The sequence below is a fragment of the Neovison vison genome, chromosome 1, assembly GCF_020171115.1.
Source record: "Neovison vison isolate M4711 chromosome 1, ASM_NN_V1, whole genome shotgun sequence".
Taxonomy (NCBI): domain Eukaryota; kingdom Metazoa; phylum Chordata; class Mammalia; order Carnivora; family Mustelidae; genus Neogale; species Neogale vison.
In genome coordinates, this window is record NC_058091.1 from 199,495,665 (window position 1) to 199,567,753 (window position 72,089).

At 40.6% G+C, this 72,089-nt stretch overlaps 1 protein-coding gene, 1 long non-coding RNA gene and 2 pseudogenes across 2 annotated transcripts in view; 2 read left to right on the forward strand and 2 right to left on the reverse strand.

The window, feature by feature from the left end:
* The window catches only part of NR2F1 (nuclear receptor subfamily 2 group F member 1), a 9,683-nt gene extending 5,826 nt beyond the window's left edge, over positions 1-3,857 (reverse strand). The window contains exons 1-2 of the mRNA XM_044265591.1: positions 3,245-3,857; positions 299-826 (exon numbers count right to left, since the gene is read on the reverse strand). Of these exons, the coding sequence (XP_044121526.1) occupies positions 299-826; positions 3,245-3,707 (991 nt within the window). The 5' untranslated portion in view covers positions 3,708-3,857. The remainder of the gene's footprint in view (positions 1-298; positions 827-3,244) is intronic.
* Positions 3,858-10,720: 6,863 nt separating this feature from the next.
* On the forward strand, positions 10,721-41,976 carry LOC122917585. The gene is made up of 5 exons (XR_006386405.1): positions 10,721-10,802; positions 18,538-18,649; positions 33,816-33,937; positions 34,929-35,031; positions 41,947-41,976. It is a non-coding gene; the product is annotated as an uncharacterized LOC122917585 (long non-coding RNA).
* A 2,109-nt stretch (positions 41,977-44,085) lies between these two features.
* LOC122917574 lies at positions 44,086-44,713 on the forward strand (annotated as a pseudogene).
* A 26,544-nt stretch (positions 44,714-71,257) lies between these two features.
* On the reverse strand, positions 71,258-71,544 carry LOC122918860 (annotated as a pseudogene).
* Positions 71,545-72,089: the final 545 nt, after the last annotated feature.

A 72,089-nucleotide genomic window follows, 5' to 3' on the forward strand; every position in this document is an offset into this window, starting at 1 on the left:
ACGCGCACCCGCCGCCGCCGCCGCCGCCGCCGCCCCGCGTGGGGGTCCGGGCCCCCAGGCCGGGCCGCCCGCCGCCCGCCTCCCAGCCGCCTCGGCTCCCGCACCGCCGCGCTCCCAAGATGGCAGCGGCGCCTCGGGCCGTGTCCGGGCGCTGGGGCCGCAAGTCCCCGCCAGGCCGCAGGTCGGGCTCGGGCCCGCGGGGCCCGCGCGGCGACGCGGCGTAGGAGGCCGGGCCGGGCGGAGCGCGGCCTGCAGTCGTCCCCGGCGCTGCCTGCCCTCCCGGCGACCACAGCCTCACCTGACGTGAACAGCACGATGGCTTTGAGGCAGCTGTACTCGGCCGAGTCGACGTGCAGCGCCTTGAGCTTCTCCACCTGCTCCTGGAAGATGCGGATGTGGTCCATGAAGGCCACGACGCGGTCGGCGGACATGGGCGAGGCGTGCAGGCCGGCGGCGGCCAGCAGCGGCGCCACGTGCAGCGGCATGGAGCACTGGGCCGCGTTGAGCACGAACAGCTCGCTCCAGGTGAGGCGCAGGAGGGACACTTGGTCGGTGATCTGCAGATCCGGGAAGAAGGGGATGTTTCGGGCCCACTCGACGGCGCTGAAGAGCAGGCGCGCGGCCAGCTCGCAGATGTTCTCGATGCCCATGATGTTGTTGGGCTGCATGCATTGGCTGCCGTAGCGCGACGTGGGGTAGGGTTCCGCGCGCAGCAGCAGCGAGATGTAGCCGGACAGGTAGCAGTGGCCGTTGAGGGGGTCCCCGTTGGTGAGTGCGTACTGGCCTGGATTGGGTTGGGTTGGAGGCATTCTTCCTCGCTGAACCGCTGACAAAAAGAAAGAGAGAAAAGAGGCAATGTGCATCCAGAGGGCTTGCGAACATCGGCGCGACGCAGCGCACCCGACACAATGCGGAGCCTCTTCCTACAGCCACACACGCCCGGCGCATCTTCTCTCGCGCTCGCTCTCACTCACAGCCCACACCGGGAGGAAATCAGGGGTGAGGGCCTCCAGCTCCGCGGCTCAATATGCCCAGCCATCGCCTGCGCCCCTGGCCACCCTAGCCCTGCCAGAACTAGGCCTGATCTCAGGGCCCCCAGCCCGGCATGGCCAAGAAAGTGCCACCCAACCCCTCCACCACCAAGGTGTAACACACCGGTTAATGAAATCCCACTCACCCCTCCAGAAGGAAACAAATCAGAGTAAAACAGAAACAAACAAAAAAGAACAGGCGAAATCAGAGGAAGGTTGTGGTTCTAGGCATACGCCTAGAGCCTCTTCATTTGCGAGCAAGCAGTGTTTTGCTCAAAATGTTTCCATATTCTCTCAAAATGCTATAGAATTATCCTTAAAATAGATACAAGTTACATAACCATTTACAACTTTTGAATAGAAAACAAGTATCCTGCACCCCTCCCCTGCCCCCTCCTCCCCTTCGCCCCACACAAAGTTCACTGTTAAAAGCAACAGAAAATTGAAAAATTTCAAGAAAAAGTAGAACTTACAGTAGCCAAACATTATTGAAAAAAGTGGGAAATATAATTAATGTCTGTCCTGTGAGGTGCCACTGCAACCTGCAGCCAGCTTTTACCCAGTGAATGCACGAGCTTGCAACTGCAAAAACACTGGATTCATTAACCATCTGAATGCAAAACGTAAGCATGCTTTGAGTTCTTAAAGCTGACCAAAGTTTTTTTTTTTTTTTAATGTGTATGTTTTACTTCAACAGTGCCAGCGTTTTAAATTGCCATGTAAACAAAGACAACTTTAGGAAAAGTTAGGGCTACTGAACTCTCCCCCCAACAAATTAATATAGATATGTCCATGTACACATAGCTGTCTTATTTCAGGTTGTGCACTATTTTCTTAAATTTGCTTTGATTCTAATTTTAATGCAAGTCCCAATGCAATTTAAGCTCTTGAAACATAACAGCTAGAATACTTTTTTTTCTAATTATAGTTTTGAACTTGGCAGTTATTTTTCAATTAAATGAGAGCACAATTCAGGTTTTTTTTTTTCAGATGCCTACAAAAATCTCCCTGGAGCTAGAAATGAAGTCGTCATATTTGCCTGCTCCTTGAGATCTGAAGGAATTCAATTTCTTTTCTTGTGGCATATAAAATATAATTTTAAAGTCAATTACAAGAAGGAGTAATCTGCATTCTGCAAAATTGACTGGTTCGCTAATTTGACTATAAGACATCTTTAATGATTGTCAGGAGATAAACTTTAACTATAAACGGCTAAATATATTTATAAGAAAAGTGCTGCATCTCTTGCCACATGAACATGAAGCATATCTAAATACAACATCAAAAGTTGTGTTAAAAGAAACCAAACCCATACAACACAGGGATTAAATGAAGTGGAAGCTCATGCCAGCTGCAGTCTATGCATTATAGCCAAATCAGAAGGATCGGTAAATGCCGTTGTAAATTGTAATTTGTATGCAGTATTTAAGCAGAGGGTGGAGTTTGATGAAGAAATAAAACGAGTATCATGCTTTTAAAAAAATGACACAACTATGAAAGGACGGTTCAGTCACAAACTTTCCTTTCAAAGTAGAGGGGTGAAAACAAGGCCACAGCTCTGGAGGAGGCGGCCCCAGCTCGGTGAAGAGGAGAGGGAACCAGTGAACAGGCCAGAAGCCCCCCTTCCCCCCTAATTAGACCTACAAGTGCAATAAATCTCACTCCTCTTTTTCCAAGCTAAGCTTCCAAAAGGATGATGCAGCAATGAATCTATGGTTCAGGGTACTCCAGACTCCAGCCCTCCCCAATTTTAAATAAAGGGTATGAAGAGGTGGAGGGGAAAGTGGAATGAAAAACACAGAAGAGTTTTCTGGGGGAAATCAGCACCCCTCCCCAAGTTCATGCCAGCACAGCCCCCAAGCATCCTCACGCACACGCGGGAAAGAGACACACACCGAGCACATCCAAGACAGAGGAAGTAAGGGATTTTAAGCCACAGCTCACGATCCCAGGGACACAATCCTGAGCAGGCAGCAGGAGGGGTGGAGGAGCCAGGGAGAGGAGCGCAGGCCGGGAGGGGGAGGCAGCGGCAGCGAGCTTGGTTGGGGGGGGGGTGACGCCGGGGGAGGAAGGCAGCGGGGACAGGGGAAGCTGGGACGGGGCCGGGACCGCAGGAGCTCCAGCCCCATACAGCAGCCACCCCCGCGAGAGAAAGAAAGAGGGTCGGGGAGGCGGGCGAAGCTCAGGGAAAGAAGCAGAGAAGAAATATTCACCTTCCCGCCTCATGCCCACTTTGAGGCACTTCTTGAGGCGGCAGTATTGGCACTGGTTGCGGTGGTGCTGGTCGATGGGACAGTTCCTGTTGGCACGGCATGTGTAAGTTAAGTTCCTGCGGACGCTCCTCTTGAAGAAACTTTTGCAGCCCTCGCAGGTGAATTGGCCGTAGTGCTTGCCGCTCGACTTGTCCCCGCACACCACGCACTCGATGTGCTGCTGGCTCTGGCCCGAGCCGGGCGGGCCCTGGCCCTTGTCCCCTGCCGTGCCGGGGGTGGCGGGCGCTCCGGGCTGGCCCGGGGTCTGCGGCGTGTGCGGCGCACCCGAGCCCGCCTGCTGCTGCTGCTCGCCGCCGCCGCCGCCGCCGCCGCGGGCCGCTTGCGCTGCGGGGTTGGGGCCGCCGGGGTTGCCCCCGGCCACGTCGTCCTGCGGATCTCGCCAGCTGCTAACTACCATTGCCATATCTTTGGGCCCGGGGAGCGCTGGGGGGAGCCGAGCTGCTCGCCGAGGGCCGCGGGGCGCGCGAGCGCGCTGGGAGGGGAAGGGGAAGGGGAAGGGGGGAGGGGGAGGGGGCGGGGGGCCCGCCGGGCGCCCCGGGGTCGCGGGAGCCGAGCCCGAGCCGGGCACCGGCCGCTGCCTCCGCCGCCGCCGCCGCTGCCGCCGCTACTGCCTCGGCCGCCCCGCTGCTGCTGCGCGCCCGCCCGCCCTGCTGGCGTTTTGTTGTGGTTCCTGCTGTTTTCTTTCTCTCTTTTTGCAGCCCCCCCAGGCTCTCTGGCTCCCCCCCCAACACCCCTGCTCCCCTCGCCCGCTCCCCCCGCTCTCGGATCCTGGGGGGGCCACGCTCTCCTTCCCCCCCCTCCCCCCCCCCCCCCACCGAGCAAGCTCCCTTCTCTCGCTTTTTTCTTCTTCCCCAAGTTGCAAAATCAGAAATGGCACAGGCGGCAGCCGGGAGCGGCGCGGGGCGCAGCGCCGGGGGCGGCGGGCATGGGCCACGGCGCGCGCACACACTCGCCCTCCGCCTCGCCCGCACCCCCGCGCACACACACACTCTCACACACACTCGCTCACCCGCGCCGGGCGCCCGCCCGCCCGCCGGCCGCTCCGGCTACACGCTGCGCGCCGGCTGAGCCGACATAGAGGAAGCCGGCGAGGGCGGCGGCGGCGGCGGCGGAGGCGGAGAAGGCGGAGGAGGAGGAGGAGGAGGAGGAGGTCGCGGCTGCAGGCGCCGCTGGAGTCGCCGCCTCAGCTGCAGCGGCGAGCGCCGCTGGAGGAGCCGGGGCCCGGGCGGGAGTCCGAGCTGGAGTCGGGGCCGCAGCCGGAGCGCGAGCTCGGGTCGGGGCCGCCCGCGCCGCCGCCGCTGTCCCGGCGGGAGCCCTCGCTGGGCTCGGGATTGAGGGGAGCGCGGTGAGCTGAGCAGGGCGCGGGGCGAGGCTGCCGGCGGTGATCAGGGCGCGTTGGTGTCGGGGGGCCAGGTCCAGGGCTGGACGCAGCCAGCCATTCAGGAAGGCAGCGCTGGAGAGAGGGAGGCAGCCGGCGAGGAGGATCACACACTTTGCTCTTTTTGTTGTGCCGGTGGCGCCGGGCTCTCGCTGCCTTCTTCTTTCGGGAGGTGACGGAGAGGGAGAAAAATACGAGATAATTCACGCCGGCGACGAAATCACAGCGAAATCGAAAAAATAAAAATCAGAAGAAAAAGAATTGCAATAAAAAAAAAAAAGCGAGAGACATCCAAAGTAGGTCGAATAAATAATCCTCTTCTTTTCCTCTTTCTTGCTCCTTCTTCTGCTTCTTCTGCTATAACACACAGAGCTAGTTAAAAAAACCCTGGAGATCGCCCAAAAATGTTCTTTTTTTAGTATTTTAAATAAGTGCTCTTCAGCCGGGAACCAACACCCTCCCTCCAAAAAAAATCATATATGTATAAAATAACGATAAGAAGAATACGAAGGGGGTGCCTCCTCCTCCTCCTCCTTTTTTTTTTTTTTTAAGTTTAGCCCTCTCTCTTCTGCAGGAATGGAGTAAAAGACAAGGAGGAGGGAGAAAAAGAGAAAGAAGAGGAATACAAGGGAAACAACTAATAGAATATGTAAGAAAAGAAAAGGGAGAGAGGAGAGAAGGGAAGAGAAGAGAGAGAAAGAGATTGAGAAAGAGAGACTGAGAGAGAGAGGCGGAGGAGGAGAAGAGAGAGACAGAGAAGAGAGAGAGAGAGGAGAGAGAGAGAGAGAGAGAGACCCCAAAATTGAATGCGTTTAAACGGGAGGACTCGCAGAGCAATGTTTCCGAAAGGGGGATCTGCGCGAATGTCTGTATATAGTGAACTTTGACACTACTATTGAAACTGACACGTTTCTATGGAGATCGCTGCCTTATATGGAGCTCGTGTCAAGGAGCCAAGAGAAGGGCTGCTGGCAACTGATAATCAAAGGCGACTGACTGGTCAGAGCCCTGAATCGGGGGGGAGAGAAAATGGGAGTCTAAGGTTAGCCAAGCCTCCAGCACGCCATTGGTTGGAGAGCCCCTCCCCCCCTCCTCTTTTTCTTTCTTTCTTTTTTTTTCCCCCTCCCTCTTAGCTACCTACTGACGGGGATGGTGAGGGGAGGAGGAGGGAAAGTGAGGGAGGGGGGTGTGCTTCTGACAAGCGCAATTTACATTGAGATCGCCCTGCGCTGCTATTTACTCTGAGACCTGATTAGTATGGGTCGTCTATGGTCACACACACACACACACACACACACACACGCACACGAACACTAGAGGGGGAAGGGATGGCGAGGGGGAGAATGCCTAGTAATGGGTGAAAGAGAATTAGAAGGAAATTATTTTGATTTCTTCTGAAAAGTTTTTAAAATTAGGTTTTATGAGCGTGAAGAGTGTCGTTGAAAATGTTAGGAAAAATTTTAATGAGAAATAAACTCTTACGATTTTAATGATTCACGAAATATGCTGGGTTGGAATTGTTTTCTTCGTTCACATATAAGCATAATCCAAGTGTGGATTCTGCTCTTTTTATATCCTTTAAGAAACAAGGTAAGGACTCCTTGTTTTGGCCCAAAGTATACATTGCTTTTAAAGGTTTAATTATGACAAAACACACTCCTGAAATATGCAGCTATTGCCACAAAATCAATCTGAATCAACGGCTCCTATTCATCCCATGATGATTTTAAAAATAAACTTTACAATCAATCCGATTTTTCCTTCTTTCTTTTTTCCTCTTTGGTATTCGCAGGCTGTTCCAAACTTCAAACAACGCTTAAATAATTACTGATAAAACAGAAGTAAGTCCTCATATGGGGGGGTGCAGTTAGTGCGGTCAAGTCGGAGTCCCAGGAAAAGAGGAAAGGGGCGAGCGACTGACAAGGGAAAATGGGAGATGGGGAGAGGTGGAGAGGGGGGAGTGGGGAGAGGAGGGTGGGGGGAGCGGCAGGGGAGAGGGAGGAGAGCGAGAGAGCGGGAGGGAGGGAGGCAGAGGGAAAGAGACGGAGAGACAGAAAGAAGAAGAGGGAGAGACTGAGAGAGGGAGAGACGGGGAGAAAGAGGGAGATGGGGAGGGAGGGAGAGAGGAAGGGAGGTTAGGGGGGAGAGAGAGAGAGAGAGAGAGATAATGAGAGCGAGCGAGAGACCCCGATTCCCGAAGGCGATTGGTCGTGGGAGGAGGGGCGGGCAGGAGGAGCGGTCCTGCCGCGGGGCCTGCAGGAATCGCTGGCTCCGGCTGCCACCTAGCGGACGGGAGCCGCGCCCGGGAGGCGCACAGCCGGGTCTCTCCTCCCCTCCCCGCAGGCAGCCTGCGCCTTTTCTCCAAACGGAGACAGCACTTTGAAAATTCTTTCAATGGATTTTTTTCCTTGAAAGATCGTACTGGGGAAAATGATACTTCTATTAGTTACATATTCTCCAATAGCACACTCGCACCCCCCTCGTTTTGAGATCGCTCCCTAGGCAGGCTCAGGCGGGCGCGGAGCTGTGCGGAGTGACAAAGCTGCCGCGGCAGCCGCTGGGGGTGGGAGCCCCGCTCGCCCGCCCGCCCCTCGACTCGGGAGAGCGTAAAAGTTTGTCTCAGCTCCAGCATCCCGATCCTCAACACGCCCTCAGGTAAAGGTGGGTGTAAATGGCCATGCTGTATTGACAGAGGTAGGGTCTGTTTTTTAATACTCGTTCTCACTTTAAATTTCACCAGGGAGGGGTTTGGGAAGCGCTGCGTGTTTGGGGTGCGTTTTGCGCTTCCCCGGTCTCTCCAGCCTACAAGTCGGGAGTCAGCGACCGCTTAGTGACTAGCGACGATTTTAAAGAGCAGAATAAAAAGCCTTTTCCGTGCCTGCCCCACAGCCCCTCCAGCTCGAATAATGGAGACACAGTCAATGTACTCTGCAAGCGGCGGCCCATTGTACGCAGCTGACGGAGAGGAGGCGACTGGGGCAGGCAGGGGCTCCTTGCCCTCGGCCCCTTCCCCAAATAAACGCTCTCACGTCTCCTGGTCAATTAAAATGGGGGAAATGAACACGATTAAAAGACCAAAAAAAAGGGGGGGGGAGAAAGAAAGAAAGGAGAAAAGATTTAAAAGAGAAAGGAAAAAGAGAACAAGCTTTCTATATATAAATTCTAAATTTTACTCCCCATATAGTACAGAGGCAGGCAGTCGAGGGCAGAGGAAGCAGGCAGAGAGAGGGAGACAAGGAGAAGGAAAGAGAACGTGGAGAGAGACGGAGCGAGTGGAAGAGGAGGCGAAAGCGAGCGCCAGGGAACCGGAGGCCCGCCGGACGCCGGGTCTGCGGGCCCAGCCACCCTCGGACCCTGGACCGTGAGTCGTGGGCACCAGAAGCGAGACTTGGCTAAGTCCTTCCCCACCAGGCAAGTAACGCAATGATTATCGTTTCTTTTGAACTCGGGGCTGGCAGCGCGGACAGGTAGGGAGGTTGGCTCTCTTGGCCTCTGCAGGCCAGGGCCGGAGTCCAGGCAACCAGGGCGGGATGAGGAGAACTTTCCGCGGGGCCTGCACAGGAGCTACCCTCACCCGGCCTCTGTCCCGCCACGGCGCGGAGGCAGGGACCGCGGCCACCGCGCCCTCCTAGAGCTGAGGATCGTGTCAGGCAAGCGTCAGTCCAAATTCAAAACAGGTCTCCCCACCCCCATCCTCTACCCTCTACCCCCGCACGCCCCCCCCCCCAACCAGTGGGCGACGGATGCCGGGCCTCCAGCCCTGTGGCAGAGGAGGGGCGGGCGTTTAACACGCGCGCAGCGGTCCCGCTGGTGCAGAGCCCGAACCGCAGTGGAACCGGCTGCTGAGCCTGGCTGGGCTGGCCCTGTTGCCCGCGCCTAGCTTGGCTCCGGCCAGAGCCTTACGAGCTCCGCTCCTGCCGCCCACCTGCGGGCGCCGTGTGTAACGGGATCCCCTAATGTAACGCGATCGATGGCTGCCTCTTTGATGTGGGCGATAATGTCAGCGGATTAAAAGGGACACCAAGCCGCTCTCCCCAGTGGAGGACCCGGGGCGGCGGCGGCGACAGAGCATCAGATCTCCCGCCCCGCAGCCCGGGCATACTCCTCGCGCGGCTGCACGAGGGCTGGGGCGGGGAGGGGTCACCTCCCCGGGGTGGGGACGGAGGGGGTGTGTGTGAAAGGAAGAGCCTCAATTAAAACCTACGAGAGCGCTTTCCTCTGAGCTGGGCAGGGGCGCGCGTTTGCGTCAGAGGGCGCGCAGGGCTGGCGCAGGGGGCGGGGGTAGTCGACGCCGGGGGCCGCGCCCCGGGGCTAGAAGGTCTAGAGAGTCAGCCAGCCGCGCAAGGCTGGCCTCGGTCCGGCCACGCAGGCAGGAGGGAAGGCAGGGTGCGCAGATGAGCCGAGACTTCCCGGGAGCGGCGGAACCTATTCTCCCGCACTGTGGGCTCTTTCCGCTAGCTCCCACCCTGAGCTTCCAAATTTGAGAGTCCCTGGGGGTGGGGACAGTTGGGGCCCTCGAGGCTTCAGGCAAAGCCACCCGCTCCTCCAGAAGGAAGGGAAGAAGGGATGCTGCACCGGCCCTAGTCTAGAAGATGGGGGCTGTTGGTGGTGGCGCCCACAGCAGTGGAAACTCTCGGCTTTTCGGAGCAGGGGACAGATAGCCCCTCCGCCGGTCCTGTGTGCTACATTTCTGTCTCAAGAGGGGGCAGGCAGGAAGAAACTGAGTTTTTTCGAGGAAAAGTGCTGTCCTCCTCTGAGACTCCTCTAGCGCAAGCGGAGCTCAGGTCGCTGTTCTTCTTACGGACCTTGTGTTCCCTACCGCGTTTGCACACTCTGTGGATGTGCCTCCACTTGTGCTGACAGCCTCAGCCCTAGCAAAATGGCTTCCATGGAGCGACGGGGGCGGGGGGTCAGCTCAGGTCCATGGGCAGCTCTGCTTTCTCTCTGTGAGGCTGTCCTTTGTTACTGGTTCAACTTGGCACACTGATCCCGGGGCCTTATGCACCCCACACTCAACCAGGACATAAGATATCTGTTGTTGTTGGGTAGAACAGAAAAATGATCGCATTTTGTGGGAACATGTAGGTCCCCCAACTGATAGTCCACCCAAGTGTCTGGGCACACTCAGCTTCAGGAGAAGAAAACACAGTTGCAGGATCCACCCTTATTTCACTCCTCTTCTCCAGATCTCTTTCCCTCCTTTCTCACCTCAGCTCTTCACCTTGGTTGCTAGGTCTAATATGTGCACGTGGCACTCGAACCTAGGCCCACCGTGGCCCTTGCCTCAATACCCTACTTGAGACTGCCATTCCAGTGGCCATATATACTGGGTCCTCTCCAAGGTCTCTTTCTCCTGGTGACGCCCGTCCAGGTATGGGAAAAGGCTCACCAGGTTCTAGGCTCCTCAACTTCCTTTCGGAAGGCTACCTGTGACAGTCTGGTCCCCACAAGACTATTCAGTGCACACAATCTCCAGTGTCATTCCCCTAAGAGATGAGAAGTTACCCCTCGGCGTGGGAAGGAGGATTTGGGCTGTAAGCTTACAATTTCCTTTGTGGTTTGCTAGCATTGTGGCTCAGCCTTAATTACTTTTTAAGAGAGCTTCCACACAACACTTGATCTCTCCTAGCTGGATAGCCAGTAAACAGTTATGACCTGGGGGAGAAGGAGAGAAGCAGAGATTGGTGGCTGCATATACTTCATTGACTTGCATTCCTGGCCCCAGAATCTGGATCCAAGCAGACTTTCTAGGCGATAAACATCCTCCTACCCTAAATCTTTCTTTCCAGGAAGGCCGAATCATTCTTCATTAATCCTATGACCTTTTTGATATTGGTATTTTACTCTTCCAGAACTCACCAGGCCATTCATTTTGGCTTTTTGGTAAATCTCACTAAACAAAGGTGGCCTTGTGAGAACATTTTCTACACCTAGTACAAGGGTGATGGGACCCTACAAATGACCAGAAATATGTAGAAAGTTATCTCCTATACCTTTCCCCTACCCCTTAAATTGTTAAAAGTGATATTTTTCTGTTTAGAGAGACAAGAGCACAGAAATAACCCTGTTTTATCACACCCATCTGGAGAGATGAACATGCCAGCACTCACTGGGAGAAAGGTCAGTTTCTTCTGCTCTTACTGCAGACTTTCCCAAAGAGCTTGTTTTAAAGGTGCCGAATCAATTAGTCTCCCTTGGCATGAGATTAAGCCCAGGAAGAACACAGTTGAAGAAGATATATTTAAAATGGTCTTTAGAATGATACTTTGAAGAAGAGGGTGGAGAGAGGCACAGGAATGCCTGCCCAATGTTTCATGATTATTAAGAAGTCAAAATGAAAACCCAAACAAACAAACAAAGGCCCCTGCCTGTGTCAGAAATCCCTCCTCACAAGACTGAACTCAGTCTGTATTGTGGCTGCCCGGTTGTAAAAAGTTCTGCCTTTGTTAAAATGAAAACAAGGATGGAAAGGCCAAATCGGGAGCTGGGCTTCTGCTAGACCGCCTGCTTTTAGCCTGTCCATGAGTTGAACCGTGGATCAGAAGGCTTGGATATTCACTATACTTCTAGTAGGCATTTTTTCTTTGTCACCTTTGGGTCAAAACACCCAGAGATAAGTGCTTTACCTTAGAAAATGGTTTAGTTTCCATCACAAACCAGCCATTTAAAGCACGTGTTTTGGAAGGAGAGATAAGGGAAGCAGTTTCCCCTTTCTGCTTGGGCCTCCAGTTGGAGGGCCGGGACTCGCCACGGGAGGATGGCAGGAGAGCAATTGCTGACCTTTGGATGCAAATCCAAGCCTTTATCGGAGGAAAAGTGACAATCATCCCTAGCACACTAGAGAAGCCAAGGCCAAATATTTACTTTTTGTAAAAACCAAGCCTTAGCTATCTAAATGCATTTATGCAAAAGAAGGAAAGAACTGGAGACTTTCATGCTGCAGAGTGTATTTCTTTATTTTCAATGCTGGGCTGGAATGAAGAATAACTGCGTGGTTCTTTTTCCTGGGGGAAAATGGGTTGTGTTTGGATGAAAAGTTGGAATTTTGAAATGACTTAGAAGCTTGTTAAAGTTCCCTGACAATACAATCTGCTAAACCATATAATAATTTCTCTTAATAGTTACCTGTCAGGGCACCTATTTCTTTTACTGCAGGATTAGCCCATCAGAGTAGATCTGAGTTGTAACTGATTCAAGTCAGATTAAACATATTAATGTTTAATTCCTTAATGTCACTTTCTGAATGGCCTATAAAATGAACTAGTGAAAAAGTGTTGACTCACAAAGCCAGCAGATCTGTTGGTAACTATGGTCATATTACAGTAGTATTTACCTATTAGAAGTTTGGTCTAGATAATAAAGCTAACATTAACTTCTAAATTTTCAGTGGAAAGATATGTTTATTACAGTGTCCTCCATCAGTGAGGGAGGGTTAGGTAAAGTTTAAATGAAAAAGTATGAGCGTAGTACACACCACTGATACAAACCACATGGGGCAGTAAATAATAATGCCCTCTGTTATGCTATTTATATTTTATTTACCTGTTTCAGAGGTGAATAATAAACCTAGCCCAACTATGGGAGGAGTTAATAAAGTATTCGGAAAGCATGATCTAACAAACTTGAGGATAGTTCTGTTTTATTGTTAACCCTTTGCAGGAAATCTTCTGAAGCTGAAAAGAAAAAGGAAAGGGCTTTTGTGTTAGTTGATCCTTGGCTATTCTAGGGCTCAGGTTGGTGTGAAAGGGACGAGGAGGTCACTTGAAATCTCCTTTTATCTGCTCTTATTTTCTCTATGGATCAGCAGCTTCGAATAGACACCATCTAATCGCTCTTAATGGAAAGAAGCTCTAGGAGCAGTGAAATGCCTTTACTCCAGAAGTGAATCTATGTGTGTGGATAGTTAGCTGAGGTTACATAGGACGACATTTCTGCACACTTGGGCTTAAAGATTTTTCAGAGTGCATGGATATATACATAAAAGTTTCTTTGACACTCTGGGGGAAAGGTTTGGGTGGTTATTTTGCCTTCACACACCCACACCCACACCCACATGAGGATTCTCTACCAAGTCCTGGTGATTTTTTCAGCTGACTCTTCCTTCAGCTTTTTCTTGCCCCCGCACTCTGAGATGTCATATTGAAGTCCCCCCAAAGAAAGCAAATAATTGAGAGCACGATGGACAGCTTTTTAGTGAAAACATCTTATTTCCTTTCTGTTTTTAACTGGAAGTCACACTAATGGGAGGATTTCTTTTCAGAGGGTAGAGACTGTATGACAGGTGAGAGGAGATGGGGTAAAGCAAGACCATTGCTTTCAATTTCTCCCCAGAATTTTTTCTTTTCAGTCTTTCTTGGAATTAAATTGGTTAAAACACAATAAATAAGTGGAAAACAAGAGCCTGACATTAGGCAATTTAAAAGTTTTTCTTGGTATAGATACATATCTCCAAACCTTTGAAACTGAACAACTGATTGCAATTTGCTTTGAAATTAGAATTATTTTAGTTAAGTTTTATATGCTAACTAAAATACCACTTAATTTGTCTTCCTTAAGGATTACAGTTGCTTTAAAAAGGAGAAACCAGTCCACAGCTGAAGTATAAATGACTACCCAGAAAAGGAAATTTGATTTCTAAGAATGAAAACACTGGACTTTACCTCCTAAGAAGCTCTCCGCACTCCCCGCCTCCCCCCATGTTCTTTCCAGTAAAATTCGCATTTCTCCCAGAGCCTGGGTCACTTTGCTGTAAATTCCTGTAGAGGAATACATGGTTACCAGGGCTACTAGTTCCCATCTCAACCTGCCAGTCTCCCTGCCCCCTGTTACAGACTGCAGAGACCCTTCACTGTCAGATCTGGGACCTTGAACCCCTCCTCTCTACCCTCGTCTACAGGAGATCGAAGTTCCAAAGTTTGAGGTTGGGAGGGAGAGGATTAATCCTCTTTAACTCCTCTCCTTTACCGTCCTCAGTTCTGAACCCTAACAGATCCGTTTCCTGGTGTTTCCTGGTGAATAGGAGGGTAGGAGCCGCCCTGTCTAATAAAGATTAAATTAACTAGAAGAATCCCAGCCGCTGGATATTTGGAAGCTCCGGTGGGGCGTCAAACTGACGTTTAACACATTTTTTCCACTCACTGTGCACAAGTGTTGGATTCATTGGGCTTAACTTTAGAAAGGAAAGAAGAAAAAGGATAAGGAAGGAAAAGAAAAGAAAAAAGAAAGAAAGGAAAAAGTCAAGGAGAAAGCCCAGTATCAAGGGTGAAGTGATTTCGTGTTTAGAGATGCTGAAGGCAAGAGCAGGGCTTCCTGACTTCTAGTCTTTTCTTTCTCTGAATTACTCCAAGAACTGGAAGCTCCCTCTCCTCAGTGGGGGCGTAGAATTTTGCTGTTTTGGTGGGTTCGAGTCCATATTTATCTATTGAGGACAGTTTGGTAGCTCAGGGTCAGGACTGGGTGTCCGGGAGGAAAGGTGAGCTCAGGATCTAGTTGCCTCTTCTATGCTTACTTTTAACCAAGGTTTTGGTAACACACACTGAGCACTTTTTACTACCCAGTAGGAGAAACAATGGCTTTTCTGTCTGCCTTGTTCAGCGAACTGGACACTGACCTTGAAGCTGAAGCAGCCAGGCACATCCTCCTCTGGGAATTATTCTGGCCCCAAAATACTGGCCTCTCACTCCCACCTGCTTCTCTAGTTCCAGGGTGCAGTCTGGAGGGGCAAAAGGCAAGTCCCTTCGTGCCAGTGCCTCGTTCCTGCAAATACAACACTGAATAAATTAACCTCAAACCAGCTAGTTGGGGTGTAGTAGTTTAGCAGGACTAATTGCAGACAATGGAGCTGAAATGACTTTTCCAATTAGCTGCTGGTTGGAGTTTAGTTGGAGGAACTGTCAGCTCCAACGATGGGTAATTGCTTTATTGCTCACAAAACTATCATCTATTTAGAACATATGTGCTAATTACTCTGGATGGGCGTCGAAAAAGAGACCATAAATCTAATAGCACTTAAAAAAGTCTATGGTGCTTGTAAGCAACCCCAGCCCAGGTTGGGGTGATGGATGGCTGTCTTTCAGAAAGGCGAGGGTTTGGACTGGCGGCACCAACGGGATGCTCTGGTCAAATCGCGTGCCTGAGAGCCAGGGACCAGCGCAGCTGTGCCGACGTTATAAATCACTGTCGTCAGAACCAGTCCCCTCTTTCTCCGCGCACTTTTTTTTTTTTTCATTTTCGCAAAAGATTACTTTAGAAATCTTTTAATTGGATTATGCTGGGAAATTAATCTCCTTTAGCCTTGGCTAAATTTATTGTGGTCACTGTCGGGAGGAAAGCTCTGCAACTGCAGTGAGGGCCACGTCCCTTATTTCCTCCTAACTTCAGCCCTCGGGGCCTCCCAGCTGCGTGCGACAGCCTTGCCCCAAGTCCTGGGGAGTGATTGGTGTTGAGAAAGAGTGGAAAAACACGTCTGTGCGGAAGCCCGCGGCGGTCCCTAGTGAGCCCCTTTGTCCTAAATGCGACATTTCTATCCTGGGTTTCCTATTTCCATATCTAGCATCCCTATACAACACTGCGCCTTCCTCCACAAGGGGGTCTGCTACAAGGAGGAAGGAGGCTACAGTGGCGGGAAGAGGAGGTGAGGTTTGCCGGAGGACGGCTGCCAGCCAAACTCATTATTTTGTCCTCTTGTCTTCCACGCCCCTCTTCCGGCTTTGCTAACATTCTCCACTTTACTTCTCTGCGCAAAAACGCAAGGCTCGTATTTCGGCGTTTTCCCTGGCACAACTCTGGACACACTTCCCCCTGACGTGCACAACGCTTGAGGTCCGAGAGCTAGGGCCCTCCCGGTTCTTCCAGGCTCCACGCAGTAGCGCAACGTAGGGTGGGGACACCGCTTCCAGTCCCGCAGCTGCGAGTGCTTAGCGTGGTCCAGCGCTGCTCGGGCAGCTGCTGAACCTGCGGGGCTGGCCCCGCCGGCCCTTTATCTCTGCGGGCGATGACAACATCTGCCTGAAATGGTATACCTACTTCTGCAGCTCAATTTAGTTCTCAAAAGCAGCCCTCGGAGGTGTGGTTAATTGATGGGGATAAAGGCGTAATGTCCTGACGGGGAGACGCCAGTGATCCTTTAACATACTTTTAAAAGAACAACCACCACCCCAAACATCGGCGAATCATTGCTAGGTGGGAGTTTAAGGCGTGGATCTGGATGCAGGAAAAGCGGCGCTTGTGCCGTTTGTATTTAGAGGCTTCAGTAAGGGGTGGGCCCTGGCTCTCAGGGTGGGGCACCTGGGAGCCACTAGGGCGCGGAGCTCCGGCTGTCAAGGGGTTGTCGCAGGGCCCCAGAGAGCGGGGCGTGACAAGGAGCCGGGAGAGCCCAGGATGACAAATGACCGGACCGAAAGGCGGGTGTGGGAGAGGAGCGCCTCGGCGGCTACTCCCTGGGCTCTGTCACTCTATCAGCCCTTCCTCTGCGCGGGACTGGGTCCCCATACGGCAAGCAGTTTGTTTTGCCCTCTCTAGAGTTACTCCTCGTTTAGCATGAGCGAAGTGGTCAAGTGGCCGAGCTCGGGGGTTACTCGTGGGGTTCCGCTGTCAGAACCACCTGAGAGGGACCCCAGGACCAAGAGAAAAAGACAAATGCCGCTGTGTGTGTGTGTGTGTGTGTGTGTGTGTGTGGCTCCAAACCGCAGAGCCAAAGCACGTGGCCATATTTTTGCCGGGTTTGCCCAGAGCCCTGGGGTCGGGAGTCCCGGGATTTAGCAGCGCTGGGTCCCGCCGCCGGGTCAGAGCAGTTCTTTCTTAGCACCTTTACCAGACTTCTGCCCACCACTCTCTCCCCAGCACCTTGCTTTTCTCTTTGCTCAGTTCTAGTTTAATCTCCAGAGGGTCAAAGGATTGTATTACACAGAGCCAGCCAATTTAGGTTCCCTCTAGGCGCTAGAATGAAAAAAAAATAAAAATAAAAATAAAAAATCAGATCGCCGTTTCCGTTTGCGAGGGGGAACGCCCTTCAGGTGCGGGCGGCTGTGCCCCTAGCAGATTTTGCGAGTATCTTGTTTTACTCTTTGGAGAAGGTTAACCTTGATGCTGCAGGTTTGAGCTCCCTCTGGAATCGGAAGGAGAAACAACTCCAATTATTGTCCAGATTTCATTATATTGAGAGATCGCAGGTGTTTCGGCGACTGCTATTGTCTGCCTTCCTCCCTGAGCCCACATACGAGGGATGAAAGAGTCCCAGGAAAGTTAATTTCCCCAAACCCTCTTGCGGAGAAGGCGCACGTTGTCACCGGCGAAGCTTTGGGGTCAAAGATTTGAAGAAATGTAATTAAGAGTCCCAACTCCCAGAGTGTGCCTGTCTCGTTATGGTTCTGTCCTTCCACCGTGACTGTCTACCCTCATCCGGTGTAGTTCTGCCCTCTGTGAGGTCTAGGAAGCGAAGGCTCACTGTCGCTTGGCTGTGGAAACCCCCCCCCCCCCGCCCTTCCGTCTTCCCGAGCAGGGGAGGACTCCAGGGCCGTGGTGTCCAAGATCCTTGGGCGCCTCAGAGCCAGGGACAGGGTCCCCGGTGCAGGTTCACGCCCCGGCCGGCCACCCTCGCTCAGGAGCTCCCTGCCCAGGATCAGGCGGCAAGTCCCTGAGGCTTTCCTGAAGGCCTGCTGCCTCTGGACTGCCAGGGTCGTGAATTGCCTGTGGCGGCCTCTTGTCGGCCCAAGCCCTAGGATCAGCGTGGGCCCTGAGCGGTGTGGGCCCTGAGGGCAGCCAGGAGGCTTACGGCCCAAGGCCTCGCCATGCACGTCTCAGTCAAGGGCCCTTACTCCCCCGTGTCTCCTCACATTTTCCCACCCCACAAGGGCTCTCCCTTGCGAACGAATCCTGCCCTCTGCGAACCTGGCTCCCTAGTGGGGCCCTGGGGCCCCTCCCACTGCCTCCCTCGAAGCCCGGGATCCCTGGCCCTGACTACGGCCCGGCCGGAGCAGTTCCCGGAAGCGAGGCCCACATCCGGGCACGAAGCCTCGCTCGCAGGATTGGCTTCCGGCCGTTCGACGCAAGCGTGTCGCTCCGCGCCGCGAGGGTCCCGGTTCGTGGGATCTGCGCGCCAGGACCTCGCGGTAGGGCAGGGGTCGCGCTCTCGCCGGTGCTGAAGGGCCTTAGCCCCGGAGCTGGCCGGAGTGGACAAAGTCTTGGGCCTGCGCGGGGTAAGATTTGAGAAAGGAAACCAGGCTCGACCGGCGAGGTGCAGGCAGGCTTCGGAACCCCAGGCCCACGCCCTCGGTCGGCGCTGGCAGTTGGCAGTTCGTATCCCGGGGTCGGCGCAGCCCACTTCTTGGGATGGGCCGGAGGGAGTGTGAGCCGGCTTTGGGCCCAACTTTGTGAAGTTCAGAGACTCACCGTCGAAAGAGACCGCCTTGGCAGTCGTCCCCATTACACTTTTTTTGCCCTTCCCTGCCTCGAGCGCCCTGAGCCTTTGCCGTGTTCCGGGGCTCCGCGGCTGTCTGACAGCCGGCTCTGCCTTGGGCACCTAGTCCTCTTCAGGTGTTGGGCTGCTCGGGGCGCGGCTAGGAAACCTCAAACCCGGTTTTCTAGTTTAAGGAGGAGCTCGGCCTTAAAAAGCTGAAAAGTCAGTGGGAGTTAACTTTGTGGCCTTTGGTATTTTTGAAAACAGCTACTACAAGGCGGGAACTGTACGGAAGAAGCGTTGTGTAGTTCATTAAAAAAAAAAAAAAAAAAAACCAAAACACAACAACTTGGGGGAACCGTATCTGGAGAGCTTTCCTAGGGATTGTTTTATAATCTCGCAAATTAGAGAGTTGGTATGTCTCTTGCCATCAGTACGCTGAATAGTATGTTCCTTCAGACAGGGATTGAGAAACGGAAATACCACCACCGTCCAGCCAAACCTGTGAGGACTGATTGCAGGGGAACTGGTGCTCCAGATGTTGCACTAGAGGCGCTGCGAGTGTGAGCAGGTAATGTGGAGAAGAGTGACATTGTTAACAGAAAGTATCTAATTAACAGTGACTTCATTTGATTGGAAGGATGAAAAAGCCTTTTTAAATCAATCCAGATTCACCGGCCTAAGCTCAGCCAATTTATGAATATGGAGCCTGACTGGGCTCTGCTTTCTTTCAAAGATGTCATCTTAGGGGTAATAGCATAGGTGAAGTCATTTGGTTACACTGTGGAAACTTTTATAGTGCCTTCCTTGGGAATTTAATTCAGTGCTTCTTCATTTTATTAGGAACAGACTGACTCCATCAACTCTGTTCTCTCTGTTTAGAGGCAGGACTGCTTGAAGCAATTAGGTTCACCAATTAGCATAGTTTTACTGACCCCAGCAGCAGCACCACTCCTTAGATTATCCATTTCTTCAAAGTCAGGGAAAAGCTGGAGGACAACATGCTTCCCAGGTGTCTACGTTGGGAAAATAAGCCCACAAGCAGGGTAGCACAGCGGTGCAAAAAGCTTTCTAATAGTCCCCAAGTGTTTCAGCAACTTTGGTGGATTTTTCTCCTCTTTTCTGATTCTGGATCTTGTAATATCTCCTTACTTTCACATAGCCTTTAAAGCCTGTCTCCTTTGGTTGTATTTTGGCAGAGCTGCTTTTGAGAAAGTGAGTTTTCTCCCTTCTTTTATGTACACCTGCCTTCTAATGAAGCTGTAGACAGTGTTAGGGTCCAGAGAGAAAAATCACTGAAGGCTCCTTTAAGGTCTGTTAGGTGACAAGGTAAGGGCTCAGGTCTTTGGGTGTGTGTGTGTGTGTGTGTGTGTGCATGCATGTGTATGTTCTTGCATGTGTACATGCCTCAGAACCTATGAGGAGAGGCCAGAGGGTGGAAACTGGGAGATAAATCATCACTTTCCCTAATTTTGAAGGTGTACCTACAAGGCTTTGCTGCAGTCTCTTCACTGTAACGACAATCAGTTGGCGGCCAACATCTTTAGTAAAAGCAAATGTCTGGAGCTCAAAGCAGACTGGGAAGGAAGGGCTTTGCTCTTGCCACTACCATATGTAGTGCAGGGATTACATTTACATAGCTATTGTCTCTCTTTCCCCTAAAATATATATTCCTTTGTAAGATTTTACTAGATTGAATTGCTGACAGTTCATCAGTAGCAGCAACAATGTAATACCCTAACCTTATTAAATCAATAAATACTAGATCCATGTATTGAATTAAAAATGTATCAGCATGGCCAGGAATTGCACTCATATAGCCTTGAACTGCAGAATCGAAGATGCCACTCAAAAACTGACGAGGTAGCATTTATTTAACCTTTTTCTATTTTGCATCTGTGATTAGGTATTCTGGGTTCTTACATTTCAGGGACCATTGTGACAGGTTTTTTGGTTTTGTTTTGTATATTTCTTGGAAATTCTTTTTTTTCACATCTCACATTTAACCACAAAAATGATACATGTTTAACAATAGTAAAATATTGTGGCTTTATCGTTCTTGTCCTTAGTTTTCATCTAGGGAGTATAATTCCACTCAGAATGCATTACTCTAGTAAGACATACTCAGGTGTGTAAGTTTCTACATAGGCATGAGTGAATTTAGATGTTCTTTTGTATGTGTAAATAAATATACTCTGTGTGAATGTATTGCTGTACATTGATAGAAGTTTATTTTTTGAAAAGAAACCACTTTTGATTTTATCTTTCAGCATTGTCGATGATATTAAAAGCTAAAGAACTGTTTATTATTTCAAAACAAGTTATTTATAGTCTAATTTGCTATTGGTGCGTCTGTGGCTGGAGATGAAATTAAAATTTGCAAGTCTTTAAACTTAACAGAATACTTAGAAAGTTACATATATTGTGAATGGTTCCATGTTATGTGTGAAAAAAATACTTCACATGCGGTTTACCAGGAATTGGTCAATTAAGTTGTAGATTAGTGGCTGAATTTTAGAGTTAGTCCGTACTGAAAACAAGGAATGTGTTTAACAACTGGAATTTTAATGGAAAAAGTAATATTACTCTAGCCAGGTATTTGTTTATACTGATTAATGATGCTAATTATTTAAAAACATTCATCCCCTTTTGATGTCAGCTAGCATATTTGTGGTACTGAATTCTGAAGATAAAGTCATTGGGCCTTGGGTTCACTATGCTGTGAAAGAAAAAAATCTTTATTTGACAAAATAGGCAATCAACTGAAATCTATCCTCTTTAAATAAACTGATTCCTCAGTATTTTCCCAGTGTTGGTGTAAGTTGTTGTCTGTGATGTCCCCCAGGGCTCTTTCCTCTGCTCTCTGATTTGGTATATAAAAGCAGCTCTGAATGATGGATTACTGTGTCATTGCAGCCTGCAAAGGATTAATTTGTTTCATTGATTTCTCTTTAGGCAGATTGCCAGAATTTGCTGCTTCCCACCTTTCCTCAAGACTTCTAGAAGTAATAGACAGTAATAGCCTAAGACAAATCAGCTCTTTTATTGTAAAAATAGAATCATGAAACCAGGAATCCTAATAAGAACTTTGGCAAACTTTTTATTGGCATATTGGGAAGAGCAATTAATAAGTTACTTTATCTGGTTTAGAAATAGTTTTAATTGAAAAATTTCTTTGACTTGGTGACTTAAAACACTTCATATTAATAGTTCCTAAGTAAGTATTTATAATATTTTTACCACAAAAATTTTCTCAAATTTGTAAGTATCTTATTTAACTCAGAAAAAAATGTGTTTATGAGATTGACAGACACTTTTCTTTGTATGCCAGATTTTAGGATCAAATAATATGGCAGCATAACTTTAAATAATTTATTAGTAAATATGTATAGGATTATTTGATGCAAAGATTTTTAGAAACCTTGGAGAAGGACATAGAGTATTAGAGCACAGAAAGAGAATTGTTTAACTGTTTGATAAAAATATAGCTTTGTGATTAAAAGACTGGTATCTGCTCATAATAACTTAAAAAAGTTAAAAATGACATTTTGCACATATTTCTGCTTTTTCCTCCAAGCATTTACATGTTTTGCTTATACATATATAGATAAATACCACTTTGTATCCTGCTTTTTTCAGTTGGCATTATACAGTGAAAAATTTCCTGTATAATTAAAATTATTATTGAAGTCATTTATTTTGACTAATGTTTTAACATGTATATTTTAGTTACTCATTGTTCTACCATTGGAGAGTTAGATTTCTAATTTTCCATTATTGTAAATAAAGTTATGATGAATGACATTTTAAATAAATCTTACTCGTCCCTCTGGTTATTTCCTTATAATATATTATTACAAAAGAATTTACTTGGGAGGGTATAGACTTTTTTTAAGGTTCTTGATATTGATTGCCAGATTGTTTTCTGCAAAGGTTCTTCCAGTTTATACTGGTACTGTTTAAAAAATTTCTGTGTAGAGGCAGCAGCATTCTAATTTATGTTACACGAGCAAAGAAAACAGAACAACACTCTTTCCTTGTCTTCTGAAAGCAGTGGCAGCATTTTGCATGTACTTAGTCTCTCAGAAGTATTTTCTCATCTGCAGATGTGAAATAGGCTGGTTATACAAATCTATTTGTTTCCCTTCTGTAGTGCTGAAAATTATATTGATTTAATGATCTCAAGTTATACTTTTTATGCAATTAGTTGTGTAGTAAAAACTAATATTGTCATGTGCTAATGTCTTTTTTCCTCTATTGTGCTATGATAGTAGTCCATGCAATATCAGCAAGTTTATGCTTTTCCTGTGCTTTGCTGAAAGGAAAAAGGAACATCTGTTTCCATTATATATCTGCATCATAATGATAACAATTAAATAGCTTTTATGGTAGTATACAGTAAATATATTTTGCTGAATGACCTATTCTTTCTTGTTGGAAAATTTCGGAGGTTTCAGACACAGTTTTTACAGGTAGGTTCTGTGTAGAGGTTTACAAAGGCCTCTGGTTACTTTAGGTAAATCACTGCAGTCTCAGTATAAACAAACAAAGAACCCTAAGGATTATACTCTAGGCTATCAGATGTGACTCTTGAAAGTAGTTTTCTTAGGCAGATGTTTAGAGTACAAATTATTAGGTACCTCAGTATTCTTAAGTGGCTTAATCATGCTGCTAATAATAGAGTTCATTTTGTTTTTTGTGCTGTTTGTGTACTTTTAATGTTTTACCAAGCTGGAAACTGGAAATAGTTTGTGTGTGTGTGTGTGTGTGTGTGTGTGTGTATGTGTGTGTACGCTAACACCTATATAAACATTTACAGCCTAGCACTCTTTTTTTCCCATATATTGGGGGATCACAGTGATATTTACCTTTTAAGCTCATCAGGAGAATGTTTGAAACCCATGCACTATTTCCATTGACCTTTAATGTTCCAAAGAAATGTTTTCATTTATTTCATTCAGTTTTTGGTTAAAGATGTTTTAGTGGTTACTTAAAAAAATGATTAGAAAGTATTTCAGACAAAATGTGCTATATAAAGAAAAACAGTTTTGTACTCAGGACTCAGTTTGAGAAATAAAATGTTACCAGTGCAACTGAACCTCTTCTTGATCATATCCCTTAGGACGACAACCTCTTCTTTCTCTTCTTCTTCTTCTTTTTCTGTTTTTAAGATTTTACTTATTTATTTGACAGAGAGATAAAGCCGCAGAGGGCAAGTGAGGTGGGGGGGATGGCAGAGGGAGAGGGAGAAGCAGGCTCTCCACTAAGCAGGGAGTCCATTGTGGGGCTTGACATGTAGCTCTATCCCAGCAGTCCTCCCAGGATCATGACCTGAGTGGAAGACAGATGCTTGACTGACCCAGCCACATAGGCACCCACCCTTAAGGCTTTTTGAAGAGATAATCAGCATCCTAAATTTGGTGATTATCTTTTTTGCCTTTTATGTATTTTCTCTAACATGTCAAAAAGCTTGACATAGTGATTTGTCCTTTTAGATAAATTTTTAAGTGTTGGACTTGAAGACTGTTGGAAACTTTTTTTTATCTAATCACCTGTCAGTGGTTATGTTTCTCTGCTTTACTGTCCTCATCTGTGAAGTTGTGTATAGATCCACATGTTCTTTGATGTCCTTTAGCTGTAATTAAATTTTTTTGATAACCTCTTATTTTCCATATGAAATAAAATAGAACAAAAAGAAGACAAAGACTCAGAGAAGTTTAAGTAACTTACCCAAGACCATATAGTAAATCCAGAGCTAAGAATAAAGCTCAGTTCTCCTGACTTTGGTTCAAAGCACTCTTTTCTTCAGTCCACATTGTCATCTTTGGGTACTGGCTGAGTGACCACTGTGGTAGCTTGTAATTAAAGACCATCTACAGGCTTGTATAACTTTGTGATTGTGTATGCCAGAGAGACTTTTCTTTTAGAATATTTTTTTTCTGTAGGGAAAAACATTGTAGGCTTATCAGCCTGAAAGCTACTTAGAGAATGAGAAGACTGTATGTGTCCTGCAGAGCCTGTAATTTTCTTCTTTATTTTCTGGACTTTCCTGTAAAAAATGGCAGTTTGGATGACACTTTCTATAGGTTTCTTACCATGTGATCAGTTTTCTGATCTCTCATGGTAACTGGAACAGGACAATAGGGATGGACACAAATTTGAGTGTCTCTTTACATGTACGTGTATCTATTCAATATATTTTGGCAGTCAAGATTTTGACAAAAAAAATTTTTTTTGTAACTTATACTATGGTCAAATCACATGTGACTTTCTATTTGAGAATGAGTTTGTTTCTTGTTTCTATTTAGCAACCAACTTACCAGAGCACTGAAATGAGAATAGCACAAATAGAATAATGTGGAAACATGTTTTTAAAATCTCTTTGGAGAAAAACCCTATTCTAAAAATGGCAACCTAGAATTACATGCATGTAGGTTCTCTTTCAGGTTTTTACTCTAACAAATTTAATTCATTCTTAGTTGAGATGAGTAAGCTTGAGTCATAATATTCACACAGTGCCATGCCTCTCCTATGAAAAAATATCAATATAACTAGAGAGGGAGTTAATGTATCCTATTGTAAAACTATCTTTTCCCAAGTTTGTTGCCTCAAAACCAAAAACTTCGTTTAATAAATTGTTTGTTTCCTTCTGTAAATATATACTAGGAAACTTGTGGTAGTAGTAATCATTCTTTTAAGGAAAGATGAAGCTACTAATAGTAGCTTTGTCAGTGCTATAAATATTCTCAAGATAGTTGTGTTTTAACAAGCAACGCAGGTAACACATTTTTCTCTATTTTAGGTCAATTATCTTACGTATTCAGCAGCTTCTGGTAGGAAATTCTCCCTAGCATATTAGTGTGGGGAGGAGAGACCCAGTGTAATCAGATACCAACATTCAGTACACCTTTTATTTAACATTGCTTTATTTGCTAATACTCACTAGATATGATTTCTTTAATTTCTGTAACATTTCTGTCTGGAGACAAAGCTGTGTGTGTTTGTGTGTTGTGTCTGTGTGTTTGTCTGCCTGCCTGCCTATGTGTAAATATTTCAAAGGCATTTCTTGTCTAGTTGAAAGTTCTGGTGAACATCTGTAATGTGTAATATGAGGAAATTTAAATTTCCCCTTGTTGCTTTAGCAAGTAGATGAAACTCAATAGGAAAGGTGTGGGTAGGGGAAATTAGCCCCTGACTAACTTATTTTCTCTGTGTCTGTAATATGATTTTGGACTGTATTGGTGAGAATATGGAATCTTAACCACCAAACCAGCAATGTTAAAAGCAGAGAGACCTCAATGAGAGACAACAATATATAGCCTAATATATTATTTTACTCTCTTAGTTATATATCATCTCTTTTAAGAAAGGTGATGTGTTATTTACAGCAACATCTGAATATGGTTAAAAAAGTGTGTGTGTGTTTGTTTGTGTAGTGTATTTTTTTTGCCATATATATTACCAGGATTATAGGTGCTTAAATGTCTGCATTGTTTCTACTCAGTCCCTAATGACTTCACTTCAGACCAAGTGGAGATTATTTCAAAACTAGTGTTGGCTATGTATTTTCTGTTGACACAACCAATACATAATTTCATGATGTATTTTTTCAGTGGGTAAAAGGGTAGAATTTTCTTCTACTGATGTTAGATTTACATGTTGTAAAACTTTGTTCATGGCTTGTTTTGAAATCCCAGCTGTTTAGGATTTTCTCATTATTTGATTCTTATGAGAATTTTGTTACTGTTGTGCTTATTGTTCTTGAGGTATAGATAGTTAACATCTATTTATTGAGTTCTTGTCATGCTTACTGCATATGAGGTAGGTAAAAGGGTAGTCATTGGCCTTCAGGGGAATAATTATTTATATGGTCTTTTGCCCATAATTTAACAGATTATATTTTCCTAATATAATATATTTGTGATTTTTAAAATACTCCTACAAGAAGACTTTTAGAGGAAAAGAAAATATATTTAGTTTTCCATTGCTGTTATTTACCTTTTGAAAAAATTCTTAGAATTGTAATTTGGGATTGGGGTGCCTGGGTGGCTTAGGCAGTTAAGTGTCTGCCTTTGGCTCAGGTCATGATCCTTGGGTTCTGGGATAGAGCCCCATGTCAGGTTCCCTGCTCAGTGGGGAATCTGCTTCTCCCTCTGCCATTCCCCTTGGCTGTGCTTTCTCACTCTCGTTCTCTCAAATAAATAAATTAAATCTTTTAAAAAATTGTAACTTAGGGTCACCAAAATAATATTAATGTAGTATCTTGAATAAATTGGATGTGGCATTTACTAACTTTAAATCAGTTTTTTTTTTTTTTAAAAGGTTTTGTTTGAGAGAGAGGGAGTGAGAGAGCATGAGCTTTGGGGGCTGGGGGGGGGAGCAGTGGGAGAGGGAAAAGCAGACTCCCTTTTGAGCAGGGAGCCTGATGTGGGGCTCCGTCCCAGGATCCTGGAATCATGACCTGAGCCAAAGGTAGACGCCTAACGGATCAAGCCACCCAGGTGCCCCTAAATAGTTTGGCTTTTTAAAAGTATAAGATCTAAGAATTTTTCCTAGTACTCAATCTTGTTTAAGTATGCCAATCTAATTATCTCTCTCTAAATAAAAAATTAATTGCCTGTTTCTGAAAAGCAGCCTTTGTGCTGCCTTTTTTTAAAAAGATTTTATTTATTTATTAGAATGAAAGAGAGAGAGATAGAGAGAGAGAGAACATGAGAAGTGGGAGAGTCAGAGGGAGACACAGACTCCCTGCTGAGCAGGGAGCCTCATGCCAGGATTCGATCCGGGGACTACAGGATTATGACCTGAGCCTTAACCAACTTAGCCACCCAGGTGCCCCTTTGTGCTGCTTTTTAGCAAGAAGCACGTTCATTTTTTAAAAATTTAACTAACAAAGTAAATTTAACTTAAAGTTAGGAATTAAACTAAGTATGAAGACCAACATGTTTTCAAAAATATTTAGAAAAATAGCTGTGTTTGGTCTTGACTCCCCTTTAGCTTTGATGGTAAGATCATTGAATTTTAGCACTGAACCTTTTTTATAGCATTACACATGAGCATGTTTTTATAGCTCACCAAAGCTTATTAAAAGATGCTGAGAATAATTACTATTTGCCTGTCAAACAAGGAGAAGCGGGTTGTTGATATATTTGGTAACACATTTGACCAAGGTAGATAGCTGTTTTTGAAAAAGGATGAACAAAAATACCCCTATTCTCCATATAATATTTATAGTTTTTTTGGACTTAGTTATGTAGCTTCTTTTATCTCACTATATATAGATGCAGATGTAAGTTTCAGTTTATTATTATTGCAATAAAAGTCAAAGTATAATTTATATTTGTGTAGAGTGTTCACATGAGGTAACAAGGTCCTTTTGAATTTTGGAGATTGATTGGGTTTTGCATTATTTACACATTATACATTTCTCAAAGCAAATACACAAATTCCAAAATTTATTCAGTTATTTTTATTTAGTTACATTTTTGAGATGTGTATTTTATAAGATTTATATTTTAAAAAAGACAAAAACATCAGTAATACCTGGTAGAAGATTACATTGTATTATGCTATACTATTAGACTCAGTCTCATGTCAGTCTAAGTTGTAAAGGTAGTTGTTTTGGACTGGCTGGAACTTAGTGATCTGAAAGAATAAGGGAGTGATATTATAGAGCTTTGAAAGCAACATACCAACTGATATTTGTGACAGAACCAAAAGTCACCAAGATCATATTTATATTATTTATATTTATATTTATATTATTAGTATATTAAACATATACTAATACATTTAAATGTGTTTTGGATTTTTTAAATTTTTAAATGATTTTATTTATTTATTTGCCAGAGAGAGAGAGAGAGTGAGCACACAAGCAGGGGGAGTGGCAGGGAGAGGGAGAAACAGGCTGTCCACTGAGCAGGGAGCCGGGTGCAGGGCTCAGTCCCGGGACCCAGGGATCATGACCTGAGCTGAAGGCAGATGCTTAGCGAATTGAGCCACCTAGACATCCCTGTGTTCTGAATTTTAACAAATAGTTTTAAAATTCTGAAAATCCTGTATTTTAAGGAACTAGTCAAAGACTATATTTTTATATATAGTGTATATGATGGAGAGTTTTGTTCTTACATAAGCTTGCCTAATAGTTATCCTATCCTAGAGAATTGTAAAAAATCCTTAATTTATGAATTTTACTTTTTATATAGATGATAAAACCTTCTTATTGTATGCTAAGCATATTATATATAGTATTTAATCAGTTTATGTAAGATGTAAAATTCTCATTTTACTGGTGAATTTGAGGCTCAAATGTGGTTAAGTAACTTGCACAGTCAAATCACATAGAAGATAGTAACACAGCAAGAATTTGAAGTGAAGTATGTGTCATTTCAGAGCCCATGACTGATCTATGCTGATTTCACTGCTTCTTATCAAGTAACTGATTATATTACCTTTTGATTATAAGGGTCAGATTGTATTCTGACAGGCACATAAAAAATCACAGAGCAACTCTTTTACAAAACAAAGGAAATCTATATACATTTCATGGTATTTTTATGTCTCAGTAGCTATAGAATAATATTCTCTCCGTTTGATTATATGCTGTTTTATGTTGAAACTCTGTCCTTAGAATTTTTTGACACTAGGATGGCTTAGGTATAAATACCACCCTTGCAGGCAGATTGAAAAAGGAATAGCAAGAAAGTTTATTATTTCTTTTTTGTAGTCTTTCTTCGGAATGTTTTTGTCTTTAGTGACTTCCAGGGGAAAAAAAAATCATGGTTTCCCTTAGTAGGTGTATTATTTTGCTAGGGCTGCTGTACCAAAGTACCACAAAAGGGGTAGTGTAAGCAACAGACATTTATTGTTGTTTACTTCTGGAGTCTTGAAGTCCAATATCAGGGTGTCATCAGCATTGGTTCCTTCCAGTGGCTGTGAGGAAGATACTCTGTTTCATGCCTCTCTCCTAGCTTGTGGTTTATTGGAATCTTTGGTGTACCTTGTCTTGTAGCAGCATCATCCTGATCCCTGCCTTCATCTTCATGTGGTGACCTCCGTGTGTGTGTTTCTGTCTCCATGTCCAGATTTTCCTTTATAAACACACCAGTCATACTGGATTAGAGCCTACCCTTATGACCTCATCTTAGTTTGAACATCTGCAATGACTGTCTTTCCAAATAAGGTCACATTCAGAGGTACTGAAAGTTAGGACTTCAGTATATTTTTGAGGGGACATAATTCAACTCATTAATGGTAGGCAAATTTTTTCTGAGATGATAGATTTGAAAACTCTCTAGTAGTGGTTATATACATAAATTTGCAATTGGTCAATTCATTGGTGTAATTATATGCATGGATACCCATAAATGAGTCATGTCTGAATATTTGTTTTGGAATAGGACTGATTTTGCTCTAATATTCTTGTAAAAAAGCCACATGAAGAACAGACTGGAGAACGATTTAGAAAGGCTTTCAATAAATGATGTGATTGAGTGTCACAGTGTATGGGGCAGATAATGAGCTTTTGATAATTCATTTACAAAATCAGTATAGCTTGTGGTATGAAGTTGGAATTTAGATAGACATTCAGAACAAGAGGGTGTTACAGAAACAGAGAGGATATGGGTTTAGGTTCTAATGTAGGAGCATTATGTATAATGGGCCATGGTGGTGAGGGGAGGCTTTGGGTCACTTATGTGGTGAAGGAATCTCTGGCTCTTTAAGGTTAACGCCGGGTCTAGCTTTTAAATTTCAAAGAATTGCTCTAGGATTTATTTATTTATTTATTTATTTAAAAGATTTTATTTATTTATTTGACAGAAAGGGAGAGAGAGATCACAAGTAGGCAGAGAGGCAGGCAGAGGGAGAGGGGGAAGCAGGCTCCCTGCTGAGCAGAGAGCCTGATGCGGGGCTCGATCCCAGGACCCTGCGACCATGACCTGAGCCGAAGGCAGAGGCTTAACCCACTGAGCCACCTAGGTGCCCCTAGGATTTATTTTTAATTTTGCCATGTAGAAAATTTGAGATATATGATGAACAAGAAGAAAAACGGGACTTGTATCCCCACTTCCCAGAACTACTTGCTATTAATATTTTGACATCTTGATAGAATTCTTATGAATTTTCTGCCATGATTTTTGATTGAGATTGTACTAGATAACAGTTTTCTAAAATAAATCAGCACCTGGAGTCTCTAAATATCTATCTGAATTTGAGACCCATTGGGTAATAGACCTAATGACCATTGATGATGAATTGGGTCACCATAATTCCATAAACCATTAGGTCAAGACAGTTTTGTCTCATGTGATTTAGTCCTGTGCCTCAGTCTTGTCCTTCCTCCTGTCTTTCACAATACTGCCAGGATCTTTTTAAGGATTACATCACTCTCCTGGCTTACCTCCTTCAATCAGACATAGGTCCAGCTATTTAGCATTAGAGGCATCTTTGTGACCTTCTCATGCCTCTTTCTTCTCAATTGCTACTCTCCAAAAAGCTTCCTGAAGTTCCAGAATATTGTGTATTCTTTTGAACCTTTGTAATTTTTACTTCCCTCCATTGAGAATATCCTTTTTCTTTTTGTCCATCTATCCAGCAGCTGCTAATTTCCTTAATATTTCACGTGACATTTCTTCTCTAAAGCCTTTGTTCTAAGCCAGTTTCCCCTTTCTTTTATTACCTGTAGCACTTTTTGGAAAACTTGCTGTAAACTGATTATAGGGTATCCTAGTGACTGCTTTCTGTCTTTATCTTTCTTATTTTATTTTATTTTAAAAAGTTTGTATTTAGGGGCACCAGGGTGGCTCAGTGGGTTAAAGCCTCTGCCTTCGGCTCAGGTCATGATCTTAGGGTCCTGGGTTCAAGCCCCGCATCGGGCTCTCTGCTCAGCAGGGAGCCTGCTTCCTCCTCTTTCTCTGTTTGCCTCTCTGACTACTTGTGATCTCTCTGTCTCTGTCAAGTAAATAAATAAAATCTTAAAAAAAAAGTTTGTATTTAAATTATAGTTGTTAACATAGAGTGTAATACTACTGTCAGGAGTAGAATTTAGTGATTCATTACTTACCTATAACACCCAGCGCTCATCACAAATGCCCTCCTTAATACCCATCACCCATTTAACTTATCCTCCCTCCCCCACCTTCCCTCCAGCAACGCTCAATTTATTCCCTATGGTTGAGAGTCTTATGATTTACCTCTCTTTTTCCCTTATCTTTTTCTTCTTTTATCTTCATCTGTTCCATTTCTTAAGTTTCACATGAGTAAAATCATACTGTATTTGTCTTTCTCTGACTTATTTTACTTAGCATAACACATTCTAGCTCCATCCACATTGTTGCAAATGGTAAGATTTCATTCTTTTTAATGGCTGGTAATACTCCATTGTATACATATGCCACAACTTTTTATCCATTTATCAGTCCGTGGACAGTTGGACTCTTTCCCTAATTCAGCTATTGTTGATAATGCTGCTGTAAACATTGGGGTAGATTTGCCCCTTCAAATCAGTATTTTTGTATTCTTTGGGTAAATACCTAGTAATGCAATTGCTGGGTCATACGATAGTTATATTTTTAACTTTGAGGAACCTCTATACTGTTTTCCAGAGTGGGTGCACCAGTTTCTATTCCCACCGACCATGTAAGATGGTTTTCCTTTCTGCGTCCTCGTGAATGTCTGTTGTTTCCTATGTTTTTCATTTTAGCCATTCAGACATGTGTGAGGTGGTATCTCATCATACTTTTTTTTTTTTTAAAGATTTTATTTATTTATTTGACAGAGAGAGAGAGATCACAAGTAGGCAGAGAGGCAGGCAGAGAGAGAGAGAGGGAGAAGCAGGCTCCCTGCTGAGCAGAGAGCCTGATGCGGGGCTCGATCCCAGGATCATGACCTGAGCCGAAGGCAGAGGCTTTAACCCACTGAGCCACCCAGGCGCCCCTCATCATAGTTTTGATTTGTATTTCCCTGATGATGAGTGGTGTTGAGTGTCTGTTCAATGTGTCTGTTAGTCATCTGTATGTCTTCTTTGGAGAAATGTCTGTTCATGTCTTCTGCCCATTTCTTAACTGGATTATTTTTTCTTTGAGTATTGAGTTTGATAAGTTCTTTTTTTTCTTTTAGGATATTATTTACTTATTTGACAGAGAGAGAGAGATGTGTGGCAGGCAGAGTGAGAGGCATACTGCTCCCTGAGCAGGGAACCTGATGCGGGGCTTGATCCCAGGACCCTGAGATCATGACCTGAGCAGAAGGCAGATGCTTAACCAACTGAGCCACCTTTTGGTTACTAAGCCTTTATCAGATACGTCATTTGCAAATATCTTCTTCCATTCCACAGGTTGCCTTTTGGTTCTGTTGATTGTTTCCTTCACTGTGCAGAAGTTTTTTTTTTTTTTAATCTTAATGAAGTCCTAATTCACTTTTGCTTTTGTTTCCCTTGCCTCAGGAGATGTATCTCCTAAGAAGTTGCTAGAGCCAATGTCAAAGAGGTTGCTACCTGTGTTTCTATAGGATTTTGATGGTTTCATGTCTCATATTTAGGTCTTTAATCCATATATGGTATAAGAAAGTGGTCCAGTTTCATTCTTCTGCATGTTGCTGTCTAACCATTTGTTGAAGAGACTGTCTTTTTCCCATTGGATATTCTTTCCAGCTTTGTTGAAGATTAGTTGACTGTAGAGTTGAGGGTCCATTTCTGGGTTCTTTGTTCTGTTCCATTGATCAATCTATCTGCTTTTGTGCCAGTACCAAAGTGTCTTGATTACTGCAACTTTGTGATATAACTTGAATTGTGATGCCTCCAACTTTGCTTTTCTTTTTCAAGATTGCTTTGGGTATCTGGTGTCTTTTTTGGTTCCTTACAAATTTTAGGAATGTTTGTTCAAGCTCGGTGAAAAATGATGGTGGTGTTTTGATAGGGATTGCATTAAATGTGTAGATTGCTTTGGATAATATGGACATTTTAGCAATATTTATTCTTCCAATCCCTGACCATAGAATGTCTTTCTATTTCTTTGTGTCACCTTCAATTACTTTAAAAAAAATTTTTTTAATAAAGATTTTATTTATTTATTTGACAGAGATCACAAGTAGGCAGAGAGGCAGGCGGGGGGTGGGGAAGCAGGCTCCCTGCTGAGCAGAGAGCCCAATGTGGGGCTCGATCCCAGGACCCTGAGATCATGACCTGAGCCAAAGGCTCAGGCATCCCGCCTTCAATTACTTTAATCAATGTTTTGTAATTTTCAGAGTACACCACCTTTGTTTTTCTTAATAGATTGAGTCACTTAAGGGCAAGGATCATGTGCTATTTATGCTAGTACCTGTAGCACTTAGCATGGTACCTCGATAGATGTTTGAGGAAAATGTTTGCTAAATAAATAATCTTATCTTTTCATCTATGACTCTTTTGCCAATAATAGTGAATATAGCTATAATAAGGGATAGTTTTTGGAGTGAGAGGTAAGGGAGTAAGTTGACTAGTTCATATCAACTTATCAGTTACTAAGTATTTACAATTTGTAAGTTATTCTGCTGGGCATTGTGGAAATGGGAAACTAAAATGAAGAGGAACTTCACGAGTTTGCAGCCTAGGAGAGGACTTCCAATTTTGGTGAGTTGGTAGGGAATTATGGTAAGAAATAGAGTGAAAAGTTGTTAAGGGGAATAACCTATTGAAACAGAATTGTGACTGGAAACATTTGTATAGTGCCTTTAAATTAACAAAGTTTATTTGTTTACAGGTGACAGTTGGCCTCCATTATGAGTTGTAGCAGATGTTCTCAACATTTCTTTTGAAACTTCCTTATATTTCCTTGAATGAGGAGCCCCAGAGCCTCATCCCTGTGGTAGCTACCATGCTTTGGTATGATGCTGTGCTTTTCTACTTCATCATTCCTGTTTTAGCAGAGGTCTAGGTTAGAATTTAACTGTTTCTTATTGCAAACGATTATGTAGAAATGGAAGTGGAATGTTTCAATTATACTGATACTGTGATTTCTTTGAGATTATTGATGATGCCTTGTTATTCTTATACCTGTTCACAGAACCCCCAAATAGGTAGTGCCTTACTCATCATAGATACTTAATTGTGATTTTGTTTGAATTGTATCTAGTTATAAATAGTTCCTTGCTGATTTTTAATAGATATTAATCCAATTTTTATTCCCTTAAATGATAAAGAAGCACATAGCATCAATTTTACTTCTACTTAAAAACTGTGTCTTCATGTAATGTTTAACCAGCTTCTCAACACTTGGGGAGGAGATTCAACTGGCAATTGATAAAATTCCACATGGAATATTTAACTACAAACCTCTGTCTGTATTAACATGAATAAACACTGTAGCTAGTAATTATTTTTATCCATAAAAAATGGAAGTATTTTTCAGAATTCTGGAAAATGTCAAAGTAATTTTGGCTGTAGTCATACTGCGTATAATGTTATTGAGAATGTTGCTAACATTAACAAAAAATATTCTGTAATTTCCTCAGTTACTGCTACTTGTGATGAGGGATGTAAAGTTGGCATGCTTTCGTGTTCTGAGCATTTTCATTATACACTTTTGATTTTACCTTTGTTTTAGGTAAGATAGCTGAGAACATTTTTACTTAGGGATAGAGGTCAGGCTCTATTTGTATTTTTTTAGGTCAGTGATATATAGAATATAGTGAATGTATTAGAGTAAATAGATGTACAGTTTTGTATGTAAGTATTATAGCATTTATATGTTTCTTTGACCTTATTTTTAGTTGACTAAAACATAGTGATTTGGGACCAAGGCGTAGGTTTCATTTATACATTAACAATTTTATTTTATTATTTTCTGTGACCACTGGTATCACTCATCTTGCAGATGTAAGCTGCTGTTCACCAGGGAGGTTTGACAAGAGAATTGGCCACATGAGCAAGTTCATCTCCATTGTGGAAAAACAACTTGAATCTCATCTCTGTTGAAGGTGAGTTAGTGTCATCTTCACACAGGAAGGATCATGCTAGAGTTCCTTGACGTTTTCAGGGTTATCAAACAATGGTTTGGTTTGAACTTTGTTTTATGGGATGTTGAGCCATCATGCTTTATTACTTGAGTGTAAAGATTCACATAGAAATCAACCTGACAATGAAAAGGGATGGAAGTAATAATTTGGTGTTTATGAATATACCTGAAAGTAGTTTGGGTACCCTTTCTTCCTCCCTCCCTTGTTCCCTTCCTTTCTTTTAAATGTTTATTTATGGGGCACCTGGGTAGCTCAGTAGTTAAGTGTCTGCCTTCAGCTCAGGTCATGACCCCAAGGTCCTGGGATCTAGTCTTGCATCAGGCTCCCTGCTCCGTGGGTGGCCTGCTTCTCCCTCTCCCACTCCCCCTGCTTGTGTTTCTTCTCTTGCTGGCTCTCTGACAAATAAAAAAATCTTTTAAAAAATGGTTTTAAAAAAAATTTTAGGTGATTTTACTGCCTCTTTCTTAGAGTATGGGGCTTGAACTCATGATCCTGAGATCAAAAGTCACATGCTTTTCCAAGTGAGCCAGCCATGCACCCCAATTTGGGGATTCTTTCTCATCTCTGTTCTAATTTACATATAATACATTGCTAGCGGGCACCTGGATGGCTCAGTGGGTTAAGCCTCTGCCTTCAGCTCAAGTCATGATCTCAGGGTCCTGGGTTCTAGCCCCACATCGGGCTCTCTGCTCAGCAGGGAGCCTGCTTCCCCCTCTCTCTGCCTGCCTCTCTTTCTACTTGTGATCTCTCTGTCAAATAAATAAGTAAATTAAAAAAAAATAATACATTGCTAGCAAGTTACAATTCATGACTTTTATTTGAATATTGATTACAGCAAAATCACTTATGAAATACATTTATTTTAACATTTTTAATTTTAATTTTAATTTATTTATTTATTTTAATTTTTTTTATTTTTTATAAACATATATTCTTATCCCCAGGGGTACAGGTCTGTGAATCACCAGGTTTACACACTTCACAGCACTCACCAAAGCACATACCCTCCCCAATGGCCATAACCCCACCCCCCTTCTCCCAACCCCCCTCCCCCCAGCAACCCTCAGTTTGTTTTGTGAGATTAAGAGTCACTTATGGTTTGTCTCCCTCCCAATCCCATCTTGTGAAATACATTTATTTTAAAATATATTATGAATTTCAGGAAATTCAAAGACCAAATAATGTATCTGAAAACAGAAAGTATCTTTACATTGATACTACAGTTATATAAAATTTCCTGAACTAAACTACAGGTTGCTATTAGATACCCTACTACCTCTTGTAATAATATTAAACATGTGTAGCCATCCACTATATTTCTGGGACAGCAAACCTGTGGCAAGCATTGCTGTTTAGTATATAATAATAATAATTAATAATAATAATAAAAAATAATATTAATATATAAGTTTGCTAGAGGCTGAGACCCTTGTTCTGGGGGATTATTTACATATGCTTATAAAACAGGTAGGCTAAAATGCTGGTATTAGCTCTCTAACAGATGTGTAATAAAGTGTGAAATGTTACTTTGATCATCATTGAGGAAAGCCAGATCCATAAATTGTGTAGACATTATGGATTTTTGTTGTTGTTGTTACAAACAGAAATCACTGAAGGACTTTAGGATTCAGATTGTGTTGTCTTTAGCATACATGCAAGGTCTTTTGTTAGTGGGCCATTGCATATTGCTTGGGTCTGCTTGAGACTCCCCCCTCCTACTCCTGTGCTCTCATGCGCGCGCGCTCTCTCTCTCTCTCTCTAAAATAAATAATCTTACCCCCTCCCCCACCAAAAAAAACCCTGAATAGCTTGTAGTTACACTACCATGATTAGGTATTCAGCACTTTTGCCTACCTTAATATTTTCCTTCTTACCATTATGATTTTTTTTTTCTTGTTCCTATTTAGTACCAACTTTTCATTCAACATTCAGGTTCATTACTGTTTGAAGGCTTTCCTAACTACTGACCTCTATCATTGAACCTTATCTTCTTTGAGCTTTTCTAGTATTTTCTAACTTCTGTTCTAGAAGCTTATATTTTGTATTTATATACCTTTATATTTGTACTTATGTACTTATATGCCTCTTTCTTACTAGACTGAGGTTTCTTTTCTTTTCTTTTTTAGGATTTTATTTATTTGTTTGACAGAGAGAGAGACAGTGAGAGAGGGACACAAGCAGAGGGAGTGGGAGAGGGAGAAGCAGGCTTCCCCCTGAGCAGGGAGCCCGATGTGGGGCCTGCTCCTAGAATTCTGGATTCGTGACCTGAGCGGAAGGCAGATGCTTAATGACTGAGCCACCCAGGTACCCCTAAGCTGTAGATTTCTTAATGGCAAGTACAAAGGCTATGTGTCTAATTCATTTTTATGTCCTTAGTTTCTAGCACAATACCTGGTACATATAGATGCTTATAATCATTTGTTAAAGGAATGAATAAACAAATGGTTAAATTATAAAGGAAAGAAGAGATTATCCTCACAGTTGGTGTGATAATGGTAATAAAGTGCATTCCAAGGTGGAGTGCTACTACACTTATCAGGGAATATTCAGTGTTAAAAACAGTATCTTTCCTGAGGTCTCATGGTGATCACACTAGCTTCTTAGAGTCAGTTTTGTGTACATCTGGAGTTTGGTTATCTTGAACAACTAACCATTCATTATTGAAAATTTACCCACAAAATTTCAATAGTTGAATTTCTTCATGAATTATATATATCTATTTTTAAAGATTTTATTGATTTATTTGAGAGAGAGAGAGAAAGAGAGAGAGCATGAGTGGGGAGAGTTCAGAGGGAGAAGCAACTTCTTGCCCAGTAGGGAGCCTGATGTGGGACTTGATCCCAGGACTCCAGGATCATGAACTGAGCTGAAGGCAGTTGCTTATCCAACTGAGCCACCCAGGCTCCCCCATGAATAATATATTTTAATAATAAGTATTTTAGGTCTTGACTTAAGGATTCTGTCACTTCCTTTAAGAAGATCCACATGTGTTTTGCTATTATAATCAGTCTAAAGTTTGAAAAGGACCCTTCTACTTGAAAATGATGAAAAATATGTCAAGGAATGACCCTACTTGTTATCACATCTAAAGTTACATTTGCAGTGTGCCTGGGTTGCTCAGTTGGTTAAGCAGCTGCCTTCAGCTCAGATTATGATCCCAGGGTCCTGGCATCGAGCCCCGCATTGGGCTCCTTGCATGGCGGGAGGCCTGCTTCTCCCTCTCCCTCTGCCTGCTGCTCTGCCTACTTGTAGTCTATCTCTCTGTCAAATAAATGAATAAAATGTTTAAAAAAAAATGAAGTTCCATTTGCTTTGCAACTGTAACTCTTATGTTATGGAATCCTGATTTTAAAAGGTATTATCAGAATGGCCAGTATTATCAGAATGCCAAATTCTAACATAGGTTAGTAATTTTGCATTTAGGAAAACACTAATGGGGATGCCTGGGTGGCTCAGTCTGTTAAGCATCTCCCTTTGGGTTGGGTCATGATCCCAGGTTCCAGGGATCATGTCCTGCGTTGGACTCCTTGGTCATCGGGGAGCTGGCTTCTCCCTCTACCTACTCTGCCTGCCACTACCCCTGCCTGTACTCGCTGTCTGACAAATAAATAAAATCTTAAAAAAAAAAAGATGAAGTATCATATTAGTTCTTTAGTAATATGCCAAACTTTAAGTTGGTTTATATTTTGTTTATTTATAATTTAATATGATTAGTTAGAGGTCGAATGTTCTTTGGTCATCAGCTTACATTAGTTTTAACTAAGGAAATACTGTACTATGAAGATATTAAACAGAAGCTTAAGGCTTCAGTTATTAACTATATTCTGTTAAGTGAGTTTCTTTGTTTTAGTCTATATAAAACAACTTAAGGAAATATACTGAATTAAAATTTGCTATGCTGAAATAGCATATTCACTAAATAATTGAAATAAAATGAGGGGAATTCCAAGGGGTTTGAACAGAATGAAAATTTCTTTGCTCAAGCTCTAAACAGTAAGACTTTCAATTTTGTGGGAAGACATTTAATACTCTGGTCATCCAACTTGTATATCCTTTAGCCTATTTAATAGTCAAAAACTTGTAAGTAAATATGTGTGCTGCTGAGAAGCAGTGATCAAAAATGGCAATAAAAGTCACATAATGAAATAAGAATACTAAAAAAATCCAGGGATTTTACTGTAGCTCATTATTCACTACCTTTCTGGCAGTCTTCATGATTACAAATCACTTGATTGACTAACTAGACATTCTCAAAGTGAATTATGAATCAGGTTCATTTTTTCTGTTTGATAGTTGGCACATGCTGTAACTCTTAACGCTTTGTGATATATCAAATTCTTATAACAGTTATAAGAGATCTAATCAATTCTTTATTTTGGGAAAACTATATTGCCTTTTCAAAAAATGAAATGCAGTTGCTAACATTTTAACAACACAATGTAATCCCTACTTTTGTATCTCAAGGTATAACTCACAGTGATGACATTATTTTTCAGATTAAGATAAATCTGTAGACTGATTTTCCATCTGACAGAAAACTCCCATTGATATCAGTTCTATAGGCTTCTTGAGCAGTTGCCTGTGCCTAGGTTACAAAAACAGTTGCATATGTTTCCCTTAATATTTAAAAATGTATGATGAAGGAATTATACATTTTAACATTTTTCTTTGAAGGAAATGCAGTTTTTCCTAAATACCTAATTTGTAATGAGGCCATGATGTTGCATACTTTAAAATGTGGAACTTTTTTTTTAAAAGATTTTATTTATTTATTTATTTGTCAGAGAGAGAGAGAGAGAGAGAGAGAGAGAGAGCGAGCGCGCGCAAGAGCACTAGCAGGCAGAGGCAGAGAAGCAGACTCCCTGCTGAGCAAGGAGTCCAATGCAGGACTTGATCCCAGGACCCTGGGATCATGACCTGAGCCAAAGGCAGATGCTTAATGCACTGAGCCACCCAGGTGTCCCTAAAATGTGGAACATTTTAATGGTTAGTAATAGAAAGGGTCTCTTTTTGAGTTGGGAAAATGGTCCATAGTGAACTGAATCTTGATCTTTCCATTCTTTAAACTTAATCAGGGAGGTAAATTCTGCTTTCAAATGCATTCTCTTCTCTTTTGACTTCATAAAAATTCTTTATGCATTACTTCACTGGCATTTGAGTGGCAGAAAATTCCTGTAGTACAACTGCATTTATTCCAATTCTATCCACTCAAGCAACTGAAAATAAAGTGTGTTCTTTAATGTGATATATTCAAAATTTGAGAATCTTGCACAAAATTCAGTCATTTCCTTAGCAAAAGTGAGGTTCCTTCACTGAAAATTGTTAGGCATGGGAATGTAGAGCCCCATTTGTTTAACAGTGTTGTTATGAGGTTCTCTTACCAATAAAAATATTATATATGTAATTTTTTTACATAGGTAAAAAATAATTCTTTGTTGTGAAGGCAAAGTCATCAAAGTTAGTGGAAGCTTTGCATATGTAACAGTCACAGAATTCTACTGCCATACTTTTTCCCTATGTCAGCTTTCCAGTACCTTTAACTTACATTCTTTGTTTTCTTTTATGAATAAAATTTGTTTATATTATAACTAAAATTGTTTTGTGGCTATTCAGTTGTAAAAATAGTTTTATTGTCATTCCATTGTCTTTAAAAATATTTTACAAAAATTTTTTGAATGATACCCATCTACTATATTAATTTATATGAAAAATGTAGAATAGCAATATGTAATCACACATAATTCTAAGCTTCTATTTTAATGTTTTGTTCTCTTTAAAATTGTCTAAAGTTTTTGAATTTATGCTTTGGCTACCTTGAAATTTAATTTTCAATTCCCTAACCATTAATTATGTGCTTAGTAGTTAAAATTGCTATTAAACATCTTTTATGGGATTAAAATTTTATTTCTGATTAGGCAGTGAATTATATATATAATCAATTATTACATCCGTTTAAAAATTATGACCAAAAGATTAATCCTCCATAGATGTTTTTAGCAATATTAACCATGCTGGTAGAATTGGAATTAAGGAATAAGAAATGAAGAGACAGAGGATCTATTTATTAATTACAGAAAAATCTTTAAGTCTTTTATAACTTCAGTAGATTTTGTGAAATGAACATAAACTAAACTGGGGTCATAAAATGCTGCCATTTTCCAGGCCAGCTCTATGCTTTTTACTTCGTTGACATAGTTATACATTTGGAATCTAGCAGCATTATTTCTTCACACGGTTTGAGGTGGCAATGTATGATAAAATGGGCTTTTGTTGCTGTGACTGGGCAATAGGACTTGGGAATAGAAGATGAGGGTAGAAAGGAGGAGACAAAAAATAGGTTTTCAGAACTGTACTGAATTTTTAAATAATTTTTTATGTTTAAATAGAAGAAATTGCTAGGTTGTCTCCATTTTGTGATGTACAACCTGATTGCGTCCCTTAATTGCTTCCTTTGAACAATTTAACTTTAGGACAGTCATTGTGAGAGGGAATGGGAATGTCTGGAGGTTATGGAAAAACTGAAGGAAAATATTCAAGAAGGAATTTCTGGTATATGTCTTTCTCAGTAAGTGTATAAAAGGGCTAAGATGTCCAGTATAAATAAAATCAGCCAAAAGCTTGTGTTCCACGATTTATATTTTAACCCTTGATATTTATTCTCCCTCCCTTACCCCACAAAATATACATGACAATAAAATCAGCACTTTTGTAGCATGGTTCATGTGTCTCAGGTTACATAAATATATTGCATTTCTCAATGTCAACATTACATTGTTGTACCTATGCTAGTTTCTATGTTAAAAATGACATTTTCTATTTTGGTGATATAAAGTGAGTTTTTTTTTTTTAAAGATTTTTTATTTATTTATTTGACAGACAGAGATTACAAGTCGGCAGAGAGACAGGCAGAGAGAGAGAGGAGGAGGAAGCAGGCTGCAGAGCAGAGAGCCCGATGCGGGACTCGATCCCCGGACCCTGAGATCATGACCTGAGCCGCAGCCAGAGGCTTTAACCCACTGAGCCACCCAGGCGCCCATAAAGTGAGTTTTTAAATAGGATTGGAGGGGCACCTGGATGGCTCAGTTGATAGAGCCTGCAACTCTTGATCTCAGTACTGTGATTTTGAGACCCATGTTGGGTGTAGATATTACTTAAAAATAAAATCTTTAAAGATAAAGAAATAACCACTATTGGGTATTTTTGGCTAAATCCTTCATTTGCCTGGATTAGATAAGCTATTTCTCTTAGGCATATGCTAAAGGGTGGAACTATAGATTTCTAGGTATGTAGTACACAATTATCATATCTTAGTTTTTATTGCATGAACACAATTATAATATCTTAGTTTTCACTACTAGTGTGATATAAGTACAGTTCTATATGATTTCAGTTGTCTGTGTTATTGATGTTATGGATAATCTTTAAAGAATTCTGTTTTAGAGTCTTTTTAATTGAATTTAATGATACATAGTTTTGATTCTGAGAAATCTTTATATTCTTATACACAAGGCTCAAAGGACATGAATGTTAAATGTGTTAGATGTTGGTTGGGATCTGTAATCTAGGAGTGAAATCAAAGAAAAGGCATTTGTTTTAGTTAAAATTAAAGGTTGAAAGCAATAGTATCACTTAGTGTGTTCTACTTTTTATGTCTTTTTAGTACTTTAAAGACTCAAAAAACATCATTCACTTTTGTTGGTGTATCAGTCAGGGTTCACCAGATAAACGGAACCAATAAGATACATGTACCATATACATATACACAGGTATATTCATGATTTAAGAAAGTGGTCACCCACTTGTGCAGACTGGCAAGTCTAAATTCTGCAGGGCAGGCGGGAAACCTAGGAGGTAATGCTGTATGTAGGCTGGAGGCCAAATATCTTGTCCATGGCCATCTGGTTTTGCTCTTAAAGCCTTCAACTTAAGAGATGAGCCCCACCAATATTTTTGAGGATAATGTCTGTTCTTTAAAGTCAACTGATGGTAGATGGTAGCAACATCTACAGAATACTTTCATAACTACACATGGATTAGTGTTTCATTAAATGACTGGGTACCATATAAAGTATAACCAAGTTGACATATAAAATTAAACATCATAATTGGCCTTTTAAAAAAATATTTATGTCATAAGTCACAAAATGCCTGGGGTCACACTATCAAACTATTACCACAGAACACATTAGACAACATCCCTGAAGTGAAAAAATTTCAATTCCAGAGATAGTAGCTGATAGCCATTTGCTTATTAAGAATTATTAATTGAGTGTTCTTTAAGAGCTAGTATTGGAAAAGAACAATATGCAAAACTACAAATGGACTCTGCTTTCACAAATACTGATTATTGTCAATACTTAAGAAAGAGAAAAAAGGGGCGCCTGGGTGGCTCAGTGGGTTAAAGCCTCTGCCTTCAGCTCAGGTCATGATCCCAGGGTCCTGGGATCAAGCCCCACATCGGGCTCTATGCTCAGCAGGGAACCTGCTTCCTCCTCTCTCTGACTGCCTCTCTGCCTACTTTTAATCTCTGTCAAATAAATAAATAAAATCTTTAAAAAAAATGGTTGTTAACCCAAAGACAAACCCATTTATTAAAAGCCCATTTTACTGGCTTGCCTTATGTAAACTTTTTTTTAAACATAAACTTTCTATTTCAAGGTCTAAAATTGTCAACTTTCTCTTTAATTAAATGATTTATATTACTTTGAAACTGTTTTTTAGAGATTTACAAGAACAGTTTTGGAAATTTTTCTTAATTTTAGTACTGTGGAATTTTTCTTAATTTTTCTTAATTTGGTACTGTGGAATTGTCTATTTTTTTTTTTTTTTTTATTTGTCAGAGAGAGAGCAAGCACAGGCAGACAGAGAGGCAGGCAGAGGCAGAGGGAGAAGCAGGCTCCCTGCCGGGCAAGGAGCCCGATGTGGGACTCGATCCCAGGACGCCGGGATCATGACCTGAGCCGAAGGCAGCTGCTCAACCAACTGAGCCACCCAGGCGTCCCTTTTTTTTTTTTTTATTTGGAATTGTCTATTTTTAAGGCACCGTGTCCTGCTGGGCTACCAGGGTTGGTGAAGGATCTCAAGATGGCTGGGCGAAAACTTGCTTTAAAGGCCATTGATTGGGTAGCTTTTGGGGAGATCATACCCCACAACCTAAAGGTCCTTGTTAACTCCCTGAAATCCCATAATGAGACATTTACCTCCATGTTGGCTGCTGTCCCTGAGAATCCAGCTGCTACTGACTGGGCTTACTACAAAGCCAGTTTGGTAAAGGCTGCCTTGGTAGATGACTTTGAGAAAAAGGTTTAATGCCTGGAAGGTTCCTGTGCCAGAGGACAAATAGACTGTTCAGGTGGATGCTGAACAAAAAGAAGATGTGAAAAGTTGTGTTGAGTTTTTGTCTCTCTCAAAGGCTAGGACTGAGGTATATGAAAAAAGAGCTGGAGAAGATAAAGAACATAGTTCCATTTGATCATCTAGTTCCATTTGATCAGATGATTGTTGAGGACCTGAATGAAGTCTTCCCAGAAACCAAATTAGACAAGAAGAAATATCCCTATTGGCCTCACAAGCCAATTCAAAATTTATAAACTTGGGTTGGTGAGAAAGCTGTGGCCTTGTATTACAGACACTGGACATTAAAAATAATTATATGGGGCGCCTGGGTGGCTCGGTGGGTTGGGCTGCTGCTTTTGGCTCGGGTCATGGTCTCAGGGTCCTGGGATCGAGTCCCGCATTGGGCTCTCTGCTCAGCGGGGAGCCTGCTTTCCTCTCTCTCTCTCTCTGCCTGCCTCTCTGTCTGCTTGTGATCTCTGTATGTCGGATAAACAAATAAAATCTTAAAAAAAATAATAATTATATGGTAATAAAAAAAAGCACCATGTCCTTTGATCTAGAAGTAGAAACTCTAGTCTGTATCAGTTTTCACTGACCTTATGCTTATTGATTATGTGCCATAATAATAATAAAAATTCTTTTAAAGTTAACTAATTTATGAATTGTCTAATTCCTTCAGTCATAGTTGTGTTTTAGAGATCAGGAAATCGATGTGCAGAGAGGTTAAGTGACTTGCCCATGGTATTACAAGCAATAAGTTATGGAACAGGATTCAAACTTTATTCAGACGCTTTTTGAATCTGTAGCCTGTAGTGTTTTCCTACCTTACTCAGCTTGTCTTTGTATGAAACTTAGTAAGGTTACTGGATCTTTTGGGATAACCTGTGTAATTATGTATTCCTTAATATATAAGGGTCCATGTTAGTTTTCATTGTAATTTAGGGCTTATTTAATAAAGTTTTCTGTCTTCCATAGTGTGTATAATTTTTGCCAAATGATTAAAATATGTCATTTCCCCTTTTGTCTTGGTTGCCCATAAATTCGTGGTTAATATTAATACTCACTGTAGTAGTTTTCTCATTTGTGGTTTCTCATGTAATTATGTCCTGTGTTTCTTCATTTAGTTGCTAAGCTCTTCCCTTATTTTTAAATTAACCTGCCTTATAACAATATTTTAAATTATAAATCACCACAGTCTTTTAAAGATTCTAGATAGACAAAAATGAATGTAAAATATTTATTATTTTATAATCTGATTGCTTTGTTTTGTTCACTGATGTGTCCAAGTACCTAAAACAGCAGATAACACAGAGTAAATATTAGTGAATGAGTGGATTGAATTAATCTCTTTCTCTTAGACATCTAGCTGATTCCAAGTAGAATTTAAATTTATTCATACTTAATGTATTTCCTGACGTGGTAGACTTTGCTGTTTTACTTTACATCTTCTATTTGACGTGTTTTTCCATTTTACTGTCCTTTCTTTCTTTCTTTGGATTGATACCATGATTAATTTTATGTGTCTACTTCACTGGGCTGAAAGGGTACCCAGCTACTTGGTCAAACATTCTTTGGTCAGACATCCCACGTGTGTCCTTAAGGGTGTTTCTGGATGTGAGATTACCATTTGAATCGGTAGACTGAGTAAAGCAGATTGCCCTCCCAATATGGGTGAGCCTCATCTAATCTGTTGAAGATCTGCATCGAACTGAAACATTTAACTTTTCCTAGGTCTCATTCCAGTTGGCTTTTAGACAAGAAATAGATTTGGCTCTCCTGGTTCTCAGGTCTTTGGGTTTGGATTGGAACTACACCATCAGTTCTCTCTTGAGTCTCCAGTTAACTGACTGCAGCTCTTGGGACTTTCAGCCTCCATAATTTCATGAATCAACATATACATCCATCCTATTGGTTTTAGTTCTGTTTCTCTGGATATCCCTAAGTAATACGATTGATAATTTAACAGTTTTCCATTTTCCCCCTAATTTCAAAGTTCTACAGTCTGTTTCTGTTCATTTAATGGTTCTAGAAATAATAATAAACATAATGACCATAGCCTAAAGTTAATCACTACATTTAACCTCCTTTTGGATAGTATTTTAACCCCATTTCTTTTGGATAGTATTTTAACCCCATTTCTTCTGCTCCTGACACATTGTTATTGTGCTTTGTATAGTTTTTAACCCCTGAGATTTTACTGTTACTATTTTTTATATTTTATATTTATATACAAATATATATTTGGCACTGTATTTGCTGTTGTTTCTTGCATGTTGAATCTTGTATCTGGAATACATTCCTGCTCCTACTAGTATATTTTTGAGCATTTCTTCTAGAGACTTTCTGCTGATGACCCACTCAGTTTTATTGTTTTAAGGAAGTTGTTTTGTTAATTCTTTAACCATATTTTGCTGGGTATAAAATTCAGGATTAGGAATAATTTTTGTCATTATATTTAAGGTCTCATTCTGCTGTTTTCTGGGTTTCACTGTTTTAGTGATGTTATTTATTGATCTGACCCTCATATGTACACACATGAATATATGTATTTATGTATATATTAGCTTTGGGGCATATTTTGTATATCATGTAATTCACCCATTTCAATTATATAATTCAGTGATTTTTTTTTTTTTTTTTTAGTAAATTTAGCAGTTTTGTGTAGCCATCACCATTGATTAATTTTAGAACATTTCTATCACTCTGATAAGAAACCTCATGTTAGGGGCACCTGGGTGGCTCAGTGGGTTAAGGCCTCTGCCTTCGGCTCAGGTCATGATCCCAGGGTCCTGTGATTGAACCCCGAATCGGGCTCTCTGCTCAGCAGTGAGCCTGCCTCCTCCCTCTCTCTCTGCCTACTTGTGATCTCTGTCTGTCAAATAAATAAATAAAATCTTAAAAAAAAAAAAGAAACCATGTCCATCAACTGTTAATCCCCATCCCCCCTTATCCCAGATAGCACTAATTTGTTTTTTTTTCTTTAGATTTTCCTATTCTGGAAATTTCATAAAAATCAAGTCATAGAATACGTGATTTTACTACTAGTAGGAATATAAAATGATGCAAAAACTTTGAATAACAATCTAGAAAGTCTCTTGTAAAAAGTAAAAAACAAATTTGTCAGGTGACTGGTAGTTCTATTCTTAGGTATCTACACAAAAGAGATAAAACATATGCAAAGATTTACACATGATTTCTTTTAACAGCATTATTCGTATTCATAGTCAAAACCTGAAAAAAATCTAAATGTCCAACAGCTGATGAATGGAGAGACAAAATGTGGTATATCCATATAGAAGAATACTACTCATCAATAGAAAGAAGAAATTACTAATACATGCTTTAACATACATGAACCTCAAAAATATTATGCTAAATGAAAGAATGCCGTCTTTGGCTCAGGTCATGATCCCAGGGTCCTGGGATTGAGCCCCATGTTGGACTCCCTGCTCAGCAGGGAGCCTGCTTCTTCTTCTCCCTCTGCCTGCTGCTCTGTCTGCTTGTGCTTTTCCTCTGTCAAGTAAATAAATAAGATCTCAGAAAAAAACAAAAGTTTTAGCTCTCACATTTAGCTCTGATCTATTTTTTAAAATATTTATTCATTCGAGAGAGAGATGGAGACAGAGCACAAGCAGGGGGAGAGGCAGAAGGAGAGGGAGAAGCAGACTCCCGCTGAGCTGGGAACTCGACATGGGGCTCTATTCCAGGATGTGGAGATCATGATGAGCTAAGGCAGACACCCAGTCATCTGAGCCACCCAGGTGCTCTGTGCTCTGATCTATTTTCTGTTGATTTTTATATATATATAGTATGAGATAAAGGTCTGACTTCATCTTTTGACTTATGGATAACTAGTTTTCCTAGTACCATTCATTAAAAAGACTGTCCCTTCCCTCTGAATTTCCTTTACACCTTTGTTGAAAATCATTTCACCATAAGTATAATTTATTTCTGTACTCACTTCTATTCTAGTGATTTCCATGTCTGTCTATTGCTAGTACCATATAGTATTGATAGCAACTAAAGTAGTTTTATATTAAATTTTGAAATTAGAAAGTATAAGTTGTCCAGCTTTGCTTTTCTTTGTCAAAATTATTTTGGTATTCTCTGTGAATTCTTTTTTTTTTTAAAAGGTTTTATTGATTATTTGTCAGAGATAGAAAGAGCACACAAGCAGAGGGAACAGCAGGCAGAGGGAGAAGCAGGGTCCTTGCTGAGCAAGGGATCTGATGCGGGACTCGATCCTGGGACCCTGGATAATGACCTGAGCTGAAGGCAGACATTAACCGAGTGAGCCACCTGGTGTCTCTCTCTATGAATTCTATACAAATTTTGCAATTTTATATAATTTGCAATTCTATATAAATTTTAGGATTATTTTGCCAATTTATGCCAAAAGGCTGCTGAAGTTTTGGTAGGGATTGTGTTGAATATATGAATCAGCCTGGGGAGTATTGCTGTTGTAACACTCCCGAACTTTCTATTTCACAAACTTGACATGTGACCTTCTTTTGACGGTAACCTTCATTTTTCTTCCTTTCACTGTGGTTGCTTTTATGGTCTTGCTCTTTCCTTTTAGATCTAAGTAATTTCATGTGATGTCTTTAAGTGTGGGTTTCTTTTTATTTATACTGCTTGGGAAGTTTTGGCTTCTTGATTATGTGAATTGGTGTCTTTGATCAGTTCCGGAAATTTTGTTGATCTCTTCAAGTATTGTTTTTATAAATCTGAAATAGCGTCAATTCAAACATGCACCATTTATGCACCACCAAAAGAGAAAAAAATGTTACTAATGCCTTAATAGTAGTATTAAGTGGGAACACCTGGGTGGCTCAGTTGTTTCAACATCTTACTCTTGGTTTTGGGGGTGGTAAGATGGAGTCCCATGTCAGGCTGTGTGCTCAGCAGGGAGTGTGTTTGAGATCCTCTCCCTCTGCCCCTCCCCCTGATCTCTCGCTCTCTTGCTTGCATGCTCTCTCTCTTGCTCTCTCTCTCTCTCTCTCTCTTTTAAGGATTTTACTTTTTTATTTGATAGAGAGACAGTGAGCACACAAGCAAAGGGAGTGACAAGGGAGAGAGAGAAGCAGGCTCCCTGCTGAGCAAGGAGCCTGATGCGGGGCTCAAACCTGAGCCACCCATGCACCCCTTTCTCTCTCTTAAATAAGTAAACCTTAAAAAAATATTATATGAAGTATGAATTGGTCATACTGATCCTCGTTGCTTAGAAATTTGTCACTTTCCTAAAGGACTGGCAAACATTTTTTCATTTGCATTACTTTGTGCCTAGTTTTTTTTTTTTTTTTAACTGTATCTTTGTTAGAAAGCATAGCAGTTTCATATATTTGTATCTTACTTCCTGTAAGTAATTAGTTACTGCTTTTTCAAGATGTTCAGGTCAGTTCTGACTTCTGTAACAGAATCCCATAAACTGGGTGACTTAAATGACCAACATTTATTTCACAGTTCTGAAGTCTGGGAAGACTTAGATGAAGGTGCTGACAGACTCAGTGTCTGGTGAGGATTTTGTTGCTGATTTGCAGATGGTTACCTTCTTGCTATATTCTCACATGGTGGGGAGAGAGATCCTCTCTCTCATGTCTTTTCTTGAAAGGGCACTAATCCCATTCTTCAGTTTCACTCCCAAGACCTAATTACCTCCCAAAGGCTCTACCTCTAAATACCTTCAATCTGGGATTAGGGCTTAAACATATGAACTTTGAAGGGACACAAGTATTTAGCCTGTAGTACAAGAATATAATGATTACTCATTTATGGCCAATGTTTGAGTTACAAATATTTGCTTCACTAAGGTCAGGTTGTATGTCTGTGTATACACATTAGCTTCTAAATAGTTTTCCTGAAGTATATTATATATTGCAATAATTTTAAAAATATTTGTTTATTTATTTATTTGACAGACAGAGATCACAAGTAGGCAGAGAGGCAGGCAGAGAGAGAAGAGGAAGCAGGCTCCCTGCTGAGCAGAGAGCCCGATGCAGGGCTCGATCCCAGGACCCTGAGATCATGACCTGAGCTAAAGGCAGCGGCTTAACCCACTGAGCCACCCAGGTGCCCCCATAGCACACTTTTAAATCCATTTATATTTGATGGACTCTTGGATTGTTTCCATATCTTGGCTTTTGTAATTATGCTGCAGTGAAGATGGGGGTGCAGATACCTCTGAGATAATGATTTTATTTCCTTTGGGTATATACCCAGATGTAGGATTGCTGGATTGATGGCAGTTTGTGTGTGTGTGTGTGTGTGTGTGTGTGTTTAAGTAAACCCTACCCTTAATACCAAGAGTTATGTGATTTACCATCTAAGATAGTCAGGCACCCCACATGTGGTAGTTCTGTTTTTGATTCTTGAGGAACCTCCATACTTTTTCCATAATACCTGTATCAATTTATATTTCAATATATATCCTCTTTTCTCCATACCCTTGCCAAAACTTATTTGTCATCTTTTTGATAATAACCATCCTGACAGGTATGAGATGCTATTTCCTTATGATTTTGATTTGTTTTTCCCAGTTAGTGATAATGAATATTTTTATATACTTGTGGCCATTTCCAAGAATGTGTATTTAAACCCTTTGCTCATGTTTTTAAAATATTTTATTTATTCGTTAGAGAGAGAGAGTGTGAACAGGGGAGAAAGGCAGAGGCAGAGGAGAAAGCAGACTCCCCACCGAGCGGGAAGCCTGATGTGGGACTCAATCCCAGGACCCTGGGATCATGACCTGAATCGAAGGCAAATGCCTAACCATCTAAGCTACCTAGATGCCCCCCACCTTTGCCCATTTTTAAACCAGGTTATTTGTTTTTATGCTGTATGTTGATTACTTATTTTTTGATACTAATCTCATCAGATACATGATTTGCAAATATTGAATTTTAACACTCATTTTCCTTTTGAAATTCCATTTGATTTTTTTCCCTAATCTGCTTTTTTACTTCTTGTCATTTCCTTGACCTGTGGATATTCTTAGGCATGCCATTCATTTACTATTAAATGTAGTAAGCGTACTTTTATAATCTGTATCTGATAATTCTAATATTTAAAGTCTTAATGGTCTCTTGCTGTTGTTTTTCATTTATGTAGGCTTTTGTCCCCTGCTGCTTTGTTTCCTTGTATTCTTGGTTCTTTCTCTTATTATTATGGTATTTCTCTTACTGCCCTTGCAAAATTATTTGGAGAGTCTTGGTGGTTTAGAGTAAAGCTGCCTTTCTATAGAGAGGACGTGCATTTACTTTTACCAAAGAATCTAGGACCATTTCAACAAAAATCACAGCTTGAGTTGTTCTCGTCATCATTCAAGGTAAGGAGAACCTGGTCAGGAAATCCCCATAAAGTTCAGCCTATGGCCAAAGATTTTCAGTAACGGTAGAGTGGGGGTTTTATGGTTTCAGGCCTTACATTAAATCTTTAATCCATTTAAACCTAATTTTTGTGGGTGATGTAAGATAGTAGTCTAGTTTTATATTTTCGCATGTGACTGTCCAGTTTTCTTAGCACCATTTACTGAAGGCCTAGCTTTTCTCCTTTGTATATTCTTGGTTCCTTTGTTACAGATTAATCGACCATGTGTGTGTGGGTTTATTTCTGTTCTATTCATCTATGAGTCTTTTTCTTTTTTTTTTTTTAAGATTTTATTTATTTGACAGAGAGAGAGAGCACAATCCGAGGGAGTGACAGGCAGAGGGAGAAGCAGGCTTCATGCTGAGCAAGGAGCCAATGTGGGACTCCATCCCAGGGCCCTGGGATCATGACCAGAGCCAAAGGCAGGTGCTTAACCAATTGAGCCACCCAAGTGTCCTTATGTGTCTGTTTTTGTGCTGTTATCATACTGATCTGATTTCTATAATGTTGTAATATAATTTGGAATCGGGGATTGTGATGCCTGCAGCTCTGTTCTTTCTCACAATTGCTTGGTTATTTGGGGTTTTTTATGGTTTTATACAAATTTTAGGATTGTTTGTGGATTGATTATTTACCATTGGGATTTTTATAGGAATTGCATTGAATCTGTTGATTGTTTTGGGGCAGTATGGACATTTTAACAGTATTCACTCTTTCAGTCCATAATGATGAATATCTTTCCATTTATTTGTGTCTTCTTTTATTCCTTTCATCAGTGTTTTAAAGTTTTCAGTATATAGGGCTTTCACTTCCTTGGTTAAATTTATTCCCAGATATTATTCTTTTTAATGCAATTGTAAAGTGATTGTTTTCTTAATTTCTTTTGCTGAGAGTTTGTTAGTACCTGCAACAGATATTTGTATATTGATTTTTATATCCCATAGCTTTACTGAATTTGCTGATTAGTTCCAACAATTTTTTGGTGGAGTCTTTAGGATTTTCCTATGTTTAAAATCATGTTTTCTCGGGGCCTGGGTGGCTCAGTTGGTTAAGCATCTGCCTTCAGCTTGGGTCGTGAACCCTGGGTCCTGAGCTTGAGCCCTGCATTGGGCTCCCTTCTTGGAGTGAACCTACTTTTCTGCTTTTCCCTCTCCCTCTGCCTGCTGCTTCTCCTGCTATGCTCTGTCTCTCTCTGTGTCATGTAAAGAAATAAAATCTTAAAAAAAAATCTGTTTTCTATGAATAGTGACAGTTTTACTTCTTTCTTTTCAATTTGGATGCTTCTTACTTGTTTTACTTGCCTCATTGCTGTGGCTAGGTTTTCCAATATTATCTTGACTAAAAGTGGGGAGAGTGGGTATTCTTGTCTTGTTCTTGCTCTCAGGATAAAGTATATAATGTTAGCTGTGGACTTTAAATGTATGGCCTTTATTATGTTGAGGTACATTTACTCTATACTCACTTTGTTGAGAATTTTTTATTAATCATAAATGGATGTTGAATTTTGTTAAATTTTTTTTTCTGCACCTCTTGAGTTGATCATGTGATTTTTATCTTTCAGTTTGTTAATGTGGTGTATCGTGCTGATTGATTTGCAGATGTTGATATATCCTTGCCTCCCTGGAATAAATCCTAGTTGATCGTGGTGTATTATTCTTTTAATGTATTTTTCAACTTGGTTTGTTAATATTTCATTCAAAAATTTTGCATCTGTCTTGATCAGGGATATTAGCCTGCAATTTTTTTGTGGTGTCCTTGTGAGGTTTTGTTACCAGGGTAATGCTAGCCTTGTGAAGTGAGTTTGGAAATGTTCCCTCCTCTTTAGTTTTTTGGAAGAGTTTGAAAAGTGTAGGTATTAAATCTTTAAGTGTTTCCTAGAATTCACCAGTGAAGCTCTCTGGTCCTGGACTTTTGTTTTTTGGGAAGTTATGATTATTCAGTATGCTTCGTAGTAGTGATTGGTCTATTTACATTTTTATTTCTAAATCATTAAATCTTGGAAGATTGTGTTTCTTGAAATTTATGCATTTCAGTTGTACAGTTTGTTGGCATGTAACTATTTATAGTAGGTTTCTTATGATCTTTTGTATTTCTGTGGTATCATTGTAATTTCTCTTTCATGTCTGATTTTATTTATTTGAGCCATTTCTCTTTTTTTCTTGGTGAATCTGCTAAAGATTTGTCATTTTCTTTATCATTTTGTAGAAACAACTCAATTTCACAGGTCTCTTCTATTGTCTTTTCAGTCTCTATTGCATTTATTTCATTTCTGATGCTTGTTATTTGTTTTCTTCCAACTTTGGGCATCATTCATCCTTTTTCTAGTTCCTTTAGGTATAAAGTTAGATTGTTGTATGAGATCACGTGATCTAGCCTGGAGAATATTTATGTGCATTTGAGAAGAATGTGTATTCTGCTGTTTTTAGATGGCATATAATATATATATTAAGTCCCTCTGATCTGATGTGTTGATGTTTCCTTACAAACTTTTTGTTTCAGTGAGCAATCTATTGATGTAAGTGAGGTATTAAAGTCCCTTGCTATTATTGTATTGCTGTCATTATGTCCCTTTGGGTGTGTTAAATTTTGCTTTATATATTTAGGTACTCCTTTTATAGGTGCATATTTACAAATCTTATATCCTCTTGTGTGATTAACCCCTTTATCATTATATAATGCTCTTCTTTTTCCTTTTATATAGTCTTTGTTTTAAAGACTATTTTATCTGATATAACTACTCCAGCTTTTTTTTTTTTTTTTTTTGGATTTCTGTTTGTGTGGAACTTTTTTCATCCCTTCACTTTCACTCTGTGTGTGTCCTTATATTGGAAGTGAGCCTATTGTAGGCAGTGTACAGTTTGGTCTTTTTTTATTCATTCAACCACTGTGTGTCTTTTAAAATTTATTTATTTAATATTTAAGGTAACATATAATGTATTATTTGCCCCAGGGGTACAGGTCTGTGAATCATCAGGCTTACACATTTCACAGCATTCACCATAGCACATACCCTCCCCAATGTCCATAATTCAGCCACCCTATCCCTACCCTCCCACCCCCAGCAACCCTCAGTTTGTTTTGTGAGATTAAGAGTCTCTTATGGTTTGCCTTTTCCCAATCCCATCTTGTTTCATTTTTTCCTTCCTTACCCCCCATGAAACCTCACCCTGCCTCTCAAATTCCTCATATCAGAGAGATCATATGATAATTGTCTTTCATGATTAACTTATTTTGCTAAGCACAATACCTTCTAGTTCCCTCCACGTCATTGCAAATGGCAAGATTTCATTTCTTTTGATGGCTGAATAGTATTCCATTATGTATACATACCACATATTCTTTATCCATTCCTCTGTTGATGGACATCTACGTTCTTTCCATAGTTTGGCCATTGTGAATATTGGGGTGCATGTGCCCCTTTGGATCACTACATTTGTATCTTTAGGGTAAATGCCAGTAGTGCAATTGCTGGGTCATAATGTAGCTCTATTTTCAGATTTTTGAGGAACCTCCATGCTGTTTTCCAGAGTGGCTGCACCAACTTGCATTCCCATCAACAGTGTAGGAGGGTTCCCTTTCACCACATCTAGGCAATGGTTCTGTGATGCTGTGGCTGAGGTGGAAGAGGTTGCTGCCAAAATTGAGGATTTTGATGGATTCCTGTATCACTTTGAGGTCTTTCATCCATTTTGAGTCTACTTTTGTGTATGGTGTAAGAAAATGATCCAGTTTCATTCTTCTGCATGTGGCTGTCCAATCTTCCCAACACCATTTGTTGAAGAGACTGTCTTTTTTCCATTGGACATTCTTTCCTGCTTTGTAGAATATTAGTTGACCATAGAGTTGAGGGTCTATTTCTGGACTCTCTATTCTGTTCCATTAATCTGTGTGTCTGTTTTTGTGCCAGTACCATGCTGTCTTGATGATGACAACTTTGAAATAGAGCTTGACATCTGGAATTGTGATGCCACCAACTTTGGCTTTCCTCTGGCTATTCAGGGTCTTTTCTGGTTACATATTAATTTTAGGATTATTTTTCCCATTTCTTTGAAAAAAATTGATGGTATTTTAAGGGATTGCATTAAATAAGTAGATTGTTTTAGGTAGCATAGATATTTTCACAATATTTGTTCTTCCAATCCGTGAGCATGGAATGTTTTTCCATTTCTTTGTGTCTTCTTCTATTTCTTTCATGAGTACTTTATAGTTTTATGAGTACAGATTCTTTGCTTCTTTGGTTAGGTTTATTTCTAGGTATCTTATGGTTTTGGGTGCAGTTGTAAATGGGATCAACTCCTTAATTTCTCTTTCTTCTGTCTGTCTGGGGGTGTATAGAAATGCAACTGATTTCTATGCATTGATTTTATATCCTGGCACTTTATTGAATTCCTGTACAAGTTTTAGTGGTTCTGGTGTGGAGTCTTTGGGGTTTTCCACATAAAGTATCATTTCCTCTGCAAAGAGTGAGAGTTTGACCTCTTTTTTGCTGATTTGGATGCCTTTAATTTTTTTTTTTTTTTTGTGGTTTGATTGCTGAGGCTAGGACTGCTAGTTGAATAGCATAGTGGGCATCCCTGCCATGTTCCTGACCTTAGGGGTAGAGGTATCAGTTTTTCCCCATTAAGAATGATATTCACTGTGGGTTTTTAATAGATGGCTTTGATGGTATTGAGGTATGTATCCTCTATCCCTACACTTTGAAAAATTTTGATCAAGAAAGGATGTTGTACTTTGTCAAATGCTTTTACAGCATCTATTGAGAATATCATATGGTTCTTGTTCTTTCTTTTATTAATGTGTTGTATCACATTGATTGATTTGTGGATGTTGAACCAACCTTGCAGCCCAGGAATTAATCCCACTTGGTCGTGGTGAAAAATATTTTTAATGTACTGTTGGGTCCTATTGGCTAGTATTTTGGTGAGAATATTCACATCCATGTTCATAAGAATATTGGTCTGTAATTCTCCTTTATGATGGGGTCTTATCTGGTTTTGGGATTAAGGTAATGCTGGCCTAATAAAATGAGTTTGAAAGTTTTCCTTCCATTTCTACTTTTTGGAACACTTTCAGGAAAATAGGTATTAATTATTCTTTAAATGTTTGGAAAAATTCCCCTGGGAAGCCATCTGGCCTTGGGCTCTTGTTTCTTGGGAGGTTTTTGATGACTGCTTCAATCTCCTTACTGGTTATGGGTCTGATCAGGTTTTCTGTTTCTTCCTGGTTCAGTTTTGGTAGTTTATATGTCTCTAGGAATGCATCCATTTCTTCCAGATTTTCAAACTTGCTGGCATATAGTTGCTCATAATATATTCTTGTAATTGTTTGTATTTCTTTGGTGTTGGTTGTGATCTCTCCTCTTTCATTCATGATTTTATTAATTTGGGTCCTTTCTCTTTTCTTTTTGATAAGTCTGGCCAGGAGTTTATCAATCTTATTAATTCTTTCAGAGAACCAGCTCCTCGTTTTGTTGATTTGTTCTACTGTTATTTTGGTTTCTATTTCATTGCTTTCTGCTCTGATCATTATGATTTCTCTTCTTCTGCTGGGTTTAGGCTTTTTTGCTGTTCTTTCTCTAGCTCCTTTAGGTGTAGGGTTAGGTTGTGTATGTGAGGCCTTTTGTTTTTTGAGAAAGGCTTATACTGTTACTTTCCTCTCTGGTCTGCCTTTGCTGTGTCCCAAAGATTTTGAACAGTTGTGTTTTCATTTTCATTTGTTTCCATGGACTTTTTCAATTATTCTTTAATTTCCTGGTTGACCCATTCATTTTTTAGCAGGATGCTCTTTAGCCTCCATGTATTTGAGTTCATTCCAACTTTTCCTTTGTGATTGAGTTCTAGCTTCAGAGCATTGTGGTCTGAAAATGTACAGGGAATTATCCCAATCTTTTGGTACCAGTTGAGACCGGATTTGTGACCCAGGATAAGATCTATTCTGGAGAATGTTCCATGTGCACTAGAGAAAAATGTGTATTCTGTTGCTTTGGGATGGAATGTTCTGAATATATCTGTGATGTCCATCTGGTCCAGTGTGTCATTTAAGGCCTTTATTTCCTTGTTGATCTTTGGCTTGGATGATCTGTCCATTTCAGTGAGGGGGGTGTTAAAGTCCCCTACTATTATTGTATCATTGTGGATGTGTTTCTTTGATTTTGCTATTAATGGATTTATATAGTTGGCTGCTCCCATGTTAGGGGCATATTAGATTCTTAGATCCTCTTGTTGGACAGACCCTTTGAGTATGATACAGTGTCCTTCCTCATCTCTTATTACAGTCTTTGGCTTAAAATCTAATTTATCTGATAGAAGATTGCCACCCCAGGTTTCTTTTGATGTCCATTAGCATGGAAAATTATTTTCCACCCCCTCACTTTAAATCTGGAGATGTCTTTGGGTCTAAAATGAATTTCTTGTAGATAGCATTTTGGTGGGTTTTGTTTTTTTATCCATTCTGATACCCTGTGTCTTTTGATTGGGGCATTTAGTCCATTTATATTCAGGGTAACTACTGAAAGATATGAATTTAGTGCCATTGTATTGCCTGTAAGGTGACTGTTACTCTATATTGTCTCTGTTCCTTTCTGGTCCACTACTTTTAGGCTCTCTCTTTGCTTAGATACCCCTTTCCATATTTCCTGTAGGTCTGGTTTGGTGTTTGCAAGTTCTTTTAATTTTTGTTTGTCCTGCAAGCTTTTTAATCTCTCCTTCTATTTCAGTGACAGCCTCGCTGGATATAGTATTCTTGGCTACATATTTTTTCCTCATTTAGTGCTCTGAATATATCATGTCAGTCTTTTCTGAACTGCCATGTCTCTGTGGCGAGGTCTGCTGCCAATCTAATATTTCTGCCATTCTATGTTACAGACCTCTTGTCCTGAGCTGCTTTCAAGATTTTCTCTTTGTCACTAAGACTTGTAAGTTTTATTATTAGATAATGTGGTATGGACCTATTTTTATTGATTTGAGGGGGTTTTCTGTGCCTCCTGGATTTTGAAGCTCGTTCCCTTTGCCATATTAGGGAAATTTTCTACTATAATTTGCTCCAATATACCTTCTGCCCCTCTCCCTCTTTCTTCCTCTTCTGGGATCCCAATTATTCTAATATTGTTTCATCTTATGGTATCACTTATCTCTTGAATTCTCCATTCATGGTCCAGTAGTTGTTTGTCTCTCTTTTGCTCAGCTTCTTTTTTCTCCATCATTTAGTCTTGTTCATCACTAATTCTCTCTTCTACCTCATTTATCCTAACAGTAAGAGCCTCCATTTTTTTATTGCACCTCATTAATAGCTTTTTAAATTTCAGCTTGGTTAGATTTTAGTTCTTTTAATTCACCATTAAGGGATTTTGTTTCCCCAGAAAAGGATTCTCTGATATCTTCCATGCTTTCTTTGAGCTCAGGTAACACCTTGATAATCATCATTCTGAACTCTAGTTCTGACATATTACTAATGTCCATATTGATTAGGTCTGTAGCTGTCAGTACTGCCTGTCAGTACTGCCTCTTGTTCTTTTTTTCCACCTTGTCATTTTATCCAGATAAGAATAGATGAATGAGAGAACAAAATATTAAAAGGGTGATGGGACTGGAAGAGATTATGCTGAGTGAAATAAGTCAAGCAGAGAGAGTCAATTATATGGTTTCACTTATTTGTGGAGCATAACAAAAAGCATGGAGGACATGGGGAGTTAGAGAGAAGGGGGTTGGGGTAAATTGGAAGGGGAGGTGAATCATGAGAGACTATGGACTCTGAAAAACAATCTGAGGGGTTTGAAGTGGCGGGGGGGTGGGAGGTCGGGGTACCAGGTGGTGGGTATTATAGAGGGCACGGATTGCATGGAGCACTGGGTGTGGTGAAAAAATAATGATACTGTTATGCTGAAAATAAATAAATGAAGAAAAAAAAAAGGGGGGACAAAGACCCCAGAAAAATATACTCTAATGAAATTAGAAGAGACCTGAAAGTGGGGGGAGAAGAATTCTGCCTGCCAGAAAGTTGGTTGTATTCTGGTCTCTTAGAAGAAACTACCTCCCAAAATTCTAAGGAAAGAAAAACTATATATATACACAAAAATAGGGTAAACATGATAAAAGAATGGAATATGACTGTGAAGATGAAAAGTAAAAAAGGTTCTGAAAAAGGAATTGATAAGTTGTTTGGGAAAAGAGAAAAAAAAGAGGAGAGAATGTGATCAGGCTGAAGACTAGAACAAAGCCATGTGCTATATTTAGGGTATATTTTGATCTTTTAGAAGAAATTGTATCCCAAATTTTTAAAGAAAAAAACCCTACATGTATACCAAAAATAAGGTTAAATAAAATGAATCTATACAATATGAGTATAACCATGAAAATTTAGAAGATTTTTTAAAAAAAGGTATTGATAAGATAAAATAGTTAAAAAATGTTAAAATAGGAAAGATGAAAAGTTAAAAAAACAGAATAAGAAAAAAAATGAAACTAAAAAAATTTAACTTTGAAAGACTAAAGGATCATGGGGAAAAAGCCATGAATTTTATGTGTTGCTGTTTGTATCTCGAGTTCTGCAGTTGTTATTGTCGGTGAACTGGTCTTGGCTAGATGTTCTTGCTGTTCTTCTGGGGGAGGGGCCTCTTGTGGTGATTCTCAAATGTCTTTGCCTGAGGTGGAATTGCACTGCTATTGCCAGGGGCCAGGCTAAGTAATCCGCTTGGGTTTGCTCTTGATATCTTTTGTTCCCTGAACACTTTTGGTACCACTTAGGAGGATAGAAATGAGGATGGCAGCCTTCAAATCTCTGGCCCGGAGGAACTGAGCACTTGGGGCCCCACTTCTCAGTGAGCCCTCAGAGAAAAGCAGTCAATCCCTCCCATCTCCCTGGTCTTGGACCGCACTGAGCTCACCCAGCCTGTGACTGAATGTTTTTATTTCTGCTACACAGCCGTATTTGGGGTTTCCAAACCCAGCAGATTCCTGCCACATGCTCCTGCGCTGCTCCTCCCAGAGTAGGAAGGAGGGTATCTCTCTCCTCATGTGCCAATTTTGGGTTCCCTTCTCAGAGAGCAGTTGCCCAAGTGTGCCTTGGATAACAGTTTAAGGTAACCCTGAGCTGAGAGCGCACTCTTCGACTCTGTCTCTGTGGTCAGCTTCCCTGCTCCAATACCTGGGAGCTCTGCCATACTCAGACACCCTAGTCTTTCTGTGACACTGCAGGTCTTGAGACCACACTGTCCCCGTGATAGCCATATCCCTCAGTGGAGCAGACTTCTAAAAGTTCTTATTTTGTGCTCCACTGCTTTCTTACTTGCTGGTAGCCAGACCCTCCCACTGCAGTCTGCCTTCCTGTTGCTTTGTATTCACGTCTCCACACATCTTACCTTCCAGAAGGTGGTCAATTTTCTGTTCCTTGAATTGCTACTCTTCTCTCCTGTGAAGTATGTAGGTATTCAGAATGGTTGATAACTATCTAGCTAAACTCCTGGGACCTGATGATATTTCAGTCTCCTACTCCTCTGCCATCTTGCTTCTTTCCCCCACTCTTTGTCTTTTGTCTTTTTTTTTTTTTAAAGGTTTTATTTATTTACTTGACAGACAGAGATCACAAGTATGCAGAGAGAAAGGGGGAAGCAGGCTCCCTGCTGAGCAGAGAGCCCACTGTGGGGCTCGATCCCAGGACCCCGGGACCATAACCCTAGCCGAAGGCAGAAGCTTTAACCCACTGAGCCACCCAACATCCCTATACTTTCATATTCTTAATACTGGGTTAATACCCTTTCTTTTAAGGCTGGTTTAGTAGTGATGATGTTTTTAGGTTTTTTTTTTTTTAATCTAGAATACTCTTTATCTCTTTTTTCAATTCTGAATGAAAGCCTTGTTGGGTAATATATTCTTTTTTTTTTTTTTTTTCCTTTTACCACTTTGAATATATCATGTTACTCCCTTCTGGCCTGCAAAATTTCTTTCAAAAATCTGCTGATAGTCTTATGAGGTTTCCCTTATATGTGACAGGTTGTTTTCTTTTCCTGCCTTTAAGATTCTCTGTCTTTAATTATTGACAGTTTAATTATGATGTCTTGCTGTGGATATTTTTGGTTTCTGTCATTTGGAATTTCTACACTTCCTGGATCTGAATATTGGTTTCTTTCCCCTGGCTTTGGGAAATTTTCAGCCACTATTTCTTCAAATAAGTTTTCTGCTCTTTTCTCTCTCTCCTTTCTTTCTGGGACTCCTATAAAATGAATGTTATTTTATGCAATATTGTCCTATTGGTCCTTTAAACTACCTTTACTTTAAAAAATTTTTTTATCTTTCTGTTGCTTTTTGTGGCTGAGTTTCACTGTCTGTCTTCGAGCTCAGTGATCATTTCTGCTCTGATCTAGTTTACTGTTGTAAATTTTGGTTCAGTTATTATATTCTGCAGCTCTATGACTTATTTTTGGTATTTTCTTATATTTTGTATTTCTTTGTTGATGTTCTTACCAGGTTCATCCACTCTCCCTTTAGTTGAGCATCTTTGTGACTATTACTTTGAATTCTTTATCATATATATTATCTCTGTTTCATTAAGGTGTTTTTTTTTTCAAGGTTTTATCTTGTTCTTTCATTTTCTAGATAATCCTGTTTCCTCTGGGAAACACTCTGGATTCATTTCTGTATATTAGGTAAAACAGCTACCTCTTCTAGTCTGAAAGGATGGGCCTTGTGTTGGAGATAAACCTTACCTTTTAACCTTGCTATAGCTCTGGTTGTCTTTCAGACTTTTGTGATTATCTAAGCAACTTGATTTATACCTGATAGGTCAAGGTGTGCCAGGAAGTGTCAGTGTTCCAAAGGGAGGGATCTCAGTCAGTACCTATAGTCAGGCTGATTGGAAACCAGACTCTCAGGCAGCAGCTTTTTAAAGTATGCAAATATATACTGTCCTGTGGAATTTAAATCTTGCTGGCTTCCAGATAAAGTGATGTGGAGGGAACCTCTGGGTGGCAGTTGCAAAAATTGGGACTTCAGATGAATCTGTAAGCTCCTTTTTGGGAGGTGCTTTAGAGCTGTATCAAGGCTGAAGGAGACTATGTGGATGGCATCCCCCTGCTTATGTTCCCTAAACTGCTCTGTAGCCTCCAAATTTGTGGCAAACCTGAAGTCTGCCCTTCAGGCGGAAGCTCCAGGAAAGGTAAATAGGCCTTTTCACAGGAGGACTGGGGTGTGTGTCTGTGCAGTGCCCTGGGGGGGGTGGCGGTAGCCTGCCAATAACTGTCTCTGACCATTTCAGTTCCATGGGGCCCAGAGATGAAACCCATCCTGGCCACCAGAGCCAGGTGATCATGGAGTGTCCCCTGTGTGTACTATATAGGCCAGTTGGCTTTAGCAAAGCATTGGGAGAATGTAGGGTCAGCATGTACCCCCTGGCTTTTGCAGGGCAGCAGGAAGCACTGGATTGAGATGTGCACACTGACTTTAGCAAGTTAGAATTACCATTTTTGGGCTTGCAGCCCAAAACTTTGTCCTTCTAACTTGCAGCACCTTTGTCCCTGGAGAGCCTCAATAGGCCTCTCCTCCTCTGACAGATATTTTAAGATAGGCAAATGAATTTCCTTCGCCTAGAATCTAGATACTTTTCAAATTGCTGCTTTTGTATTGGTCCCCCTTGGGGAGTAAGTCTCTCCATAAGCTCTTTTAGAACAGAATCTGTAGAGCAGTTCCCTACATCTCTTTGGGTCTCCTGGATGTGAACCCCGTTGGTTTACAAAAGCCAGACCTTATGGAAGCTTATCTCTCTTGTAGGTCTCAAGGTTGGGGTGCCTTATATGGAGAGTGATGATCCCCTAACTCCTTAGGGAGAAGCTCAGGATTTGTGAGATCTCTCCTGATTGTGGGTCACCAACTTGATTGGGGGGTGGTTTGGTGAGATTGTATCTTTACCTTTTTAGCCATCTTGATGTGGCCCTTTTTCCCATTTGTTGTGAAGGAGCTGTTAAACTGATTTTCAGTTATTTTTCAGAGGGAATTATTCCAAATGTAGCTATAAATCCATCTTGTACTTCCTGTGGAGAAAATTAATTTAATCAAGTGATTTCTTTTTATTTTTTTATTTTTTTTATTTTAAAGATTTTTTTTTATTTATTAATTTGACAGAGAGAGATCACAAATAGGCAGAGAGGCAGGCAGAGAGAGAGAGGAGGAAGCAGGCTCCCTGCTGAGCAGAGAGCCTGATGCGGGACTCGATCCCAGGACCCTGAGATCATGACCTGAGCCGAAGGCAGCGGCTTAACCCGCTGAGCCACCCAGGCGCCCGTGATTTCTTTTTATTAAGAAAATTTTATTTATTTATTTAAAGAGAGAACGCATGAGCTGTAGCTGGTGCAGGGGCGGGGTGCGGGGGAGAGGGAGAGGATCTCAACCAGACTTACTGAGCATGGAGCCCACTGTGAGTCTTGATCTCATGACCTGAGATCATTACTTGAGCTGAAACCAAGAGTCAGATGCTTAAGATAGAGGCACCTAGGTGCCCCTAATCAAGTAATTTCTTTAGGTAAATGCCTAATATGAAGGTAAAGCCTGACTAGGACTGGAGTTTTGAAAACACATAAATAAGTAAAAGATTGAGTGATTCTTGTTGTGTACTTACACATTTTGCAGTGTAATAGTTGAGAATAACTTATAATATTAAGGTTAAAAATTTATGCTTTTTCTTTCTTCTATGTAGGCATGATTTATACCACTTATAGTTTATGATGATTGCTTTCACATTTTGTATGTTACTACTTTGAAGTGTACAACATAAAAGTAAATTAGATAATTGATGATTGCCACGCAGCCCACCACTGATTTCAGCCAGTCAAAATGTTGCAGTTTGGCTTAATTAAGTAGTATGAGACCCATGGTTTCTGTGACAGCTCAATGTCAGTTGACCCGGATATGTCCTGCCAAACTGTTCCTGTGGAATAAATAGGCTGTTTGTAAACAGGATGACTAAGCATTCTCTCATTCTCTCATTTTAAATTCACAAAGTACAAGGCACCTGGATAAAAGGTCAAATGTGAAAGGTTATAAGCCATTTTTGGCCTATTCTTTTGTGGAAACTTTGGCTGCCTTAGTCTGAGGCCTTGGAAATAGTTCCACAAGGCCTTTTGTCAAAATACTACTGAGAGTTGGCTCAGACAGGATTCTATTACAAAATCCTGTTCTCTTTTTCTCTCTCTTCTTTGTGTGTCCTTCTATCTGAAGTTTATGAAAATGCAAGGAATTTTATAAAAGCTAAGTATATAAATGAAACAACCAAATAAATTCATATATAAAATAAATTTACAATTTTCTTTTTAGGGATAGAGGTCCACAAATTGAATATATTATGATAAGTACTTGAAAAATTAATTGAAAATTACATTTTAGAAAAAGAGTAAGTATATCAGACTAACAAAGAAGATGAAAAACACTGGCAGAAAAACTTGGGGGCAGTTGTACATTTGTAAAAAAGGCACTGTATATCTGTTTCACCTAGGCCACCAAAGCAGTCTTTAAATACTAGTGAGGTATTTTAATTAATGAGGTCTTTTTCTGTTATATGTTATGCTGTTGAGTAGTATTTGCTCTGTATTTTGAAGAAACAAAGATATAATAAGTCTTTTTCAAAACTTTTTGCTTTGCTTTAGATTTATTACTCTTTTTATTCTTCCTCAGAGAAGGAATGGATTGCAGAAATATAAAAAACAAAGTGAATGTTAGATTTACTTTGTCTGGCATTAAAGCTTAGCTTGAAGAACATTCTTCAGTTTTTTGGCTATAATACTTATCTGCATTACTAGTTTGTTTTTTCATGTTTATATACTACTTCAAGGCTATAAGTTCTGTCTTGGTCAATATTGGTGTATTTTCATTCTTGGGTTTGTTAATAAAGATGTAAGCATCTTATTTTAACAATTTTATTTATTTGTTCTAAGTAACCTCTACACCCACTATGGGGTTTGAACTCATGAACCGAACATCAAGAGTCACATGCTCTTCTGACTGAGCTAGCCAGGTGTGCTTCACCACTGGATTTTCTTAAGGTAGAAAAGAAGTGGGGCAAGGGACAATGAGAAGATGGCAAAATAATCATCTCGGACACAAGCATAAGCCATAGACCATTTTAACTATGAATGAACTTTTGTGTGATCATAGTAGTTAAAAAGAAATCAGTCAGATAAATGGAAAAGTAAAAGCATTTTATTAGGAAATTTAGAGTAACTCCTAGAGGAAACTAAAGATGCTGGATTAATGCATGTAGTTTGAATCATGAAAGCCTGGATACCCAGGCTTTCATTAATTTGTTGTACTACTGAGCACAGGCATGGGAAGGATTGGACTTTCTAGTGTGTTTCATAAAGTCTGATTTCTTTTTTCCTTATAGAACATGAAACAAAGCCATTTATCTTTTAAAAAAAGTTACTTCAATTTAATTGACATAGTATATTATTAATTTCAGAGGTAGAATGTAGTGATTCATCAGTTGTATATGAAATCCAGTGCTCATTACATCCAGTGCCCTTCTTAATGTCCATCACTCATTAAGCCCATCCTCCCATCTGCCTTCCCTCCAGCAACCCTCAGTTTGTTCTCTGTAGTTAAGAGTCTCTTATGGTTTGTCTCCCTGTCTGTTTCTATCTTATTTTATTTTTCCTTCTCTTCCCCAGTTCTGTTTCTTAAATTCCATATATGAGTGAAATCATGCAATATTTGTCTTTTTCTGACTGATTTATTTTGCTTAGCATAATGCCCTCCAGTTCCATCCACGTAGTTGCAGATGTCAAGAATTCTTTTGATGACTGAGTAATATTCCGTTTTATGTATATAATAGTTATATATGTATATTTAATACATATATATATTAAATATACATATATAACTATTATATACATAAAACGGAATATTAAATATACATAAAATGGAATTTTATGTATATACATAAAATGGAATTAAATATACATAAAATGGAATATATAATATATAACTATTATATAGTATATAGTGTATATAATAGTTATATATGATATATAACTATTATATACGCACGTGTGTGTATACACACACACACACACACACCACATTGTTTTTATCTATTCATCTGTTGTTGCAAATCTGGGCTCTTTCCATATTTTGTCTGTTGTGGACATTGTTGCAGAGTCATTTATCTTTTAAGCAATTTTCTGAGAATATCTTAATTCAGAGATGGACTTGTCTTTATTTACTTTCTCCAGAAAACTCTTTAAAAAATTCTGTGAAGTTTGAAATGCATTTGGCATTATTTTATTTTCCTTGAATTTCTTGATATTAGGAGCACTGCTGCAGTATGAAATATTATATATGTTGATATACAGGTTTCTCATCTCTCTTTTTTTTATTAAAAAGAATGACAAGTTCATTTTCCTTTATTTATTATCTTTCAATCAGAGTACATTGGACAAATTTGAAAATGGCAACTTTTAAAAGAATGTATTTAAAAGTTTGCACAGATTTTTACTTCTTTTTCCCATGCAAAAGCTGTCAAAAAAAGTTTGAAAAATTCACTCTATTTAAAAAATTAAACTTAAGAAAAGTAGCCCTGGACAAGTCACTTAGCTTGTCTGAATCTGTTTTCTTATGAATAAAGTGAAGACTAGGACTTGATCTTTAAGGGCCCCCCCCCCGCTTCAAACTAAAATTATATCTGACCAAATATTATTTCTAGGACTGAAGAACTCTGACTTTCTGATGAGACCACCAATAGGACCTTATTAGAGCCTAAAGGAAAAGAGTCATCTGATCCCTGGCAAAACCAGAGATTTATATTCCTGGCACAAAAACTCTACTTAAGAGACATGAATAAAATGACCATTTAAAATCCTCCAAATCAGTGGCACCTGGGTGGCTCAGTTGATTGAGTGCCTGACTTTTGATTGCCGCTCAGATCAGGGTCTCAGGGTCTCAGTGTCTCAGGGTTGAGCCCCATATCAGGCTTGTGCTCATAGAGTTTGCTTATCCCTTTCCCTCTGCTCTTCCCCTGATCGTGCACACACTCTTCTTCACATAAACAAACAAACAAACAAACAAATAAAGTATTAAAAAAATAAAATTTAAAATTCTCCAAATCAGACAGATCCTTTGATCTAAATTAAAAGTGTAGGTATTAGTTTGTTTTCATACCTTGGCTATTATGAGTAATGTTGTAAAGAACATGGGAGTTTAGATACTTTGAAATCCTGTTTTCATTTCCTTTGGCTGTGTACCCAGAAGTGTGATTGCTGGATCATGTGTGGTTCTATTTTTAATTTTTTGAGGAACCTTCATATTGTTCTCCGTAGTGGCTGCATGAGCTTACTTTTCCACCAACAGTACACAGGGGTTTCCTTTACTCATTGCCAATATTTTTGTTATCTCTTTTCTTTTTGATGATAGCCACTTTAACAGGTTATGGGGTGATATCTCTTTGTAGTTTTGATTTGCATTATCTTGATCACTGGAGATATTGAGCATCTTTTCATGTACCTGCTGGTCATTTGCCTGACTCTGGAAAAAGATCTATTCAGTCCCTCTGCCAATTTTTAATCAGATAGTTTCTATTTTTGTTTGCTATTGAGTTGTATGATCTTTTAATATATTTTTAATATTAATCCCTTATAAAATGTATGATTTGCAAATATTATTTCCCATTCTCTGGGCTTCCTTTTCATTTTGTTGATGGTTTCCTTTATCGTGCAGAAGGTTTTTAGTTTGATGTAGTTCCACTTGTTGCTTTTCTTGCCTTTGATCTTGGTATCAAAACCAAAGAAATTATTACCAAGACCACTGTCCAGGAGTTTGCTCCCTATGTTATTTTCTAGAACTTCCATTGTTTCAAGTCTTACATTGAAGTCCTTAATCTATTTTAAGTTGATTTTTGTGTATGGTGTAAGATGGGGGTCTAATTTCATTCTTCGTAAGTGACTGTCCACTTTTACCAACACCATTTTTTGAAGAGACTCTCCTTTCCCATTGTATATTTTTGATTTATTTCTTGTAAATTAGTTGACTATATGTGAGTGGGCTTATTTCTGTGTTCTCTATTTTGTTCCACTGATTCATATTTCTGTTTTTGTGTCAGAACCATACTGTTTTTTATTACTGTAGCTTTGTATTCAGGACTAGAGTTTGACATCAGGAAACGTGATGAGTCCAGCTTTGTTTGTTCTCAGGTTTGTTATGGCTATTCAGGGTTTTTTGTGGTTCTACACAAATTTTAGGATTTTTCATTCTATCTTTGAAAAATGGCTTTGGAATTTTGATAGTGACTGAACTGGATCTGTTGATTGCTTTCATAAGTAGTATGGACATTTTAACAATCATAATTCTTCCAATCCATGAACACAGAATATTTTTCCATTTATTTGTGTCTTCTTAGTTTTTATCACTAGTGTCTTATGGCTTACAGGGTATAATCCTTTCACTTCCTTGGTTAAATTTATTCCTAGGTATTTTATTTTTTTTGATGCAGTTGTAAAAGTGACTATTTCCTTTATCTTTCCAATATAAAAATTTAATGCATAGAAACTCAACTGATTTTTGTAAATTGATTTTGTGTCCTGTGACTTTATGGAATTTATTGATTAATTCTAAACAGATTTTTGGTAGAGTTTTTTTAGGGCTTTCTATATGTAATTTCATGTCATCTACAAATAGAAACAGTTTTATTCTTCCTTTCCAATATGAATGCTTTTGCCCCTACTTGATCTTGCCTAATTTCTTTGGCTAGAACTTCCAGTACAATGTGAATAAAAGTTGCAGGAGTGGGCGTCCTTATCTTTTTCTTGACCTTAGAGGAAAAGATTTTAGTTTTTTTACCATTGAACGTGATAGTAGCTGTCTTGTCATATATGACCTTTATTATGTTGAGGTATGTTCCCTCTATATGCAGTTTGTGAAAATTTTTATCGTGAATGGATATTGAATTTTTCAGTGTTTTTTTTTTTGCATATATCGAGGTGATCATATGATTTTTATCCTTCATTTTGTTAATGTTGTGTATCACACTGATTGATTTGCACACACTGAATCATTCTTGAATCTCTGGAATAAATTCTAGTTGATCATGGTGTATGATACTTTGAATGTATTGTTAAATTTGATTTACTAGTATTTTGTTGAGGATTTTTGTATTTGTGCTCATCAAAGATGTTGGCTATAATTTTATTTTCTCATAATGTCTTTGTCTAAGTTTTGGTGTCAGGGTAGTGATGGCCTCATAAAATGAATTTGTAAGTGGTAGAGTTTTTAGAAGTTTTCGACAAGAACTGTTTTTTTTTTTTTTTTCTTTTTTTTTTGGTGGTAAAATTTACCAGTGGAGGTGTCTGCTTCTGGACTGTTTGTTGTTGTTGTTGTTGTTGTTGTTTTTTAAAAGATTTTTTTATTTATTTGACAGAGAGAGAGAGAAATCACAAGTAGGCAGAGAGAGAGAGAGGGGAGGAAGCCTGCTCCCTGTGGAGCAGAGAGCCCGATGTGGGCCTCGATCCCAGGACCCTGGGATCATGACCTGAGCCGAAGGCAGAGGCTTTAACCCACTGAGCCACCCAGGCACCCCTTTTTGTTGTTGTTTTGATGACTGAATCAATACATTTACTAGCAATTTGTTTGTTCATATTTTCCGTTCTTTTGTGATTCATTCTTGGTCAGCTGTGCATTTCTAGGAGTTTATTCATCTCTTCTAAGTTTTTTGTTTTTTTGGCATATAATTATATATAATAGTTTCTTAGGATCTTTTGTATTTGTGTGGTATGAGTTGCAGTGTCTCCTCTTTCATTCTGATTTTATTTGTTTAGAGCCCTCTTTTTTTTTGGTAAATCTAGCTAAAGGTCTGTCTGTTTTGTATATCTTTTCAAGAAATTAGCTCATGGTTTCACTGATCTTTTCTCTTTTCTTTTTAGCCCCTCTTTCATCTATTTCTTCTCTGATCTTTGTTATTTCCTTTCACCTACTAACTTTGGACTTAGTTTATTGTTCTTTTCTTGTTTCTTGAGTTGTAAAGTTAGTTTGTATATTTGGTCTACTTCATGGTGTCATGTCCCTTAAGCTCTCTTACTCTTTTTCATTCTTTTCCCCTTTTTGTCCTCCAACTGGATGAATGTGAATACTCCACCCTTGAGTTCACTGATTCTTTCTTCTACTCTATCTAGTTTGATGTTGAACCCATGTATTGAATTTTTTGGCTTAGTTATTGTATTTTTCAGCTTTGTGGTAATCTGTTTAAATACTGTCTTATTTTTATCCCCCAAGTTTTTACTTAAAATCACATTAGTTAATATATAGTGTAGTAATGGTTTCAGGAGTAGAATTTAGTGATTCATTACTTACATATAACATCCACTGCTCATCACAAGTGTCCTCCTTTATGCCCATCACCTATTTTTCCCATTCCCCCCACCCACCTCCCCTCCAGCAACCCTCAGTTTGTTCTCTATAGTTGAGAGTCTTTCATGGTTTGCCGCTCTCTCTCTCTCTCTCTTTTTTGGTTTTACTATTATTTATGACAAATATCCCACATCTGTGATCTCCTCCTGTTGGAAGTTCTTCAAAATGATGCCATCAGCCTTGGCCAGTCGGAGGATGGAGTCATCAGACTCAACCATCCTGCGAATGACCCCACAGTAGTGTAGGTTTTGAACTGGCTGTTGAGCCTGTCTATCACCTTGTCATCCTTGGGCACATTCATCTGGATGGACATGTGGTCCTTGGTGCCAATGATGCTTTTGCTGGTGTAGCATTTCCACTGCACAGGTGGGTCCATGAACTCACTGGCATCATTCTACATGTCAGGGGTGACCTACTGTCACTGCTGTTAGTGCAAGCATAGAAAGTCTCTCTCTGTTTTTATCTTATTTTTCTTTTTTCCCCCTGTGTTCATCTGTTTTTTCCTTAAATTCCACATATGAGTGGAATCATATGGTATTTGTCTTTCTCTGACTTATTTTGCCTAGCATAATACTGTCTAGTTCCATTCATGCTCTTGCAAATGGCAAGATTTCATTCTTTTTGATGGCTGAGTAATACTGCATTGTATATATATATGCCGTATCTTCTTTATCCATTCATAAGTTGAGGGACACTTGGACTCTTTCCATAGTTTGACTGTTGTTGATAATGCTGCTGTAAACATTGGGGTGCATGTACCCCTTTGAATCTGTATTGTTTGTATCTTTTGTATCCTTCGGGTAAATACCTAGTAGTGAATTGTTGGGTCAAAGGGTTCTATTTTTAACTTTTTGAAGAAACTCCATACTCTTTTCTATAGTATCTGTACCAGTTTGCATTCCTGCCAGCAGTGCCAGATGTTTCCCCTTTCTTGGCATCCTCACC